Consider the following 61,431-nt stretch of genomic DNA (forward strand, 5'->3'; position numbering starts at 1 on the left):
AATATATGATCTGATAAATTAGTGCAGGTGACTCACAGCAAAACTGGACTCCTGGGATCTCAGGCTGGTTGTAAAGTAAAGGCTAGTAAACCTGTGTGTGTGTGTGTGTGTGTGTGTGTGTGTGTGTGATAAGGATCTAAGAAGGTGCGTTCAAAGCCATAAGCCATGCAGACATTGTTGGTGTTCAGGGGGAAGAAATGGGGAAGACGATGCTGAGGAAAACACAGGATCCATAGAAGGTCATGTTAAAAAGGTTTATTTCAACAACGGTCTGAGTCGCGTTTGTTTATTTAACTCTGTTCAAAATCCCAAAAAAGTACAAAAAAACAAAAAAAAAAAAACAAAAAAACAAGTACATCAAAGGATTAGAAATCACATCAATGAAAACCAAGACACATTGTGTTGCTTCTTTTAAATCAATCCAAGCAATTTTTTTCCAATATTTATACATACTCACTGGATTAGTCAGACAAACATCAAAACCTCTCAGTAGCTTTATCTTATCTTTTTTTTTTTTACAGTGACATTTTACGTATGTTTTAAATTTCTGTATGATTCTTTCTTTTTACAAAATACACCAATGCAGGCAGGGGAAGGTGTGTGTACACATTTAAGCATGTTTATGTTTTCATCTTTTCACTGTATGTGTGTGTGTGTGTGTGTGTGTGTGCAGGTAAGAGAGATAGAGGAGAGAAGAGTGACAGCAACAAGGGCGAAGGGGCAGCGAAACAGGGGAGTGAGTGGATGTAAAGGGGGCAGTTGCAAGGCGGCGGCAGGGAGAGGCTGGTGGGGTGGGGTAACTCTCAGCTGGGGCAGTGGAGGCAGTGGTGGAGGTGTACGTTTTTGCAGCGGCTTGTGCCGCTTGTTGGCAGTGTTGCCGTGTCGGAGACGGTTGCAGACTGGGATGGTTAGCTGGTACGTAGTCAGGCTGGTTGGTTGGTTGGTTGACCGGTTAGGTGCACTCGGCAGCGGATGGATGTAGGGCGGGGAGGGGTTTGGGGGCTTCCATTGCCGGCGCACCTTGACGTTTTCTGTGTCGTGTTGTCAGGTTGCTGGGGTTGATTTGCTTTTTTGATTTTACATCATGTTGTTCTGCAGTGAGTTTACCTCCGAGGAGTTCTCCTCACCCAGGACCTTGTGGTTCTCATGTTTGGGTGTCAGAGAGTTGTGGATGTTGAGGGAGTCATCCTCCTTGGGAGGGGCCTTTACCGGGTCCTCCAGCTTGTTCTGGGAATTAGGATCATCCTACCCAGGGAGAGGTGGATGTGGAGGGAAGGAGGTTAGAAAATACAGTTAGAACCACGAGAACAGTTTCCACCTTCATGTTCAGTAGCTACTGTGTTTTACAGCCTCCGTAGCACAATCGACCAAACTGGAGGAACTGGTTTCCTGAAAACACGGTTTGTTGCTACTTCGCTAAAGCCAGTAACAAATAAAATCACTTATTCCGAAGAATTATAATCAGTGAATCACGTAAAGTAAGATGAATTTGTGCTTCTCTTGTGCTTTGTTTGAATCTCATGCACTGCAGCATGTTGCTTTAAACGATCAGACCAGTGTGACCACCTGAAGGCTTCAGCTCAGAAGTCTTTATTTAGCATTTTTCCAGGCCTTGAATGAATATTTAGTATATGATTCCAGGTAGCTGTTGCCTTCCATTCATTTCAGCTTAGTGTAAAAATCAATAAGCTTCCTCTTGCCTGAGTTATGGAACCCCTGTTCCCGTGAAGATAAAGTTCAAATAGATTTTTGTCAAACGTTACGGTCCATTTTGCTGCATGGTAATTAAAGTGAGTTTAAAATTATTCAAATTGTGCATAAATAACTGGAAATTAATGGATATGTGCAGCAGCATTATTTGATGGTGTGAAATATATTTAATTAGTAGGAAACATATATGCAAATAACACTGGTACGATCCTTTAAATGCTGCCAGAATGCAGCTAAATCAAGTGTAAAAATAATAATAATAATAATAATCAAGCTTGTAGCTGTTGTATTGATGCTTCATGAAAAAAAGGATCAGTAGCAGATTTTGCACTGGCTTGAAGTCTCCACTGTTTGACAGTCATCATGCTTTGTTAGCATGTTGTGCTTGGCTGTGGCGACAGTGAGGTGAACTGCATGAGCGATACCCTCCCCTCCTTCAGGCAACCCAGGAAGAGCATGCACGTCTACATGCAACACAAGAACACACACCAAGTAATCGCTCATGTAGAATACCCCATGGCCTCCTGCTTCACCTCCTTCTTCCATTTTACTTTCCCAAAACAGAACAAAAACCAAAGGAAACTGTGCACCCTGCCCGATTATCTCTGGGTACCACCATCATACATACCCAAGCAGTCGCTGGGGGGAAAAAGACACAGCGTTCTTTGGAGGTTTAAATTTCATTAGTCAGAATTTAATTAGGGTCAAAGGGGGAAATTGATTGCAGAGTCCATTTTAACGCTGTTTTTCCAGCCTCTTATACCCATTAATATTGCATGGCATCATCGACCCTGCTGTGCTGAGGTATCCCGGGGAATCCATCTCCACAGGCACATACACACTCATACATACACACAAGCTAAGCATGGTGAGATAGACAATTTCATTCAAACACGCAGGCTCGCAGATTCAGACATGCGTTCAGACTCACTGTTTGTGTTTGAATTCAATGGCACTTTTTTGAAAGGAAGAGCAGTGAGAGCATTTACCCGGCGGCAGTTGGCCTAGATAGTAACTTCAGGCAGGACGTGTGGATACGTCACTTCCATGGTTACGGGATAGGAGCCCTCTGTCCTCCCGTCAGCGTGAAACTGGAAAATGTTTTTTGTTTGTTGGATTTAATTGTTGTTGTGCATAGGTGGAGGGGGGTGGGCAGGCACAGAGTCACGAGGACTTTAGAGTGGGTGTCATTTTGGGGGTGTTGGAACAGAGATAAACAGGGTTCTGATGATGGTGATGATCATGATGATGGAGGCACACGGACAGTTCCTAATGCTCTTCTGTGTCTTAGTGGTCTGCTAAAGATGTATTGTTTGAATTGGAAAGTCTCCAACACTATGGAATAGATTTGTCAAGAGGCGTCTTACAGATATTCTTGGTCCACAGAGGATGAATCCTGATGACTTTGAGGATTTACCGACTTATCTCTAGTCCCACCATGAGGTTGACTTTTGAATTCTAATAATTCATTAGAATCACTAAACTGTACATTTATTAGCTGCTGGTGTTAGAACACCAGTGTTAGCAATAGGCTCTTTTCTGTTTCTGTTTCTGTTTGTAGTCACACATCTGATCTTTTGCACTTATGCATTATCTGGATCATAATTTCTCTTCACCTCTTTCCCTTTAGCTAATTAAGTGTCTTTTTTCACTGTGTAAGGTTTTTAGCACTTCAGATTAAAATATTTGTATTGGTATGTGCATGTGTGTGTGAGTGCATAATAATCTGTTTGTACCTGCTTCATGATGATGAATGCATCCATGCACATGCAGTAATTTATTTTTATGTATTCATTTATAAATATTTGTTTGACTGCTTCTTTTTTCTCTGTGTATGTCCCAGTATTAGGAGTGTGTTTGTGTCGGGTTTGAATGGATTCTGTGTGTGTTTCTGACGTAAGAAGCCAAGGTCATAAAACTGCAGTGCTTTAAAGGAACCAAAAGGCTGCGTGACTGGCACACAATGGAACCGTATGATCACGAACTGGGGCTTGCAGTTAATACAGAGTCAGTTTATCTCCAGACAATAACTCATCATAACTAATATGAGTAGTAGTACTACTAAAGATATTATATTATATTTATATAATATATATCAAACAGTTCTCATGTATCCCAAAAGTTTAAAATTGACTTCACATTTTAATAAAACCTTTGCATTTTCTTCTATTACTGAGATTTTTCCAAACAAAGTTTTGTCCTTGGAAAAACTGAACTAGGTGGTTAACATGAATAGTAATAGAAAAAGTGCTAATAACATTTAAAAAACACTTTCACTTGGAATTTAGTTGTTCTAAATGGCTCTCTCATTTGAATCTATCAAACTAAGTGGACAATTTATAATTTTTCATATCAACACCTGAACTACATGTCTGCAGTGTCTGGACTTCAGGGTCAATCCGGTCCTGATTGGTCAGTCTGAGAGCCCATCCAGTCGATGGAAATAAAATCCTCTTAAAAATTAGAGCCAGTTCTGCCTGGTCAATTCATTTTCTGTGTTAAATTTATTTAGCATTGACAAAAAAAACCAATTCCATTTCACCGTTTGTTGCTGTGTGGAGGAAACTGTGTGGCTGGATGAATTATAGAGGGAAGATTAAGGACAAGCAGGTTCAATCTACCACTGAATGAAACACAAAAGGTTCTATTAGTGCAGGGAAACATAAGTGCTTTGTGTTATATGTTGGGTTTTGTTGTGTGTCTGTGTTCGTGTGTGGCTCTCTGTAAAGAACAATTTAGTTTTCCATCAAAAGTGTCTGTTTTTGTGTGGTGGAGGTGGAACCTGAGCTGTCAGGACGTATGACAAGGTCCTCACAAAGACACCAGTTTCCTACAACAGGACTGATGCAGTTTTGATGTCTGTTTATAATTGGTTTAACCATTTTTGGACTTTACCTTCAGGTTCTGCAACTTTAATGTCTGTGATTTCACAGTTTTAGCTCACATGTAGTGCTGTGTCCCTTTTGGGTGATGTGCTGTATTACAAGATGTGTCCAAAGGATGCTTGTTTATTCACCAATCCCAAATTCTGTGTCAGGATTATCTGTATTGGATTGTTACTTCTATTTTACAAGAAAATTATCCAACTTATTTGGTAAAAGAAGGAACTGTAAAACGTTCCAGGCAAATAACTGACTGATTCATCAGGTTCAGCAGAAATACACAGCAGTACAGAAAACACCAATGATGGAAATAATTAATTAGAAATAGACATTTTTGGCAGTATAGTCACGTTTGAAGAGGATAGAGAGTGGACAGAAGGAACAATTACACAGGAAATTATACTCTGGAACCTACTGTATGTTTTAATGTGTTGACTACATGAGAGCATTTAGTGGATATGTTTTCATCTGTGTACAAACGTTAAACCAATACATGTTGAGATGTAGTTTTATGGTGTCTTTTTCAGAAAATATAATCGATAGTGGTATTGCATCCTTACGAACATCAACTTGGAGCCCAACCTCTTTCTATTTAGCAAACTGTGAACAAATATGATTTTATGAGGGAGATTTAAATTAATTTCTTCTAACAGAAGACGTTAGATGTTAATCTATTGTTTTGCGGCGGTTACAGTATATGTTTTGTTGTGGTGAATAGGGGTAAAGCTCGGATTGATCCACTGACACTTGAGAAAGGGTGATTGACAGGGCCACAGTAACAATGAGAGAGCTTGTTTGGGAAGGTGAGAGAAAAGGGGGCGAAACTATCTAACATTTGGGATTTGGTCTTACCTCACAGTCGGACTCCTCTTTGGTCTTACATTCCCAGGTGTATCTGCTCATGGTTTTCTGAGGGGAGGTGGATGGGGCAAAGGGTTATACTCCTCAAAACCATACAAGTCATTCTCAGAGACAGACACAGATAGAGAAAGATGGAGGATGAAGAGAGACTGATCGAAATTCGACAGAAAGAGAGAAGATCAAAGTGAGCAGAGGCAGAGCAGAGACGATACAGAGAGATTAAGAAGCAAGAAAGATGGAGAGAGAAGAAGGAAACGGACAGATACAATAGACAGAGAGAGATTGGGTGTTGGAGACAGAGACCTATAGTGGTAGAAGGAGACTTCCTGCCAGACGTCAACTGATATTCCCAGCTGGCTACAGTATCTCTGAGGTAGACTCTGTTCAAACTCTCTGCTGCTGCTGCATGGACGTTATTCTGTCTACCACACTTACACAGGTTTGGATATTTCTGGTGAGGTTCTGACCACAGACACTGAGCTGTTAGTGTGGATGGAAGTTGGGGTTATTTGCTGTATTAGTGTGTTTTGGATGTATTTGGGGAAACCAGTTGGTATGGTTGGTATGGTTTTTAGTTTTGCCAAGATGTGTTTTGTATATGGTTGGAAAATGTTAGACAAATAAAGTTGGTTTGAGCAGTGGATGGAAATATTTCTGTTGTTTGTTTTAGTCTAAATGAATGCACAGAAGTCCAGACCATACAGGAAATCCAAAGGGTTGGATTTTGATACTGATTTACTGAATTTGAATCCAGTGTCCAATCTATGTACCAAATCTTACTGAATTTGTATTTAGGTGTATCTTCACCCAACCCTATTTATCACTGAAAGGTGCCTTGTGGAGTCTTTTTGTACATTTAGCTTTACGGCCATCAACTGATAATCAGCGTGACAGCATGATATACTGTACGGTGTCATCACCCTCAAACTTTCTATGTGCAGGATCGCATAATAAAAGGAGCCACTGCTTCATAGCATCGAAAAACAAAAATAAAAAACTCCACAGGGGACATTTAAGTGTGTTAAAACAAACCACGTGAAGCTGGTGGAGGAGCAGGGACTTTAAGGGGTGTGATGTGTGGATGAAGTTGAGTTAAGAGGTTTTAAAGATGTTGTTAAGTGATGATGAATGTTTGTTTTTTTTACTGTGGTTTTTGGATTTGTTGACAGGGCAGTGAAAATGTTGCCTGTGGTTTAAGTACAGGAAAAGAAACTGACACTGCTGATTTAGCATGAAAACAAATAAAAAATGATAAAGGATTTTATAGTTACTATGACTTTGAAGGTGAACAAAACTACTGATAGAGTTGTTAGAGGGTGGTACCACATCTTTAAAATAAATTTAAATGAAAACAAATTCTACCTTGGTCGTAGAACTAAAACTACCCATGCTGCCACAACATTCGCGCTACTGAAGCAACTACTTCGCTTCTCATGCTTCTGTTAGTGAGGCACCTGTGGGATCTCTGCTGCCACCTGCAGACAGCAGTGATGCGTTGCATCTCAGATGTTTATCCTGATAACCTCGGACCATTTCTCACAAATGTCCCTTGATGTTTGCTTACCTGTTTTCTCCCCAGAAAACCAGAATAAACCATTTTTGAGCGATCATAACAGTTCCTCCCACTCCCCCACCCATTTTCAGGATAAACAAGTAAAGCAGACATTCTGTTAAAATTGATATACACATAGCAAAGCAAAGCTGCGAAGGCTAACATGGCCACTGGGCGGCATATGTTAGCGACAGAGCAGGCATGCCATGACATACCGATGCAAGAAGGTGACCAGAGATAGAGTAGAAAGAGACGGGATGGGGGGGGGGTCGCAGCAAAGGATTTGTGGGCGTTTTCTCTTATAAGAGTCAGGTTAACGTCGGGGCAGATCCATAAATGTTTAGCCTGCATGTTTTCAGGGAAGATTTAACCTCTAACCTAAGTGTGTTAGTGTCCTGATTTACTCACTGAGCTGATTTATGCTGCATCTGCTCTTTGTCCGCATGCAAATTACTGTTTCATAGACACTGTCCTGCCAAAATAAGTTAGTGTGTTGTTGAGATGCTGGACTGCATTTTGTCATTGTGTGTGTCTGTGTGTGTGTGTGTGTGTGTCCGTTTGTCTTGCTGTCACCTTCAAAAACAGAATCAATAAGAAATAAAACAAGAAACTAAATCAATAAACACAGTAAAACTATGAGACTTGACATTCATTGTGTTGCCATGGCAACTTGCTCCAATGACTCAGCCTTAAGTACTTATTTCTATAAACCATAATAGTACAGTGTACTTCACCTTCTTCCAATAGTGCTGTATGTAATGATATGTATGTTTCCTCCACTGGTGAATATGGTGCATGCACTGTCAATTCTTATTCAAAAAAATCTTTATTAACTCATAATTAGAGTTAAATGAATTCATTTCTTAGAGTTTACTTCACTTGTTAAATGAAGTTGTTAAGATACAAAACTAATTAGCATATTAGTAGACTTCCCAGCATGTATTTGTCAAGTTAATGCTCTTATAATATTGTTCTTTTTACAATAGTCATGATGGAAACTTGCTATGTGTCTTTAATACACTCAGATCATGGTTATTATTTTCACACCAGTATAAAATATGTGAACCATGATAGAGGGTGGTGTTGAATTCATTCCCTACCCCAGTACACTTATAACTTTTTAAAGCACTTGGTGCAGTTTAATTTATTATGTACTCATTTTGGTACAGAACCAGAAGCTAGTATATGTTAGATGCAGTACTATGGTTGTCTTACTCAATTTAAAGAGTTAGTTTTTTAAAGAAGGTGTATAAGACAACAAAACTGGGAGTGTTTCAACATTATTATTCGTTGGTTGATCATTTTCCCATCCCATTCATGTAAATGTACCCATATATAAAAAAGGGTGTGTGTTCACCTCTGCATGTGTTGACTGTTGAGTTTGTGCACATCTTGATTGCGTCAAGTTTTAAATTTTCAATTGTAGCAAATACAATTTTTCAGAATATTTTCCCATCCTTCTAAGTTACTGCTGAATATCAGCGAGCAGCTCTTTTGTTTTTCTTCAGATGCAGGTAATAATAGAGGCAAAACCTTCTAGTACTTTACAAGGAAGAAGCAAACATGAGCTGATTGCAAGCTGTAGATAAGGTGCATTCACTTTTAAATAAAATGTTTAGCACTGATGTAAAGTAGAAAACAGGCAAAATCCCCTTTAAGATCCTTCAAATAAAACCACAGTAGTTGTTTAAATAAATACTGACTATACTTATGGGTATGTTAAAAAGATTCTAGGAGTTTCTAAGCTTTTGTAGTTTATAATATATATGAACCTATGATGCTCAGACATCTTGAGAAAACTCCTGCCATCCTTTCTTGCACTTTAACCCAGACCATCCCCGTCTTTTATTGTTTTACATCTCAGAGTATCGCAAAATACTCATGCCCATGCATTAGGGGGGGACTCAGGGGGCCTGGGAAGGGTTTGGTGGGAGGGAGGTGCAGAAAAAGGGGTGAGAGAGAGGCGAGAACCACGTTACCTGACAGATAATGTTATCATAGTAAGCCAATGCACGGGCATGAGGGACGTTAGGAGGGGTGTCGCACAGTTTCCTTACATTTGGGTGGGAGCCCTCAGCGATGGTGGACAGCGAGAAATTATCATTGTGCTGCTCCGATGAAGGCCGGTACTTACTGCTGGTTGTCAGATGGAGGGGGGGAGAGAAGAGGATATGGAGAAAAAGGTGAGAGGAGGAAGTAGAAGGAGCAAAAGGTTTGAGCCAAAGGAGGAAAGGGAAGAGGAGGAGATGAGTTGGAAAAGAAGACGTGGAGGAAAAGAATTTAGAGTGGAACAAGGGGTCAAAGGTCAAAGTGAAAGTTAAAAGAGACACATCAGGAACACAGGGAAGATGGAGAGAGAGAGAGAGAGAGTGAAATGATGGAATTAAAGAGATACGTTATTAAAAACAGGGTTAAGGAAGTTAGGAAGAGGTGGGAGAAGAAGGAATAATGAAGTGTTAGAAAGAGACAGGGACAGAATCACACAATGATCCACAAGGTGAGAGCAGATTTAAAAAGGAGGAGGGCCAAGAATACAACAGGAGAAAAGAGACGGTGGGAGGGACAAAGAGGCAAAGAAAAAGACACGTTTAGGAAAAGATTACAGGAAGAGATTGTCAGAGAAAAAGGAAGGAGAGAAAAAAGCAGCATTAGTTCGAAAGTTTCTGACTTCTGTTTGTGAACTGGCAAACAGAAAAAAACACTACAGCAAATATTTTTACTGAATCTGTGATGCAACAAACTGAGAACAAAACATTTAATTCTTAATCATCACAATGTGGGTGTGTCAGGACTACCAGGAAGACGAGAAGAGACGTTCTTTACCTCTACTCAGCTGATTACGTTTGGATCCTGTCATATCTACTGTACAGTATACGACTTTTGATCAGGGACACCAGATGCAGAGAGAGTTCTGTCACAGTGCACGAAGCTGCTCACCATCACACGTGTGAGTCTGGGCACACAGTTTCTCTGCACTAGTTGCTTTTTGGTTGTATCTGCTCTATTCAGTAGCTACTTAACATGACCCTTATAAATAAATAGAGTAAGAACACAATAAGGAGTTGTAACTTATCCACTTGGATGAGATATTCAAACATGAGAAGCTGCACTACTTTTTATTTCTGAACTCTTCTGCTCATCACAGTGATGCACAGGGGACACGTGGATGATTTCAGCCTCTGGTTTGTGTCATTCCCCATCAAATATGATCAACGGGATAGTCTGCTGAAAACGTGGTGTACTACTTTTAAACAGATGCAGATAAACACAGACGCTCCTTTCATCTCATCAAGGAAGCAGCAAACGTTGGGAGTTCCCTTCTGCGCCAGTCAGACTGAACTTCTTTGAGCTTCGTCCTCTTTCTTCTCAACGGGGAGAGATGTTTGTCTCGGCTAGTGAATGAAATAATAACTTTGACAAGCGCGTCACAGATTTGTCTCTTTGCTTTCTCACATGTGAAACTCCGTCTTTTGCCCCTCGTCAGTCAAACCATACAAACCTCTGGGATTTAATATACCAAATGTCTTGTTGTGTTTCTCCTTCTCATCTCTTCACTCCCTCGTCATATCCATAGTTAAAGAGGCTGTGATCAACTTCTACTCTCCATGAGCGCGTTTCCATATTTATATTTCATGAACACTGTGACAGGACAATCAAATAAAGACGAGACAGTTGAATCTACGGTAATAACCCGTCTAACTGGACAACAGCTTTGGATCACTTACTCTTACTCCACCAAACTAATCTGATACCTCGTGAACTGTACCATAGAGATGCTGTTTCCCGTGAGCTAAGATGACTGGAAGCTGATGGCTTTATAATTAATTTCCCCTTCCTCTAAGTGACAAACTGTACACACAAACGACTGCAGAAGCATTTTTTCTCCTGTAGGAATTTAAATCTTACCTACATTTACATAACAGACAAAACCAAAACGAAATAGATGAGACTCTGAAATGTTGTATAATAACCCTGCATCCATCTTCTCCCCCTGCTTCAGTCGCTCTTTCTTTTATTTCTCCATCTTTGATGAGAATTTTGGGTCTGATCTCAATTGCAGCAGAGAAACTGCAATTACCCGGAGCAGATGGGGAAGCGTGGGAGTATCATGTATTCATAAACCTCGTCACGGTTGTGAGGACGCTCTTTGACATCATTAACTGTCTCTGTCTCTAAGTTCTGACCTTAACTCCAAGTTAAAACCCTCAAACAGAACTTTAAAGTGTCGTCTGATTCGTCCACACAGACCTGCACAGACTCCTCTGCATGTGTCATGCTGAGTGTTGTCCTAAGCCCCCCCCCCGCCTTTCTTATTCCTCGTTCTCACTACTTCACTTTCTCCCTGCAACAGTTTCCTCCCTCGCTCCCCCTTCCTCCCCCGTGTCATCCTGCCCTCCTTTTTACTCCTCTTATGTGTCGCCCTCCTCCTTCTCTTCTCTCCGACCACTTGGTGAGGTTGTGTTGCCTCATTGACACACACACACACACACACACACACACACACACACACACCCCTCAGGTCGCACAGCTGTATGTAGGTCAACCCCGCCTCCCCCTGTTCTCCCTCCCTCTCCTCTCTCTTGCTCAGACTGCCCTACTTTCAGCTGGATCCACGGTACCAATGACATCATCCTCTTCTGCTCTTTTTAAATTCTGCTAGCTGGGATCGGCTGCACCGTTTCTTCTCCTCGCCATCATCGTCTTCATCACCATGACTAGCATGAAAACTGACCGTCTATAAATAGAAGCGGTGGTGAGCATTTGGTCCTTCGGTCCACATTTGCATCCGCAGAGCTCGATCACCGGGCTACTGCTCATCCACAGCGGCTCTGTTGCTAGGGAGATCGCTGCTAAAACACTGGCACTAGCACCGAAACGCCGCCCTCCCCCCTCCACCCTTCAATCTGTCTGTCACTCTTGTTCTCTCCTTCAGTTTCTATTAAATTCACTGTCCTCTCTAATGCAGCGTGCTGACTTGATGATTTAAGATATCTGTTAGTATCAGGATTCGATGCTTCAGTGTTTCATGTCATTATCATGTGAACTCTGAACCCTCTCCATTAAGACAAACTAACAAATGGTCATAATTATCTTTTAAAATGAGATCATCTGATTTTCCTTGAACCTGCAGGTCCCCTCCCAGTTGGGGTGGACACGGTGCCATAAATACATCAGATATATAGTAACAGGACCATTTCATTTTTTATCCACATAGCTCCATGTGAACATTTCTTGGTTCTTCCCTGAATCCTTATTTGCAAACCCGTCTTTTGTTCCTCTCTCATCAGTCTCGTCATCTCTTTTCCACCAACTGCGCTCCATCAGCTCCCCCCCACCTCCTCTTCCTCCTTCTTCCTCATCTCATCCAACATTCCTTCATTGTTTTCCTCACTCGCTCTCTATAAACCGCTTCCTATTTTAGCAGCACTAGCCATCCACCCCCCACCTCCATCAGACTGTCCTCGTCTCTCTTTTTTTTTCTTTGCCACCCATCCCCCATCTCCATCTTCCACTGTCTCAGATCCTCCTCATCCTCCCCAACCTCCTCTACCACTGGCTCCTTAAAATAATAATAATGGCATACTTTATTGATCCACTTGGGGAAATTGTTGTTAAATGATTGGATTTAAATAATATTCAAAGAAAATGGATAAAAACCTATAAATAAGCTTTAGCATCCATCGCTTTAACCTTTCTATGTCGTTCTGAGTTCTTAAAAATAAGTTCATATATTCGGGGAACAAAAGCTTCCACAGCCTCATCGTTCTCTGCTCTTGTGATGGACAAGCGTTAACGTCTCCTGTCTTTCGTCCTTTATGTTTCCCACTAATCTTGAGCATCCTCTTCTTACAGTACGTGTCTCACGCTGCTGTCCGAGCTGACATTTTACAAAAGGTGTGCAAGCTTCTCCTGGTCAGTGATTTCAATCCTGTCACCAACATCTTTGGCATTAGCACCCTGCTTCTCTTACCACTAAACACATATTTAAATAGGTAATCGAGACCCTAATTAAATTAATTATACATTTCAAACAGAAATACAGTCGATCGGTGATTCCCAACCTTTGGATCCAAGGTAAATGTTAGGATGTCACAAGATAATTACAATTATGAGAAAGAAAAATATATGTTTCTGTACCAGTGGAGCTCAAAAGGACACGCATGACTAAAATAATCAAACATTAAATTGTTAGTTTCACTATTTGGTTGCAAAACCTGGAAAGTCTGGAACCCACAGACATCACTAGATGCTGGGTTTCTTCCCTGGTGATGCTCTGCCAGGTCTATGAACAGAAATAGCAGTAATTACATGATGCATCAAATAGTTTGGACTAAACCCTTGAACTGAAGCTGACAGCCTACACTTTAAGCACATCTTGATTGTTACATTGGAAATCCACTGGGGCGGCACACAGAGTTCAAATTATGAAATCTCGCATGTGGACTGAATTTCAGTGAGGGTCTAAAGTTGTTGATTTCGAAGCTCTGCTTAATGCACCAAACATCTTTTTCCCTTCTGTCCTCTAGGCTGTCTCTGAATTTCACCCTGAAACAATGCAGGGCACCAGTTTGGACCAGAGACATTGTCAGCCTCAGACTCATCCAGTCTTTAACTCTAATGGGAGTAATGTACCACAGCGAGTGTCTCCTGAGAAAAGTGAGGATGCCTCAAGGGAAAGTGCCCAAGTTTTGTTTGACTGATGTGTTAAACAAATGAATCAATTCAATCATTGAAATTCTCTGTGTGACTTCTATCACAATCTTACATCTTTTTGTTTCCTTTATTCTGTTTATTACTGAAAATAAATCTGGCAAATCTGGACCAGACGTCTAGGACTAATTTTTTTTCTTCATTAACTGAAGTGAATAATTTTTCCAATAAGGGGTAGAAGGACACTCTTACTTGGCTCAGGTGTTTGGTGGAGCCTCACCTGCGCTTACGCAGCTTCTTGTTCTCCGTCTTGAGCACGTGGAGCTTCTTGGCGAAGCAGACGATGATCATGAAGAGCAGCAGCACCACCAGAGCCGAGGCGCCCACAGCCAGACACATCACCTGGAACTCAGTCACCACCGACTCGCAGCGACCACCTTTGTGCCAGATGTAATCCTGGACATTACATCTGAGAGGCAGAGAAAAGGGAAATAAAGAGCAGAGAAAGGAAGGAAGGTGGAAGAAGAAGTAGATAAGAAAAGTGGGTTTGCATCATGCATGTTTTTAATTCTTCACTTCACTTTCAGGATCTCTTCCCTCTTGCTGATTACCTTCAACCACATACAGCATCTGACCATAAAACCTGTCAGGATGCAAAGTCCATTGTTCATTGCTTTGTTATTAAGCATAATATCATCAACTTGTGTGTCTTAAAACTGAAAATGAAAAAGAAAGAAAGAGCCTGGGGTGATTTTCCACCTATAAACACACTCACTGTCACACACAGACTCACATGTGGACTCTATCAAACATGCACAAACACTTGTAAAAGGCAGTTGGGCTTAAAGATCTAACTTAGTTCATACGGACATCCATATGTGGATGTATATATGGGCACATTAGTAGACAGACAAGCACAAAAACACACAAACAGCTGCCATTTTGGTCGCAGACTGCCTTCATAGCTATTTGACAGGCTATGCTGACCGCCTGGGGACATAAACAACAGAGGCAGATGGCTTTGTCTACAGACTGCTTGGCATGTAAAATGGTAAATCTTTTTCACCACTTAATGAGACTATAACAGTGCTGAGTGATGCTGGCACATGGTCACATGTGGAAGAATGTGACCACAGGACCTGATTTAATTCAAACTAGTCCAGTTGAGATTTATTTATGGTTTTAATTGTACAGTGGAAGTAAGCTGTTTATAATAAATTCAATGTGTGTGTGTGTGATAAAAACCCGTGACACAGGAGGGCGATTGGTGAACGTTGGTCCGTCTGTGAGCATCTGCCGCCCTAGTTTTTGTTGTGGTTGTCATTGGCACTAGTCAGACCCCTATCGGTGAATATTCAGTAAATTCAGTATTTTAAATCAGTGCAAGTTCAAGTGACACTTTGTGGCTCAATGACGGTGACGTGAGACGATGCAGCAGTCCCTCTGTGTCACTGCTAGTTCTTCAATGTCAGCTTGATGTGTCTCTGCTCTAAAAGGAATAGTTTGACATTATGAACATTTAGTTCAGTAGTACTGAAAACAACTGCACGCACATGCTAATAAGGACGAGAGAGTATAGAGTGAATGGAGGTGTTGAGGTGTACGGCCAGCTACTCTCTCTACATGCTAAGCAGGCTCCTTTCACCGACTGACTTCCTGTATCCTTCCTGAATCGCTGATGCTTTCAAACGCTGGCAAAGACCCAGGAGTCATTTTGAGTGTAGGTGAGAAAGAGAGAGAGCGACAAAGCCCAATACCACATTTTGAAGGAAGCCTCGATGCACTCAGCCTCCAAGCGTTTCTGCCTTCATACAAAGACGAGGTTTATGTAAGTCACAGTTGGATGGGGTGGGGTGGGGGGGTGCAAAGAGAAAGACAGACAGGGAGATGCATAACGGAGGAAAGTGAGTGAGTGAGGATGTGCTGGTCATCATGGCAACCCATCTGAGTGGCAAATGCAGCAGATGCGCTGCTGAAACGTCGTTCCATCACATACACACATTCTTCCAGAGGGACGCTGTCGAATTTCAGCCATTTTCTTTCTTTCTTCCAACTGTTTCTTCACCGCTGCTGCTTGACTTCTTGAAAATCTCTTTTCTTGTTCACTGGCTCTTTAACTCTCCATCTTTCCTCCCTCCTGTCAGCCTCCCTCCTCCTCCCTCCCCTCTTGCACTTTGCCAAGCGCCTCCAGCTGAATCACATCTCATGCTTTCAGTTTGTGCAACAGATTTTTTTTTTTTTTCTGACATTAGGCCAAGGTGCATATTCAGGTCCAGTAATAATTGTAAAGGAATGCAAAACAATTTGGTAAACAAGATCCAACAATGAGCTGAACTGTATCGGTGCCACAGACCTCCACTGTTCCACAACGTGTCTACAACACAAACAGTCTACAGTCATGCTAGCAGGTCTGTGAGGCCGCACCTGACACTGTGACGCCTTGAGATATGAGCTAACATCAGCATGCTGATAGTGACAGCACTAATGTGATGCAGGTGTAATGTTTGCTTGTAACTTTTGCTACTGAGGCACAGCTGAGACTCATGGAAAAGTCATTAAGTTCTGCAGCTTTTGAACAAATTCATCTGTTGACTTGATGTTGGCACTAAATGACAGTCAACATGATTCATCTACTGAGGACCACAAATGTTGGAGATTCAATGGACCAAAGCGGTGGATCATAACTGGATTTAAATGTTTTTAATAAATTGTTTGTTTACTCATATGCAAAAGATACACATGGATGATGATGTGATAAATACTGTAATACACTGTATAGTAAGTAAGTATCACCCAGAATTATTGTAATTGTTGTGGAAATAAATGATTAAAGTAACTGTGGATGAAAGAAAATGATGATGCCAATAAAAGTGGAAAAGTACAACAAATGGTGGCTGTGAAGTAATAAAAGCCTGACACAGGTGTCCTCTGTTAAAATAAGTACAATTCACATGAAATCAAACATGAGCTAGGATTCTTTTCTCACTCCACAGCTGTAGCTCCAGTTGACATAGTTTTTTTTCCCACCAGATTATTTGTTGTTAAGAAGATTTTCTACCATCTGTTTGTATTTTCAAAAATCTTCCCATAATAATACATTTTAGGAGCAGATCTTTGCCTTCTCCCTGTTCCTGGACATAACCGTGCTGATGCAAAGCTGTGGAACCAAATGTGGATGAATCTGCAGCTGAAAAAGTCCCCAACAAACACACAGTTTACTCCTGTTCAGTTACGTTTGCTAAAAACTATTCTGCTCAAACTATTACTTAGGGTTTTTATTCTAAAGATTTAAATTTACAAACATGAACCTGCGAGTCGCACGTGAGGTTAGAAAGTAATAAGTTAGTGTTGGTTGTGTTATTTTCATGGGATACGTCGACCAGAAATTAGTCTAATCCATTAAGGATTTTGGAACAAAGTTTAACAAGCTGACACAAGAGGAAACAGTTCTTGGCTCAGTTTCAGAAACAATTTGATTGAATTTCTTCCACCAGAAGTCTCACGTCCAGAACAGCTGCACAGATCAGAAATCAAACAGCAAATGATGATGATTGCTCATCAGGGACAAAAATACTGTTAAACATCGTTTTAACAATAAAAGCGTGAAGCTGTATCATCCAGTGTCACTCCGTCGTACTCCTTCCCCCTATAAAACCTCCCACGAGTCCCAAAAGTTTTCCCATTGTGTCCACGGCAAAGTTTTTTCCTCTCCAACTCGTCATTATCTCCATCGCCACGGCTCACAGCAGCCACATTTAAAGAGCAGTCATAGCCCGGCAGGAACACAGAAGAATTAACATCAGGGCGACCCGAAGCCACGTTACAAAGAGCTAACAAATCTCCCCCAATATTTACCTGATTAGTCTGGTCTGCTGGGACAAGAGAGGGAGAAGCAGACATGCAGACACAGAGAGAGAGTCTTTCATTTAACTTGCACAGGGTGACAATGGTGCAGATGGAGCTGTGGCTTTCTAATAAGACCCCCTGCTGGTTTTGATGAGGAGTAATGGAGGGTGAAAAGGGAAGAGACGTGGGGGCTACTGAGAAGAAGGTCAGAGGAGGAGAGGGGAAAGTGCAAGGCCAATGTGAGACAGATGGGACAGACGGCGTAGGTCTAAAATCCAGCACAGAGCAGGAGCGTCTAGGTGATTTTGGAAAGTGAAAATCCTGATTTTAGCTCAAAGCCAAAGAGTCAATGTCTGTCTGAGAGAGAAAATCCACCTGACACGTGAGTAAATAAGTAAGTAGCTTGTTGACCAAGCATTGTCCTTATTACTAAGATTTTTGGAAAATAGTTTAACAAGCTAACACAAGAGGAAGTAGTTCTTAGCAGAACGGTACAAATAATTTTTAGGATGGGATTTCCTTGTTCAAAAGTCAGGTTGAGTAGCTGGATGGATGGAAATCCATCAGGATTGTAGGAGACCAGATCACCTGTGATAGAGACGTGAGCCATGAGCAACACGTCTAAAACAGAAGCTGGAGGACATTTAAAGAACTTACAGGTCTGTTGAAAGTCGTGTTCTTGTCACTGTTTTCTAGCTTTTGTAATATTTAGTGCAATTGTATAAGGAGAGGGTAATCCGTAATAACAAGGGCAGAGGAAGAACAATCAAACAGACAGCTGGACCTGAAGGACCTGGATCTGGGCTGACAGGAGAGGGCACTGCAGAGAGTTTGCTGAATATTTTAGCATAAATCCAACTCTTGCCTCAAAACAAAACTATTTTTACTGAAATCTTCCTTACGCAATAACTGAGGAAACTTTGGAGAGTGAGGCTAAAGGAACAACTGCATCAGATCTCCAGCACCCGAACAGAGGTGGATCTGATGACATCAGGCGAGCGGGGTGTAGTTACTTTACAACTTTTACTCTCGTCTCCTTTTTCTTTGTTGACAAAAAGCAAACTTTTTCATTGTGTTGAGGGCTTTGGGAGACGAAGGCCAACACAGGTCAGGCTGAGGCCGGGAGTAAAGACTGGATTTGATTTTGAAATGCCGGCAGAGTTTTCTCTCGTCTCGTCGACTTTATGGCAAATTTAACGACGGACGACAGAGGATAAAAGTTTATAGTTTTTGGTTTTTAACAAGAAAAAGATGCATGACTCAGAATGACATAGAGTTTGTGTTAGTCAGCGATAGAACAGATAATTGTACACATTACATGAAATAAATGATGTAGTTTACAATTCACTTTTATCAGAAACAACAGCAGAGTTCAGAGTTTCAGAAGTTGTATTCTCTGGGGTTATTAGTTTCTTATTTGTCTGTCAGATTAACTGTAATGTAATTTTAAAAATGAGTTTACCAGATACCAAATATTAAAGGACTCAGACTGCAGCGTCCATAGTTAACCACATTTGTTCCATACCTCTCATACTCCTGTGCTGCTTTAATTGTATATTTGGGAGAATAAACAACATTTCTCCATTGTGGTGAACTATAAACTTTTATTCTATGTTATTTTTCAATTATACTTTGGACATTCACTGCAGACACTGTAGACGCTGGACTGCAGCGTGTGATATTACACACTTCTTTTCGTGTTGATTTGTATACAGGGTGTGCAGCTGTGTGATTATGAATGTTTCTCATTCTCAGGTTTGTCTTGTAGAAGACATTTCAATGTTAACATGAGCTACCTGATTAAATTTAAATTTAAAACCTTAGAAATGTGACATTTCTTTCTCTTTCTGGCTGCTGTGGTTGGAGGTGAGGAGATTTCACTGAAAAGTTAAATTTCTCTGTGAACAAAGCAGCAAATTCCTGATCTTCAAGTTGTCTAGTTCCAAGTTTTAGTTGTTTCTATAAATAGTTATGCATTTCCTATATTTTTATGTCACTGTGATTGTCTTTTCTCTGTGTACTATGGATTGTGAGTACACATGACACATGTTCATCAAGCAGGAGACAAGCTTTGAAAAATAAAACAGATTATAATGACAGAAGCTCTGTTCTGCAAAATGCTCCCAATGTCCAAGAGTTTTAGCCATCCAGCAGCTGAGTTTAAACTAAATCTTAAATAAATATAAATGCAGGCCGCCTCCATCTGAAACACACATGTAATATTATTTTAGGTCAGATGCTTTTTGTCTTTCATCAGCGCCCTTCTAGTTTTCCCCAAGGCATCTCTGCACCACATTAAAACAAACCAGCTTAAATAAAAGATCACTACATCTGCTTCCATTATGCAGATGGAACCATCATGACCTTATTAGTGGCCACAGTTAAGGGAACACGGCTCCATTCGATCAGCCAGTAATACTAAATATCTCTATTTGAAAACTGAAACGCTGATGACATAATTGGTACTTGCAGACATTTTGATGGGTGAAGTTTTCCGGGGTTCAAGTCAGGACAAACCTAAAATTTCATGGGTGTGATGTTGCCTGTGCCTGTGTGGAGGGTAAATACTAAGCTACATGCTAATTCATATAAAGAGGAGCTGGTTAACATTGCACATGATTTATCCAACATGGATTTGCAGATAGGAGTGGAATCAAAACCTATTTAAATAAACCCCAGATTCCCTGGAGAGCATTCACATCACAATAAACAGCCAACCAATTACTGCTATACAGATGCTCATTTCCCCCTAATGAGTTCTGACACATGGATTCATTTGGAAATCGCTAAAATAATGGAAAAAGTACAATTTGAAAGCTGTGTCACATGAGCTGCTTTCAGACAGGCACTGGCACCCTGCACATATCTAAATGTTACTGAATATGAGCTGAATATGAGAACACAAATGTCCAAATGTCTCTATCTGCTTTCCACTCAATACAACCGGTCAAGGCAGATGGTCGCCTTGATGCATTACTGTGCACAGAACTGAATTTCATCAATTATAAGAAAGCGGTGTTTCTGGATCACTAATTGCTTCGCTGAGAGTTCAGCTCGTCCAGTGAGAACACTTACAACTATGGAGAGAGCGAAACTCTGTATTATCATCACTGTAATAAATATCAGTGATGTTTATCCATGGATAAATGTCGTCCGTATCAAACTCCACTGCTGCATAATGACATATCTGTTGCAGATTATGCCTTCTCTACTCCTCTTTCAAAATAAGAGCATAAAACATTTGAAAGAATTTGAACCAGACGAAAACACAAAGACGGTGCCAGGGAGAGCTGATACATTGTGAACTGGCTCAGTCCAGCGTGTTAGCTCTGCCTGCATAAAACAAATCAATAAAATCCTGATGACTCTGTCTTTGTTTGCATGCGTGTGCACATTTAAGTCAAACTACTCTGCATTGTGACAAATTACAACTTTTAAAAAACAAATGAGTGCATGTGTATGTAGTTGACAATTGAATGCGTCAGATACCTTGGGCAATAACACGCTGCGTGTGTGCATGTGTGTGTGTGTGTGTTTGTCCCAGCATTCCCAGCAATCGTAAATCTCCTGTGTGTTTGACCTCTGGCCTGATTCCACAACACCACGCTCTTTGACTTGGAAGTGATCCCTAATACACCCATAATCCTGAGTGTGTGTGTGTGTGTGTGTGTGTGGGAGGTTTGACTGTGTTTCCATGATGTGATCATGAAATCTAAAATGGATACAAACTGCTGTTGGTGCTCAAAGATTCCCTTAATTACATCAAGCTACAGGACACACACACACCATTAGACTCAACCTGGCTCGCCTCAGTCGTTTCCATTCTGGCAAGCGTTACAAGGCTCTGACTCATTCTCTACACTCAGTTTCTCCTCTGCCTCCTTTCACTCTTTTGTTTGCTTCTTCTATCTCTCCTGCATTTCCAGTTGATTTCCTGCTTTTTGCCTCCATCGCTCTCACAGTCTGTTTCACTTCTGTTTTATTTCCCCCTTGTACTGTCCCTTCCAGCGTGTTCTTCTTTCTCTCATAAACAGAATATAAACATCCTCTCTGTCATGCTTTCTTTTTGTTTCCCAGACACACACCCTTGTTCCTCTCCTCCTTAGATTTTCTTATTCTTGTCCCCAAATATGGTCCTGAGTGCTGCAGCTCTAGAAGAGCAAGCGATTTACGACACTAACGCTGTCAGATCCCATAAGTCAGGGGCAGGAGAGCCAGCGCCGGAGATGCCGCAGATAGCTTCAAAGAAGAAGAGATCGCATTGTACTTTGTTACGACTGAGTTAAAATCTCGATAAATAAACGGAGCCGAAAAGGTGTGTTTCATCTGACTGGGCCACAGCAGAGTCGCATGCTGCAGATTAACTAGCAACAGCATGTGTGACAGCTCTGACTGATTTGAAAACGTCCGAGGATCTTCCCTTTTGTTTCTTGTTTCCTCCAGATTCTCTTCTTTTTGCTATATGTACATTTAGATTCAGCCTGAGCACAGCTTGGAGAACCAAAGAACACCTCTTCATGGATACTCACACATACACACACAAAGGTGGAGGACGAAATACAATATATTAGAAATATTTACATGAAGCAACAAAAGCTGCAGTATTATTACTTTTAGTCCATTATGTGGGTTTAACTACAGAAACACCCACATCTAGTAAAATCCATGCTGCATTTGCATTTTCCTAAAAAAAAAGGATGGTAACTAGAATCTAGAGAGCGAAGGTGATAAAATAATGAAAAGACATTTTTAGGAAAGGTTCACGTCCAGTGACACTTAAGACACAAGTTAACCGTGTCTTAATAGTCCTCAGAACACAGATGAGGTTATACAGGTGTTTGTCTCAGGCTGTGTGTCCTTTTAAACAATTAACAGTACATTACATTACATTAATTTTACAGTATGTGCTTTGCATATGTGTATAAAAAGTAAACCCAGCTGGTCGGCACCAATCAGTATTCTAATTGTTTGTGATTTTCATTATGATGCAAATTTCTCATGTGGATTTATTCATATTATTTTATTTATTTAGTAAAATGTCTATTGTTAATCTTCATGTCAATGTTAGCGTGTACTAAAAAACAGTGGCCTTACGGTGGTTACATTCAGAAAGGTAAACTTCCCAGCAGGTGTGTAATGTATTTCTGTCTGTAGGAATGAGATACGACAGGTTGGTGAGAGGTGAATAAACAGTACTTCAAAGGGTCGTGTGTTTTACTGCAGAGAGCTAAAGGTCCCAACATTCATCCTGATGTAATTGAATTGTCCTGATGTGTGAAGCAGCTTCAGTTCAGCACAGACACACACACACACACACACACACACAAAGTGAGCTTCACGTGTGCTCTCATTCTCAGTCACATGTGAAACGGGACACACATCATGCCTACTCAAACACACATACAGAGGAACATATTGGTCCTCATCTGTGCCAGCGCTCCAGTGACCCACATTGAACTTTTGCCCAGCAGTCAAATGCCTCTCAGTATCTCCCAGTTCTCATCTGACTCACTCTCAGGAGGTTCATCACTGTTACTATCTGCTGACTGAGGCCCGATATCTGCCCTAAATATGTTTCTCAACATCGTTGTGTGAGCATCACTGCACTTCTCTTTTTAGTGGTAAAAGTACTGATTATTACACAGTAAATAAAAAATCTACAACTATTCAACAATAACTACACACAGAGGAAAAATTTAGCACTTGACCAACGGCCAAGACTAGTGGATAAAGGAAACGGAAAAGGTCAAAACTCTAGTGACCAGTACTTTACCTGGATGAAATATGGGATCCAGTCCATAATGTATCTTCTATCTTTCAAGGTTTTATTATTTCTTTCTTTCATGAAATGCTATCGCACCGATAAGCAGATGTGGGAGCACACATGAGGCTTTTATGATGAATCGAGACGCAATAAAAAACACATACGCACATATTGTCCACATACACGGAACCTTTCATTCTTTGACAAACTGGTAATAAACAGTAATTTAGTAGAAACACATTACATTTTGTTACCTGCTCTATTTAACCTCTTAGAACAACGTCTACTTTTTTGTGCTGTAAAATCATTTTTGTTGCAGAGTAATTCAAACAGAACATCAAATCATTAGATATCTCTGCAATTATCTTACTTGTTTATGCTAATTACACGTCTTTATCTCATAGTTGGCTGGGTGAGTCATTCTAATATTTTCCCATCAGCTCCAGTCAGGAGACTGATCGCAACTGTGCATAAATTTGCATGTAAATCTGTGCAGCTGTTCGTTAATTGGACGTCTCTCCTCACTGATTGGTTGGTATATTTCGTTATTATGGGGAGGTACATGTAAAATCTCTGACATTTGGAAATGGGAAGCCTATGTTTATATGAGTGATCACACAGATTCACAAAATAAGCCTCAGATCTGATGCTGCAGCCATTTCCCCTCAACCAAGGCTACTGTGGGTGTTTAAATTGTTTTCTAAGCCTCTCGTGTGATGGATTTCCTCCTGAATGAATTTTGACCACCACTACAAAATGGTGGCTGTAAAAACAATTCTCTGGGATTGACGCCTAAACCTGATGTTTCCATCATTTTTTACACTCTTCATCTCACTGTAAAACTTAAAAATTTAATCTTCTATCATATTATCTTCTATTTATCCAGTTACCCACCCAGAGTAGAAGAACCTCTGTTCAGGATAGAAAGGTTTGGTCTGGTCACACAACTATCTGACATTTAAAATCTTGTGGCAAAATCAATCAACAGTAAAGCTTTCGGACAAAGCCCACACCACCCTTCCCCCATCCTCCACCATTTTAATCCTGAACCCATGCTTGCGCTCGTGCAGCGGTTCTCATCCACAGATCTGTTGACTTTCAGATGCGTGGACAGACGACTCACGCTGAGCTGAAACAACTCTGTGGCTTACACCATATTATCATAAATGATTCTCTTAATCCTTTTGACTTTTGACCTCCACCTAGATTCGTCACCATGGCAACCCATTGGATCGACTATTGAGAAAAGTCTTTATTACAGTTTGTGGCAGAAGCCTGTACCCTATAGGCAGGTCATACAGTAACGGGGGTAGTAGAGTTTATACAGGTAATATCAACATCTAGATCATCGTGTGTATTTGAGTAAATGTTTGTTTTTGCAGTTTCTGTGTTTTTTGGTGTTTTTGCTCATATTATAATGTTTGTGCACAGTTTGCATGACTCCAGCTCTCACAGAGGAAAACCACATTTCAGCTGGAGCAATATCTCCACATAAAAGTCTCTTGTTAAAAATAACAATAATAGGCTGTTTTGTGTTGTGCACAAGTTTTTCCTCAAGTTCCTGAGCAGAGAGCAGCAAATTAAATCTGAATGTGTCACAAAGCGTGTGTCAGCTTTATATAGGTGTGTGTGACTACTCTGTAGAGCCAGAACAATATATTTCCACTTGATTATACATGTAAATGAGCAAACAAGTGAAGTGTTTCACAGATGCATTACTTTGGTTGTTTATCGTTTTGTACAATGTGCAGTATTATTCAACAAGAATCGCTGTTTTCCCCATTGTTTTTTATAATTAACCTCTTGAACCTTTGACTGTTGCTCAGTTTTCACTGCCTTTTATTTACTCAGTTATAGTATTGTTAGTACAGTAATTGCCGTATTTTGTTATTTTTACCGTGAACACTGTGACACGTTAGCTGAGAAATGTTACACAGTGTGAATTTGAAGTGCCCTTTTCAACCCTTCTTCTGTTTTACAGTGACGTGTACTGTATGACAAAATTAGCTTCCTTTGAGACATCTTGGTCTGTATAGTAGTGGAGGGTGATGAAATGGTGGATGGTGTGTGGTGTTGTGTTGTTTCTCACCTGCAGAAAACTCCCATGCCCTCCAGCAGGTAACACTGTCCACCGTTGAAGCAGTAGTTGGGCAGCATGTCACAAGGCGAGCGGCAACTTCCGTTAACCATCTGGTAGCCTACAAGGCACCCGCCCATCCCATTTGACCCATTCACCGGTCCGGCTGCTGCGGGAGGGATGTTTGGACGTCCTGGGATGAAGGAGCCAGACCCCGGGACCCGTGGCCTGGAGCGAGCCGGTGACCCAGCAGACAGCCGAAGGTCTTCGTCGCTATCGTAGGCGTCAGTCGTGGTGCTGTAGGTGTACTCATCAGCAGTAGGGGACACGCCCTCCTCATAGGGCGTGAGGTAGTCGTAGTTGTCTGGCATCGCCCAGGAGGTCGGGTCACCACCCTGCAGCTCATGGGCCAGTGAGGAAGGAGAAGGCGGGGCTAGGTCCAGGTTGCGTCCACGAGAGGAGGGGTCAAAGAAGTCCACATGGAGGACGTCAGGGTTAGAGGGGTTGGTGGCAATGGAGGGTGGAGCTGTGGTGGTGACGAGGTCATCAAGGTCAACCATGGCTGTGTCCTTGGAGTGGATCCAAGGTGGGTCAGTGTGTGGCAGACGGTCCTCCTCCTCTTCCTCCTCAGCCTCGACTTCGGCAGCTTCATCTCTGCGTGGATTACTGGGCAGTAGGTGCTCCGTCTCAGCTGAATCGGGGCTGAGCTGAGGCGTGGTCAGCACGGTGACTTCCTCCACTGCCGGAGCCACCGTTTCACCAAACATACCGCTGCTTTGCTCCTCCTCTTCGCCAGCGCGGGGGATTCGGCCGGCCCTCGGGGTCACAGCGTGGATTGTGTCAGGACTAGCCGAGCTGCTTATCCCAGTTACTGCGACAGTGACCTCGTTGACCTTGGCAGGTCCCTCCTCCTCGCTAAGCAGGGAGGTAACATTGGCCGTGCTGTCCGACTCAGTGACGTTGGTTCCCACAACATTTCCTGAAAACACACAAAAAATATGAATTTGTACAAATTTATAAAGTTTGATTTGTTCATTTAAGGGTGCTCTGACTTTTATTTATGCTTCTATTTGATTACAAATAAAAGACTCTGACTCTAGAGTAGAGAGAGGTATCTATGTATACAAAGAAGACGTAAACAGTCATTATTATGGGGATAGAACTCTTGGTGTGACTAAAATCTATTTAGCGCTGCACTCGTCAACCTGAATATTAGCAAATATTAGCTGAGACGAACAGGAAACAAATGCAACATCTGCTGGTGTCTGTATCCAGACTTTAAATACATACAATCACCAACTGAATCCCTTCACTCTTTACAAAGACATTTTCACAATGACCTCACGAAGTAAAGTCGTTTGCGTTGTGGACAAAGCGGGTTCAGGGAGTCGGATGGGTGAAACTAATTAAAACGAGACGTGATTGGCTGTATACTTATCCACTGGTCAATTACTTCATCTGGCTCGTCGTGCAAAAATCTGCTTTACTGCTGCTCCCCTCTTGGATTAAAGCAATAATTCACTAATGTACTTGAATAGTGAGGAGCTGGGATTAGGGATTATGTGGGTGGAGGGATTTCGGAGTGCCCCGTAGGTGGGGAAGTGGTGGTACTGAGGAGACACAGACAAATCAGCGTCTGGACAACAGTAGGGAAGCTGTAAATATGTGAATAATATACTGGACAGATTGTTCAATGAAGCCAGCCGTGTTTTTAATGATATACTACTGTTATTGTTTTATTGTCATGAACAATCTGTCGAATGTACCGAGTATTGTTTCTGCAACTATACAGACAGAAAGAACTTATGTTATGTTATGACGCTTCCAGTTTCACCTCTGAATTGTCGGATTTGTAACTAGTAGAACAACCAATAGTTGGAATTAGGGAAACCTACATTTCCCCGATCACAGCAGATAGTGATGTTTTAGTGAACTTTAATTTTATTATGTGTCAGTAGAAAGACCTAAACTGAGCTGTTTCCATTTGGTTTCAGCCACCACGAGTCAGACTGATCAGCCTTCACTTTTTCAGGACAAATAAATCTGAAAGAATGACTTTTTAATAAAACACCAGCTTCATCTTTTTATATTCAGTCATCTGTCTCATCATAGAAGGATTTACATCATCATTTTTCAAACAGAGGGTTTGGAGGTTCACATGCACCCCAGGTCCTCAAAGGGGCTTTGGTTAACAACCTCCACCACATGGCGTATGTGGGGATATTTTCCTGACTGAAGTTAATCTCTGATCAGAGATTTTAATCTGCAAATGTCTCCTCAGCAATCACTAATTTGCACAGCCAGCAGTTTTAAACTTAATACACCCTCCACCAAAGTTTATTGGCTTAAATGGCATGAAATCAACTTAAACAGACAAGAAAAAACTCAAGTTGTAATGAGTCATTTAATAATTTCTTCATTTTACTGTAGCAATAAAAAAAAAAAGAATAAGAAACAGGAAACAGGAAACTAGAACTGGTTAATGAGGCGTCTTCATGCTGTACACTCATCTACTTATAGTTACAGGAAAGCAAATAAAAAGTTATAAAGATTATTAGAATTAGAAGAATTAAGGATAAATCTGGACTAGGAATGTAATTCATAACCAATATCTTAACAACGCAGGATCCTTCACAAAACTTGGACCGTGAAACATTCAAACTGCTTAAATTAACTAATTCACGCTCGTGTTTACACATGAAGGCTCAGCTCCACGTTAAAGAACTCAGTTCTGTAACTGTAAACCGTAACGTGTTCTTCTGATGCTGCCACTGCACATGCACCTTGTAAAGTCATGTTGTTCCCTTGGATCTATGGTTCTAGTACCTTTGAGCACAACATGTCTGTTGCTCATCAGTGATGGTCAAGTCTACTCTGTGCACTGAGAATCATAAAGAACGAGAAGATGTAAATTTGCAGACAGGACATGAGATCTTGAGAGTTGTTGTAGTTTCACCTAAACACTTGACGTGAGGTGTTGACAGGTGGACGGCTTCAGATTATTGTATTTTGTTTTCTGGCTCAGCAGCAGCAGCATGGCGTGTCTTTGAAGTGGGTTTGTTCTGTGGCTAATCCTTCCAGCAGTCCCACATTCCACTGCTGTTCCTCACATCAATCGAGCAGCCCGAGATAATTTGCCAAAACCACGCTCACATGCATAAAAATAGGCTTTTCTGTAACTACAGCATTTTACACACAGAATTCTTCGACTCGCCAGGAAATTTAGATTTAACGCTTGTCCACAAATGTCCACCTCTCTCTTGTGGACAAATAAAAACAATCATCGCGACCTCTCGTGTTCTTTCACACAGACACAGACACACACACACACACACACACACCTAACATCAATGCACTTGTTAAGTGACAGTTTGTCCGGATGAGCGCTTTGTTTGCGTGACTCTCCAGAGAAAAGCAGTCAGCTTTCAACACAATTAACTCCTCCTCCTCCTCCTGCTGCTGCTGCTGCTGCTGCTGCAACAAGTCTGGAAAACAGACACTAGTGGCTGCTGCACAGCCAGACAGAATGACAGGAGGTGATGAAGAGGGATGGTAACGAGGGACAGAGAGAAGTCACACATCATAACAGAGAATGAACCAGAAACAAAGACGGAGGGATGAAGAAGACGAAGTGACAGGATGGAAAGATGGAGAAAGAGAAAGGGCGAGTGACAGAATGTGAGATACTATAGGTCTATGAAAGCCTCTTGGATATTATTCCCAGCTGCATGTCTGTCCTGCATGTGCAATTGTATTTCTGCACTGTGCACACAGACTGTTGTTGATTTACAGTATTTAATGAACAAATCATTGAATCCTTGAGCTGGACTCACTGTACTAACTCATCTCTGAGTCACTGAGTGTTAGGATATGCTATTTAAATTCACTGGCTAAGAACTACGAGTTGGTGACTTGCAGAGAAGGCAGCTTACATGCTTTGGTGTCCTGTCTTCTATTTGAGTGCTAAAGCTAGAATATCAATGTTTCCCGGTATTGGGATAAAGGTGAATCCAGGTTTAATTAATAAAAACTTATTGAAAAACTATAAAAGCCACTGCATCCATCATGATGTCACTGATAGGTGGATGCAGATCTTGCAGAAACTTGGTATGAAATCAGTAAGTCAGAACCTGGGTGGATGACCTGGTTAAAAAGTTGCTCAGAACATCAGTGAGACATTTATAAAACATATCAGTCGTCACTTGTCACCTCTCTACTTTAAAATATCTCAACTGAAAAAGTCTGAGGTTCGAAACTCAAAATATGATGCATATGATGTAGAAGTGGGTTAAGATGCAGATCATAGTTACAGCAGCATAGAATACACATTAGCTAATGCAGTTGGATACTGAAACTTCATCTAGTTCATTTATTACCACTAGTAGCTCGGTGTCCGGTGATGTTGGCTGGTCGAGCTACTGCTTTGGTTCAAACTGAAATATAAGAATGACTGTTGTAAATATCTGGATGACTCAGAATCTTCACCGACAGTTTGATGGATTGCCGTGAAACAAACATTTATGTTAGGATGGATGGATGAATCTTCACGACTTTGGTGACGCCCCAACTTTTTCTCCAATCACAAGACTGAAATTTTTAACCATTATTGGATAAATTACAACGGATTGATTGAGTTTGTGCAGATCATTATCATCTCAGAGAGACACTGACTCTTAATCTTACGCCATCTTCAGGCTAAAATAGGATTAGGATTTGTCCAGTACTTATTTGCAAAAACCTGCAAAACTAATGACACCAACAGTGACTCCACGTCCTCAAAGTCTCTGATCAGGTGCAGGTTTGAGCAGCAGAGGCTGCAGCTTTTACTTTACTGTGCTGCCTTTTTATTTGAAACTGTAATAAAATACTTTATGTGGACAGGTAGACAATTACACACACAAACTGCTGTAGGAAACCACAGTGGTGTCACTGTGCCAGAGTCCTCTCTGTGCATCTCTGGACTGAGCTCCAATTAAGTAGAGTTGTCTCCCTTTCACTGCCTCGTTAGACTAATTGGATTAACGAGGGGGAACCTTTTTGACAGACAGCTGGTTAAGAAGCGGGGTGGCAGCTCAGAAAGTAAGTTCTGCATCACAACGGTTCATCATCTGATGCACTAAAAGTTACTACAGTCAGAATGAAGCTCAAAACAGTTAATAGAGCTCTCATGGTATTTTTGAATACATATACGTGTCTATTTTTCATTGGAACATTCATTTCATTTTCAAACTGTTTAAAAAAATAAACCTAAAAGATTAAGGGCACATTTTCAGAGCTGCCAGGCAGCTTCATCCTGAATTTTTATGCCTATGTTTATTCTCTGAGGGACTGGATTTCTTCTTTTTTGTATGTTGGCAGTAATAAAATTCCAGTTTTGTTCTGCTAGAACAGAACCACAGAAGGTCAGATATGTCATGAAGAATCTCATGATCCAGTCAGAAGCAGTACTGGAGCTTTTGACCATATCACATGATCTGTACACATGAAAAATGGATTGTGTGGCTCTGCGCTGATGACGATCTTGTGATGTGATTAAAAGCTCCAGCTACCAGACAAGTCAGTTTCATTTGCAGCGTTTTTGAGTCTTTTAAAACAAGACGACAACCTAGATCTCAATAAAAACTAATTTAATTCAGCGAGACAGAGATTTTGTTTCTGGGCAGAAATTCCTTTATTAATGTGAGTGAAGCTAAACCAACGATTTTGAGCATCGTTTTCTGCAGGTAAAGCAACAGACATGAGGGACTAGACATCAGCTGGGAAGGTTGGGTGGATTCAGGACGAGTCGGTTTAGGGCGTCAGATTCAGTCTGGGTCGAGACCGACTGAGACAAAAGTGACTGAATAAAGGAGCCTTTGTTTGTTTCCCTCCCACGTTAGACGGGATAATCAGACTGCATTACATAAGGACACTGCTCGCGCTGCGTCTGTGATTTTGTTTATATTTGGGAGTTGAAGAGTGTGTGTGTGTGTGTGTGTGTGTGTGTGTGTTGTCTCTGTGCCAGTGAGACCCACTGGTAACTGGGGTGGCTTCCAGGCTCCACTGGTGAAGGGTGAGGATGGTCATGATGCATGTTCTACATGTGTGTGTTAGATTGTTTGGGGGTGATGGCGCCTCAGGGCCAAGTGAGGGTAGACCGTGTTGGCGAGCCGCCGACCCTCAGGCTTCTTTTGTTTAACCCAGATCATTTTGGAAAAGGGAAGCCAATAAGCCACCCACAGACCTGGGAGACACTGACTGGCCGCGGCAGACTGTAAAGAGGAACCTAATTGGTTCGGACAGTTGGGGTCCGCCAGCCAGTTTGGTAACGCAGACGGGACGGAGGAGGGGACAGTGGGCGGCAAACAAACAAAAGCTTTCAGAGGTTCAAACTTCATGAGATTGGTGACAGAATCTGCAGAAACCTGTTGCAGTGTCTCTAATTACATAGTGTGAAGTCACATTACAAACATGTTCCATAGGCTGATTGTACCATTAACACAAGCTTTACAGTACTGAATGTTACAGTTTCCAGTAGTTAAAAGGCTTCATGTCAGGCTTAACATTTGATAATTAGCAAGTAGTTAAGTGCAAGGTGCATAATTAATTACAAGTTATAATGTGCTGTACTTATCAGGTGCAATGAGAAGTAGTCACACGCCGAGTTTTAGTTTCATAATGCTGAACTCAATATGCCTTTTTATTACTACTTAATGCTTTTACCTACACTAATCAGTGTCGGTTCAAGTTTACCTTGTTATTAAACAACAACAACAAACTTTCTCTATGTTCCTGTTAATATGTGGAAATTATATTAATGTTTAGAGCAGGTACAAAGGGAGACGAGACTGAATGAGTGAGAACCTCTTTAACTCTTTAACTTATCGATTTCACCTTCAAATGCCTTGAAAAAAAAAACACGCACATAAACACACACACTCCATGTCTCTTCTCATTCCCACACTCATTCACTCTAATGAATAAGACATGAGGCTTTTTTATCTTTACTCAACGCTGCTCATTAATATCGTTATGAAGAGGAAATGCACACTAACTGAAAACCTCAGCATCGATTTTCCACCGGCTGCTCTCACATTCTTCCACTCATCTTTTTCCTTTCTCCTTCACTGTTTATCCATCTCCTCACCTCGTCCTCTCCATCTCCCTCGTCTTATTTTATGAATTTCATTTTGCTGTCCTCTGTCTTCTACCGTTTTCATTAAATATATCTTTTCACATTTCATTTCACTGTTTCTTCTCTTTTCTACGAGCATTTCTATCTCTGTCTCTCTCTTTTTCTCCTTCCATCACATAAATCCTTTCATTTATGACTCCACAGGTGGTGGGATGGAGGAAGGATGTGTTGCCATGGCAACGGTCTCAGCCTCGCTAGGCTCGATGCGGCGCTGCAAACCCGACAAGATCTGCATCCGTGCACATTAAACACACAGGGACACGCACACCTCATAATAATGTGTTTATCTTTGTGGAACTACGGTTTTATGAGATTGGAGAGTGTGACACTGCGATTTCTGTGCATGTGTGGATACGTGTGTGAGTCTGTGCAAATAACATTTCCACACAAGCTTTTCCTCTGCCTCTTTACATCCTGATGTTAGGTGGCCAGTCAAATTTAAATTGACAAGTGTGTGTGTTTGTGCATGCATACTGTATGTGTGCATCCACATTTCTGCAGCCTGTTATAGTCCAACTAACAGTGTTCATGAAAATTACATGAAATGTGTCAAGCACAGTACACACATGACGAAGTGGCAGCATAATAGTAACTATGTACTCAACAGCGCTTATTGTTTGCAGCTTTAATTTTAATTTTCTAAAAATCTGTTTGAAAACACATTAAACTGGCTGGAAAAAAATTCTACATTAACATTTAGTCATTTGGCAAATGCTTTTTTCTAAAGTGGGGTTCAGGAGGACACTTCAATACGTGGACTGGAGGGGCTGCTGATCAAACTGCCAACCCTGCAATTAGTAAGAGACCTGCTCTACCCCCTCGAGCCACGGCCCGGAGTAATACTGCATGGATCAAAGTGAAAATTGTTCTTTCTAAAGACTTCAGCTGCATAATCAGCAACCACAGCTATTGAATGAAAGAGCAACGGGATCCTAGAAATGTTGTTACTATTGGAGAATTGTGCACCTGAGTTATGATGCTAATATAGAAAGTACTTAACAAGAAAACAAAGGTGTGGAGCACGGAACTGGAGTTCACATCGAGGAACAGACGTGCAAGCCTTTCAAATAATTATATACACAACACTTACTTTTACGTAGCACAATACCTACACAACTCTCTAACCATAACCAATAAATCTGCATTAAAAACAGCTTTTAATAGAACAATCATGTTCTATTAATTATATTATGAGAGAAAACAGCATTACACAAAGTGAATACATTCATCTGTGCAGTGTTCATCTGTGCAGTGTTCATGTGTGTGTGCGTTCAAAGAGAGGTGTAACGGGTGCACTGAATGCTAATATGACAGTCTGCAGCAGAGGAGGGAGGAACGAGGAACATGCACGCTCAGAGCGGAGCTGTCGCACGAGCATGAACTCAATGACTCGCTGTAGAAAGGACACACAGACAGTCTAGCACCTGCACAGCACACTAACAAGCACACAGTCCATTTAAAGCACACAGATAGTGGAAAGCATTACAGGATGTATGCTGAGAGACAGCCTACACACAAAAAAAGAGATGCGCTATTGTTTCATCTCCTATTTTTTCTTCAAACCTTTGTCTCTATTACACACATACCCACTCCACCTCCATGCACACACACACAAACAAACATGTAAATTACTGTTCAAGGGCACCCAGAGTTTGAGAACAAAGCCAACTCAGCACTGCTAAAAAAAACTGAACACATACTGGATCCTAATTGTTCCGCTTGAGTGGGAAGCAGAGAAGCAGCCTGTCACTGTCAGGCTGGTCATGAAACTTTGTCGAGCTGGTTGATGACCCTGTCCACCTGCAGTACGAGTCTCCGGACAATCACCGTCAAGGACGACGAGAAAACAACTGTTGCACCTGTGAGGTAGAGCTGCAGCAAAAACACACCTGGACGATGACGAGGACGAGCGTCATGGAGGAGAGACACCAGGACCCAGTGTTTGTGTGTGGCTGGATGTAATATCTGAATGTTAAAGCTACTTGTATTGGTTTGATTGAGTTTTTACATAATGAAAAGGCCTATTATGGTTTAAGACACCTGGATTAGCCATGATGCGGGTTTACAGTGCTTAAATGTGCCTTAAAACTGACACCTGGTCTCAGAGAAAGTTTATATTTCAAGTAACTTTTTATTGTCTATAACAGACAATATACACGTAACTAACCAGTACCATTCAAATCACACATTACTTCACATTTTATGCTTTAAATCCTGACATGAGCACATTTGTAGCTCAGAGGAAGCTAAAATTCACACGTCTATGTAAAGCGCAGTGCGGCTGCTCACACAGCTGGCCGGGTCAGGCCTGTAGCCACATACATATGCTGATGTTGGCCGACAGATCCAGGTGGGAGAATATTACAAATGAGATTAGGATCATTTTATACCCAAACAAACAGATTTAGCTGAGATGAGCCACATCATTGGCATCACTGATCCCAGTTTAGTTCTGTGAGACAAGTTTCTTGGCTCCTGGTTCCCCAGAGAGGACGTTCAATCCAGGACATCCCAGAGCACAACGCTGAGAGCTTCAGCTTAAGATTATTTTCATTATTGATTATTTGTTGGACAAATTGTTTATTTGTTTGACTAATGGCCAAAAACCCAAAGATTCATGCACATCTCACACCTCGTCGTGGTGCAACTCACTTTCAGATCAACTCTGAGTTTGGAGCAAATTAAGAGAGGTCATAAAACACTGAATGTGGTGAAACCCCTTCAGTACAGGAGGATGTGCATGATTTAGTCCAACACGATCTGTGTGATTTCTTCTTACTTTGATTTGATTCAGATTTATTAAAACTCTATCTCACCCAGTGCTCAGGTTGAGGTTATGTACAGATTGTTCTCTATAGGTGCGACGAGCTACATTTACATTTACCAGTTTGTCAGATGCTGTTATCCAAACTGACAAATCACAAATTGTGAGGCGATAAATTATCCATCCGCCACATGTTTTACCAAACTAACTGTTTTTTTGATCTAAACCATGATCATGACCTAAAGCACCAGTGTTATTAGTAAAGTCTGTGTTTGTGACATCATGTATGTGAAGAAATGACACATCATAGTAACCGTCAGACTGACAATGTGGACTTTTGCTGTAACTGTGCTAAAATGATTGCATGTTCCTGCTAATTACTCTGCTAACTGCTCCTCTAATGCTTTCAGCAGTTTGCAGTAATTGGATGAGCCAGCCATCATTCCTAGCTGCTCTAACTGTCCATCACTCACCGCCTTAGAATCAGAAACCTAAAATACAGAGAATATGAGGCACAGAAAGCAGAGAAAGTTGTTTTTGAATCGTTTCTGCAAATGTGACCTTTCAGACTTTTTCATTTCTAAATGTATGTTTTAGGTGAAGCCAGAAATCCCTACACCGCTTCTGTTGAATGCCACAAAAAAACATTTTAAAAACTGACATGGAAGCAACTACTCTCAAAATATCAAGACAGACTGTGAGGTGACACACGGTGAAGACAGACGTTCTCTAAAAATCCTATTTTGTTATTCAGATTGAAACAAAACACTGATGTTTGCTGAGCCAGCGGTGAAATGTGTACAATACATCTGTACACACTGTGCAGAGCACTAAATCCTTCTGCATGTGGAATAATGAATACGCCAGGACAAATAATGATATCATCTACAAATTAGAGCTGGTTATGAGGGACTACACCCATCGCCGGTGGCTCCAGAGACACAGTCACACACACATTCATGCACAGGCTGCGGGAGTTGAGCCACAAGACTTGACAGGAAAATTCAGCGTGTGCCAAAATCCAACCAACACTTTGAGCCTTAATGAAATGCGAAGCGTGAAGACGTTATGGCAGTAATATGAAGACACAGCTCTGCCAGGCGGTGTCAGTGGATGTGTGTGGTTTCCATGGCGACAGAGGAGATGCAGAGGAGAGAGTGTAAACCACCAATAACCAGGACTGTACACAACATGTTTTCTTTTTCGTCCTTTTTGCATTTGTACACTGCAACAACAACGGTTGGACTGGGTTAGTGGAGTCATGGTGGGAGGATTTGGCTTTCAGATTAACCCACTGCACATCAAAGATAATCTGTCAGTGAGCAGATATGTGTCAGCAGGCCAGAGGAGAAAAGGAACAAGGGAGGAGAAGGAAGAGGCTGGGTGTCCATGAGTTACAGAGCAGAACCAGGAAACTATTATTCATCACCTTAACCTTTAATGGGGGAGGGGCAGAAAGGAGGGGAGGTGCAAAGGCACGTCATTAGTATTAAACATCCGGGAGGAGAAGAATTGCAAATGGCCACCACAGAAAAACTAGACAAGAAATGACTGACAGTATTCTGGTCAGCTGTTGTCAGTTAAGGACGCTCGGCCTCGGTCGTCTGGAGCATCGTTCACAGATGTGGGGCAAGCTGCCGCCTCCACACTTCACTGGAGCGAGAAGATGTGTGTGTGTGTGTGTGTGTGTGTGAGGGAGGAGGAGGAGGGCGAGGCCAAGGTTGTTTTAAGGCGTCTGCACCAGATCTGTCAACCTCATTTTATTAAATAAGCACCTGAGCCTAAACGGACACAAACTCCTAAAGTCTGTGCTGCAGCCGGTCAAACATGTCGTCTACTAACACGAAACTGTGATAACGCACAGTGACTGAGGTGATGGGACGAGTCCTCTCATCTGAATATGAGGTCAAATAATACCACGTTAACACACACCACCCTCATGTACATAACCATGAGCTTCTCTTTGAACTTGCAGGAGACCAAAAAAGATGTTTCTGAAAAAGTCAAGCTGCTGCATATTAAAAAACTCATCCACTAAATTTGAAGGAAGCACGATGACTGAAAAGATCTAATCTGGTCAGTGTGTTGAATCTGTGTGTGTGTGTGTGTGTGTGTGTGTGTGTGTGTGTGTGTGTGCGTGCAGCTGATGGGGACACTGCTCTCTCACTCATTCTACTGATGTAAGTTTTTCCCCACTAAAAGCCTCTGGATGGAGATTTGAGCTCCAAATAAAACGCACACAAGGAAAACATCAGTTTTTTGGACTTGACCTCACATCACCCGGTGAATTTTCAGCCAGAGCGATTAAAAGAGTCAAATAGATCATATCAGAGAGTAAGGACACACTGATTTCATCTCGTGCATGCTCCTGCATTATTGATCTGACAGTAATGTAGTCCGTCGTGCGCAATGAATCTGAGCCAAAGACGGGAAAAAGAAAGAGAAAGAGAGAAAGAAAGAGAGAGAGGAAGCCTCGATGTCCCGTGTTTCTTCTCTGTGTATCAGAATGTCCGTGCAGACCCCTTCATGAATTATTCATTAGCTTTCCCCCCCCCCTCCCCCGGCCCTAATCCTCGCCTTTGTGTCGCTGTAGAGCCAGTGCGCCTCCAGGGATCCGGTTTACTGCATCGACTGGACGTTGTCACTGTAACAACTCTCTCTCATTCTCCTATGATATGACCACAGTGGACGTGCAATGCTCCAAATGCTGGTTTAATGTTCTCATTACCTGGAGCTCTCATGGAGCATCATGACTTAGAGGCTCTGCCACAGTCAGCACTCAGATGATGGCGACCTCATTCTACATTCATCACCACATCTCTGATATCAGTGCATGTTTAGAGTTCCAGTGGTGGATCTAACAATATTTAATTTAAATTACCTTCTCTTGTCCTACAGTGTCTGTGGTGTCCACTGGGTTTACACTGACCCCATTGTTACCTCCTCTGCTGCCTCTATAATGTCTTTATGTGACCTAATTTTGGTTTAAGCCATTTTTTTGTCTCCTATAGCATCTGTGTAATATTCATGCAGGGACGTACGTGTTCATCAGGCTAATTATCTTGACATTTATCTGTCTTAGGAATTGATTACAGTGCGATTTATCTGTTGTTCATAGAAATTAGATTATACGCATTTTCCATTTTGACAATTTCTCCTAAATCCCGTTTACACTCAGTTTGGATTAACCAAAACTGCCAAATCTAGTAAAGGGGCTTGGAATAAAGTCACCATTTTTCCAACCAATACGCTATTAATACTAGTTGAGTGTGAAGTGCTTCCTAACCTACAATCCGAGCCTCACTGACCTCCTTTCAGCTTCCCAGTGGAAGTGTGTTTAGGTACCCTGAATTCTCAGAGAAGACATGATGCTGCTGCTGCTGCTGCTGCAGAAAAACCAAGCAGGGCATGTGGGCATTTTGCATGGTGTAGGTGCACACTGAACAGCTTCTTACCGTGGACAGGCAGTGGGATCAAGTGCAGAGCCAGGACGCACGACAGCAGCGTTAGTCTCCAGCATCCCGTGCAAACGCTCGCCTCCTTTCTCTGCATCCTCGCCGTGCAGTGTTGGCCTAAGATGATCAGACAGACAGCAAAAAGAAAATCCGTGCACTAAAAAAGGCAACACAGTTCAAAAATGTTGCAAAAAGTAATCCGGCGTGCGTGAGGCTGTGGGTTTTCGTGCAGTCTAGACTCCAGCCTCCCTGCGCTTCTCCTCCATAGCCGCTTGGTCTCAGCTCGTCTCCGCCGCTGCTTCGCACGCTCGGTTCAGTTCAGCTCACTGAGGCTGGTCACGGCTCCATCGCCACAGAACAGCGGACGTAGATGGTGAGGCGAGAGGGTGGGGTGGTGGTCGCGGTGGAGGCGGGGGGCGTGTTTGGGGGCGCAGACGCACGCCGTGGCTCGGCTTGGGTTGGTTTGGGTTGGCTCGGAAAGGATCGGCGCTTTGGGAACTTTGTGGCTAAGAAGGAAACAAACGCACGGCGGAGTGAACCGCTCTCAGCAGCCAGGGAGGGAAAAGGGATTGTTGATGGTGCCCCCTCCTCTTCAGGCCCCCTCCCTCTCCCTCTCACGCTCCTCTCTCCATCAGTTTCAGTTTCTTTCCCACTCGTCTCTCCTCTTCTCGTGACACTTCATCTTCACACGTCTTCATCATGAAGTGTTTAAAGTTCTTAACTTTTCCCAACATGTCCTCCAGTTTCCATCCTTCTCTTCCTGTTTCCTACATTCTCTCCTCCTTTTCTGAAAACTTCTTCTTTTCTGTCTTTTTCATTCTCAAACTTTGTTCTTTCTCCAAGTCAACTTTCAAAGATTCAAGATTCTGAATTTAAATTCCTCTCCTCTGAAACCATCTTTTTTCTTTACATTCATTGTCCCTCCTGCACCTTTCACCTCTTTTTCCACCTGTTTCCATCCAGAAAGCGTTTTGTCCTTTTACCTGAGAGCCCATTTCATTTTTCAGGTTTTTGATCCTGCACACGTTTCTCTTCCTCTTCTTCCTTCACATTATAAAACCTTTCCCAAATATGTTTTTCTCATTTCCTTTACCTCTTCCTCCCCCTCCTTCCTTCTCCTCTCACATTTTCCCATCTCTTCCACCTTCTCTCTTGTTTTCCCTATACTTTTCCACCTCCTCCTCTTTTCCCAAAGCTTTCAGTCATTTGCTATTCATCTGAAAGTGTTAGATCTCAATAGGAGTGCACACTCTGGCCACTTCTTTTATTTTCCCAGGGGAGATCGGCCTATTTTGAAGGAGCTAAACCTCTTTCCATCACCGTGTGTGTGTGTGAATATCTGGGAAGATGAGGCAGTTTGAGATTATGTAAAATAATAATAATAATAATAAGTTGATGGCATCAAAACAACCAGCTTTGTTTAATAGTGTGACACAGAAGCAAACAAAAGGGGCAGGGAGATTGAGAGAAGCATGGGGGTGTCTGGGTGAAAGGGGGTGTGGAGGGGTAAATTGGGGGCTGCACACGGTGATGAATGCCCAAGAGCCCTAGGGGTAATGAGGCGGTGGGGGTTGTGGGCATTCTTCCACACAAAAAGGCATAAAGGAGGAGTGAGGGTCCGGGCAACAGGAGCTGTTTTGTGCAGCTGATACGTGTGTGTGTGTGTGTGTGTGTGTGTGTGTGTGTGTGTGTGTGTGTGTGTGTGTGTGTGTGTGTGTGTGTGTGTGTGTGTGTGTGTGTGTGTGTGTGTGTGTGTGTGGACGCAGCACCAAAATGACAGATTTAAAAAACAAACTATTAAATCCTGAATGTTAATAGAAAAACAGCAGACCAGATGTAAAACATGTGGCACAGAGCTGTTTTAGAACATCACACGAACAATGTGCATCCTCCTGAAAATGCTTCATCTCTCTCCTTCTGCACTGTTCCACTTATTATCAGCACAATAAGTTAACAGTCTTCCTGTTGATTTCTGTTTTTAATCCGATGTTACTGGACGACTCGGTTCATCTCTTCCACTGCCTCATGACAATATGAGCCGACAGCAGCACTTTCATTTCATTTTGGTTCTGTATCCTTTTCCCCACGTCTAATAAAATGGGATCTTCTTGTCATGTTGTCCCTGTGTGAATACACCAGTGCTGACTCAGCGGAGCTGTCATCTGGCTTTTGTGTCGGGGAATCATCAGTGCCAATTTAACAATCAATGCTAATTAACAGAATAAGGACTAAAGTCTAGCTTCTTTTCTCAGATTTATTTTTAAAATGTTGTTCAGCCAGATACAACACGAGCTTCATAGTGTATGTGTGGGATATGTGTGCTCGCACCTGTTGTTGTAGTAGTAGTAGCACTAATGTGTCCATCTAAACCTAGAACCAGCTATTACTGCACAACAGAGGTCAGTTATTTCCAATGTCCTACTTAAAAAAGAGCAATAAAATTAGCCTCAAAGTTGGAACTCAAACTGGGAAATGTGGACGGATTGAAGGCAGCAACATTACCAGGTATAATGTTCAGTATGGCAACACACTAAACTGGCATTAAACACAACACACAACAAAGACTGACGGGAACACGAAGTTAACGTTCACCCTGAGGGGAACACGAACCACATGTCATGGAAATCCACTGATATTTATGTCTGAACTAAAATAGTAGATAAACTGACCAACACTGCCAACCACACAGCAAGCGTGGCCAAAACTGAACCGCCTGGCGATAGCGAAACTATTTTTGTTAACTGTTTTATTGTCAATGTTCATTCTTCATAAAACTTGCAAATTGGTGTGAGAAGCCAGTTTGGATCCAAAGTGAAAAACATACTGATAAAAGAAAAGCTACAAAGCAGCACAGACGATCTTAGATCCAAGAGTTCCCCTCTTGCAATATGTGAACACTACATAGGAATAAATGTGTGAACAGAACATAAACCCCTACAGCTGTCAGGACGTACGAGGCCTCAATCAGCAACCAGCCTTTATCCATCTATTACAGTACCGTACAGTTTTTCAACAGCACATCTCAAAGATTAGAATTTATTTGACCAGAAGTTTCTCATTTTTCTTCATCTAGAGGAGAAAAACTGTGAACATGGACTTTTTGATAAGTTATTTAATCTGTAACACGTCAAGAAACTAAAAAATGTGAAAGAGGTTTTGTCTGAAAAAGTATTTGTTCAACATATGATGATGTAAATCAGTCTTTTGACATTTGAGAAGATGGGAGTAGAGTTATCAAAACTGTTTCTATTAATCCTTTGCTTGTTTCTGCACTAAGCAGTTGTGTAAATGTGGCCCAAATGTTCAAGGATCCGTCCTTTTGGCATCTGAAGCCCAGTGACACAGACACACAGCTGGCAGCAGGAAACAGGATGTTCACTGTACACACACACACACACACACACACACACACACACACACACACACACACACACACACACACACACACACACACACACACACACACACACACACCCTGTCGGTGCCATGTGGCATTTCCCACTATTTCGGGGTTAATGCCTCTCACAGCTATCATGTCTGATTCAGGGTCACGTGCTGTTGTTGTGACAGTTTAGGTCCAAAGCTTTTCTGATGTTAAGTAGAGGACAGCGCTCATCAACACAGGATTAGCGCCATTTAATCTTTCATGTTCACCCCAAAAACATAGAAACCCCCTTGCCTCCCTGGTTCTGCGCCACAGAAGGAATAATAAATTAGAACAAACACTTTATTCACATCACCTGCTGATGAAAACCATTTCTAATAAAGTTGACCAAACAGTGAAACCCACTCTGGCTACAGCCGGCCTGTCACTGTTAACATCATAACTAATAACGTTTCTTTGTCTCCTCTCAGTGTAATTTCATTATTTTTAACAGCAGGTGAAAAATATAAGACTGTTCTGGCTTTGGACAGATTCCCAAATTGTCTTGGAAACGTGAAAATACATAAGAAAGGAATTGTGCTGGATGATAAACTAACTTTAAAGATCGTTTCCTTGTTTATGTAGAAATAACAGGTAATTAACACTGGTTACTTTCCTGTATTTCTTCATTGCAGAACAGAGCAGGTGTAAAAACCTAGAGAGAAGCACATTTTATTAGTTTTTTTGTTAGCACCTGCACCCCTCTGCAGCCCCCTGTAAAGTTCTCTGTGTCAGAATAAAGAGACTCATTTGATTTTTCATCTACTTTTAAATGTTATGTCTTCACAACTGGAGCATTCTTCAAAGAACCTAACGCAGCCCGTCTGATGACGTGTGTTATAGGAGAGCTGGGGTCATTTTGTGACCTGTATCTCTATATGTAGTATGTAGTCTCTATAAGTGTAATTTTCTCACTCTCTAACTATGATGAGATCATGAGAACAGAGTTCAGCTTCTGAGCTTGTTACATTATGGTTCTGTTTGCTGGACATGTGGAAATAATAATGTGTTTGCTGGTTTATTATTAAAAGTTGGATTCAGATTTTAATACAAATCACAAATCACTCCAAACCGACACCTTAGTTCAGCACCAATGTGGGAGATGGAGTAGAAAATCCACAGGCTGCATTTTAAGTTCAGTCAGTGCTAAGTTGTCCAAATAAGGTACGAAGTGTTCAGCCTCAAGCAAAGTCTTTGAAATTGAGCTGGAAAAGATCATTTTAGTATTAACACCTGTAGAGATTTGTTGTATAAGCAACATTTCCAGAGACAGTGTCAGCGACAAATACATCGAATAGTCACAAGTTCTGAGTACGGGAACTTTTCCAACTTCTACCTTCCATCACACAGAGTAAGATGTGATCATATACTTCATGAATATGCCAATATAATAAAAATGTGCAGATCAATTAAAATACTTTTTTGGTTCACTCTATTTCCTCTCGTTCTATTTCTGAGGACGGCGCCTGCTGTGTTTGCTAACCAGAGCAGAAACAAACAGTTTGTTCCCGTTTCATAATCAACCGGTTCCACTTATTCTCCTCAAAGTTTCTCAAAAACATGCTTCTTCTCAAATTTGATAAAATTCACTGATAGATGAACAGTGATGAGCTCCGTCTCGCTGCCTTCACAGGCAACAGGCCGTGACTCCATCTTTAAGGCTGGTACTACAACTACTGCCAGGACAACATACATCCAAACTTTACACTTTTTAACATCTAATCCAAATTTAGTCTTAGTGCCAAACATCCTGCACAGTTTTAACCTGACTCTGCAGGTATTCAACACTTCTAACTAACAGCTATCTGCTGAAGTCAGAGCCAGCATATCAAAGTAGTTTAAAGGACAGTCCTTTAAATTCCCATGACCCTCAGTGTGCACACTTATCTAGACTCTCCTTCATGTTTGTCCTTTATGTGGAGCGGCACGGTCTAAAGTCTGTTGGAGTCTCTTAAATCTTGAGGACTACACGGACGCTGACCTGTTCCTGTTCTTCCAATCTTCACCAGCCTCCTCTCTTCTCCACAGAGTAACGGTAGCAGGAGCTTCGTCACAGCTGCTGAGGTTTTCTGGATCTAATGGACTCCTGCAATCGCAGATGGACGTCCAGAGTCACTGTGTGTCTGAAGCATCTTCAGCAAATATACAAACAGTTGTGCATCAATGCAGCCCAGAGACCTCACGTCAACAGCTGGTTTGTCTCTGGTCATTTTAACGTTTGTTGGCTCTCTTACACGGTCCACCATTACGATGTTGTCTTGACTCCAGGACATTTAGTGCCGTGTCCATCTGAAGACATGAATAAATGATACTAGAGGGCAGCTACTGCACGTTGGATAAGTCATTTTTAAAATGCTTCATGTGCTTTTTAAGGTTTCAAAGACATTTCAGGCTGAGATGTGTGAGCTCTGAGCTCAGAATCACTTCAGGGCAAATGACTTATTTACAGCCAGAGATACAGAAATAGGAACCCCTTATAATTTAATGCTGGATTACATTGTTGTTCACCCACTCCATAAAATCACAGCCTTCTAAGTAGAAGCTGACACTGAACATGCTCTTTGATCAAATCGTCTCTCACTCATCACAAGTTCACTTCTCTTTTATTCTACATGACAATTACATATTTTACCAAGATCTAAATATAAAAATACAAAATAAATGTTCACAATTCTCCCATTTTGATATTTTAATCACACGTGATCCTTCAAGGGTCTTAGTCACTGAACCTTCAGGTGCCGTCTTGTCAGGAATGAAGATACAACAATGTTGAACAGATAATATCACAAAATAATCAAACTGCTTTTAAATGACTGTTCTGACTTTTCAGCAGCTCCCTCTCTCTCCGGTCTGCAACTAAAAGGTCTGATGAATGAATCAGGATTTTAGACTTTTAAAATCAACAAGAAAACAAGACTCAAAGTGAACTGGATTTAATACTTTGTGCTGAGTTTAGATTCATCTCCTTTCATATCTATTTATTTAAGCATGAAGCTACAGTGTCACATACTGTAGTTCAGTGTTGGTTCTGTATCATGTTTTGGCACCAAACCTAAAATTTTCATTAAATGCTATGATCAGTTTTGTCATTTGTTTTATACAATAGCATCTAATTTATTTAACTTATCACACACAGTAGGACAAAAACACTGACTTTTTACTTTAGCCAAAGTCCTGATTCAAACAATTAGCAGGAAGCAGGAAGCCTGAGACACTTACCTGGTGCAGGGTTGGGCTGGTTTCTATCAGAGAGAGAAAGTAAAAAGGTTCTTCTCCAGAAGATCCACCTGACTCGTGTTCAGATTTCCAAACTGGAGAGAAAGATTCACTCTGGCAACAAAAGCACGGTAACATTCACCATCCTGAGTTTATCAAAGAGTGGCCACCTGGGGAGCAAACGAGATGTCAGATCTGAGGTGCACACAACATGAAGCAGTGCAGATACTTGTATCCGTTCATCACCTCAGGTGTGGTTATATTCACAGTCACCATTTTCTTTATTGCCGTTTTCACACTTGGCCACTTTCCCCAAAACCCCTCACCCATAAAAAACTGAACCAAGTGTAGTGAGGGAAGAAAGGGTAGGATGACCTGAAGAAGAGGAGGTGGAGGATGTAGTCTCCTCTTCTTCAGATGATGTGAGAGACTGAGCCTGATTACTGTCTCTTCTCTTACACGTGCGTGTGCGTACGCAGTGCGTTAGCGCAGTAAAACATATAGTTATTATAAATAACAATATAATAAATATTGATATGATGACGTGAAGGTCAGATGTTTAGAGTTGTTTACGTCTTTAGACAAAACAGTTAAATGGTTCGATTTCAGCACTTTTCGATGCAGTGTCCATGATTTAGATTATTTGATTTTATATCATATTGAATGATAAATAAATAAATAAAATGAACTGTCCAAATACCACGATCTGTCCCTTATAACTAGAGAAAGCATTTCTCTTTCACCCATTCACACTCACACAGAAGGTGAGATTTGCAGTTCAGTCTTCAGCTTGATGTCTTGTTAAGGGACAATTTGACACGTAGAAGAAGTTGATCAGTAATTACTGAGCAACACAGAGCTCTACTAATACAACAAAGATACAGAGAGAGAGGAGAGGAAACAAGAGAAGATGACTGTAGAAGGGTAAGGAGACAAGGAGAGAGGGGATGAGGAAACAAGAGCAGAAGGCAGCAGGAGAGGACAGGTGTTTGTACTGGAAGAGAGTAACAAAGTCTTTTATGCATATTTGTGATATTGAGGTATAAAAATAAAATTGGACGTGACTTGAGGACAAAGACAAAGAGCAAAGCAGACTGGGAGTGAAGGGAGGCGTCTTTGTGTGGCTCCTTCACCCCACGAGCCCCTGTGGTGCTGTGAACCGCTGGCCTACTTTAGACTTCTTCATTTTTAATGACACACACACAGATTCACTCACTTATAAGCACAAGAATGATGATACACACACACACACACACAGAAGCAACATTTAGGACTTCATCAGCATGCAGCAGTGAAATGTCAACTGTCAACTATGAAAATATGCATGACCACACACACAAGCTGAGAAATAAAAGATCACTGTGGCTGTAACATCGACACATCGAAGCAGTTTCACAATTTACAGAACAGGACAAACTTCATCCTTTTAAACACACACACACACACACACCTGTATTTAATATTCAAACATAAAATTCACATCTTTTCATGTCCATTAAACAAAGAAGAATTTCTCAAGAACATTTCCCACAGAAGAAAATACAACACACATTTTACAAATTAATTCCATATCCAAATTTATTTCATATCTACAGTCATCACTGAGCCTCACACACCAACCTGCCAGACTGAAAACTGGGTACCACGGGCTCATCGGCTGTAACTATGGAGCCATCGCTATAGCAACAGCCTCCTCCAACAAAAGGGCACAGATCCAGCAGCTGTAGGACACACAGCTGGATGCACTCCGATAAAAAACACATGCAGTCACTGAAAGAGAGCAAATTAAAAAGCACATAACCTGTTAACGATGCTTTTATCAGCTAGTCTGAAACGTCATTCTGGCTTTTTAATATTTAATATTTCAGACTTTTAGCAGCTACGCTTGGCAAACTGTCTTCAAATCAAAACTACAACTAGTGGAGCAAAAAAATAATAAGTAGATAAATGTCAGAGTGTGTTGGATATTACTCAGTGAACTATATTTACATATGTTTATAGTATTAATATATAGTTCAACTATTTGAAAACAAGACTTGGACATGAAATATGCATGCACTGAATAACGAGTTCTTATTTTGCTCCCAGTCTGTTTCATTTTTTCTTTTATTGTTTTTCATGAATGTAGCCAGGCAGCCAACCTTGTACCAAGACGTCCTGTCTGCTAATGCTCTGATTAGTCAGCTAGTTATCAATAGATCAATTTTAACTGATAAATATGTTGGAAATATAAGTGGTGAGGCCGCAGCTCCCAGTGATGAGTCTACCACATTCTGAACCAGGTCTAAGAGCCAAGTTGTGCTTGAGAAGAACCAGTTTGTCTGATGCTTCTCTGACAAAAAGCAAAAGGTTATATCTATTTTCAAAAGGTCAAACTCGGAGGATAACCGCACACAGACTCTCCTAGGAGACATTCACAGTGTTGAACTTGGTTGTTCACGCTGTAAATGATTCAGAAAAGATGCAATAAAGAGAAATAAAAGAATAAGAGGGTGAAAATGTTTGGAAATCCACCAGGCTGGTCTGATGAAGGCTGCTGATGTCCCCTTTCCCTACGTGTCTGATTCTGACGATCCATTCAGTGATTGTGATGTTTCACTCTCTGCTGAATAGCAGCTCTTCCATCCATCGCAGAATCTGCTAGTGTGGCTGAAAAGATGAACTGAAGGGCGAAGACTAAAGGTGAAATCTGAGGTCAGGGTGTCAGAGGGAAGGGGAAAGTAGGAGGGGAGGGGCTGACAGCTAGAAATCAAGAGAAAGGGAAACAGTGAACGGTTCAGTTGAGAAGCGTAAAGCTCATCATTCGTGGCAGATTCAGTGCAGATGTGGGACGATGACGGGGGGGGGGGGGGGGGGGAGGTTAATTATGAAACATTCGGGGGAAAGATTGTGTTGACTTGCATGCACACATACATTACACAGACATGCTCAGTGTGTGCACATCATGGTCGCAGCTTTGGGAACTTTTATTAAAGTCACTGCAGCTCTGCTCATTTCTATTTTACCAGCTGAAGAAATCAAAGGGAGGCAGCAGTGACCAAAGCAAAGGAGCTGAATGAAACTAAGGATTTAAAAGTGGTTCACTGCCAATATCGACAATGAGATGCAAAATGTAGCAGCAGTGAAGACAGTGAAGAAATATGATTCACCATTTTGTGGCTGTGTGTTCTGTACCAGCGACTACATATGAATTGTGGTATTACTGCTTTTAAAACACCAAAGTACTTGTTGCCTAATGCTTAACGTCTCTTGGTCGGTCGAAGCCCTCGTCTCGTTTCAGCCAGGAAGCGTGAGAACAGTGCCGACACCTGGAGAGTCTAATGGTGGCCCTCCTCAGACGTCGTCGCTGATGATTCAGACTCCTCCACACCTCCGGCCTCAGCCTGTACAGCACCTTTCCCTCTGCACAGTCTCCGCTCTGTGTGCACTCACGTGCTAAACTCACAGAGGAAGAGCTAATTCACACGTGACTCACATCCATCCACTGGAGTTAATAACTCTGTAGGAGGAATCTCACAGTAATGGAAAGTAACTTAGTACTTTTACTAAATAACTGATTAAATAACCTTCTTTTTTTTTTTATTAAGGAGAAAACATATTGTTAGTTTTACTGCATATGAGAAGTTTTAACTAAACCCCAGAGGAGAAATACAGGTGTTGCAGCACAAGGACAGAAATTAAATCTAAAAATAATGAATAAAATAGAATAAGAAAAGAAATAAAAGCAGAAACCAGACAATTTATAGATTAATAGTACACAGATGTAGAGAGTACTGTTTAAAGTGTAGTCCTATAATACTACTATAATACCATCTAAAAGCATTCAAAAGACTAGTCAGAATATAATTGAGTATAGAACTATAATGGAAATATAATGTAGTATATGACAACAATAAAACAGTATAAGTACACATAGTACAGTAAGTCACAGTACAACTGTGTAGTCTAAAATCCTAACTACAACACATCACAGTAGTACTGTAGTAATAAGGTCCTTAGATTTTACATATCAACTACATTAATGATTACTTAGGCTGCTGTTTATATCTTATTTCTACATTAATAGCAGAAAATAAATCATACACAATGAATCTTTATTTATATTAAAAATATCCCTTCAACAAACTACAACAGAAAAATCTAAAGGTTAATGCATCAGTACTAAATACTTTAATACTTTAAGCACATTTCAGTTTCAGTTTTTTGTCTTTGGTTGTAATGAATACTTGTATTTAGATCTGAATACTTCCTCCACCACTGACCTTGAAGAATTAATATATTAATATATAATATATTAATTCTTAAATATAGGGTAGAGACGTCCGACATCAGCAGTTTACAGCAGACTGTAAAGACAAACTTGGAAACAAAAGGTCAATGTTTGAGCCCATGTGTCAACTTAAAATGCCCTTGTGTGAAGCACTCACCCCCGTGTTCCTCGCTCGCTGTCAGATATTCTTAGCGTGCATCAGCAATATGCAGATTGCTCGATGTTTGTAGCCTCTTCAACAGGCACCTGGTCGACTTCAGTCCGTTTCTTTTACTGTTGAAACCAGTGCAGGGTAGCAGGAGCTTAGATTTAGGACTAGATGGTTGACTGAAGCGTGAGGGGGAGAAAATATCTACACATATATATACACATATACAGTATCTACAGTACATCTACAGTATTCTCTCCACTGTGTAACTGTCAGTGTTACACTCTTGTGTTAACTGGGCGTCAAACTGACCACAGAGTCATCATGGATGTTTCTGATGATCCGGTGTTAAACGTGTTCCCTTCATGCTCTGACCTGCGTCTGCACCATCACTGTTCCCACAATGCTTGCGGACCAACGTCCTCTTGTCCGGATAATCTGACACAAAAATAAATAAATAAAGGCCCTCTCAGCACATCCCCCACCCCCGTTCCCATCCCAGTGAGGGAGTAATCACCCTCTGGTCCCTCATCCCTGTCAATAACATCCTAGTGGTCAATCTGCTGGTCTGAGAAATCCCTCCACTCGCCGGATTACAGTGCTGTCTGACTGGGATTAGATTTTCAACAGGACTCACGTTATTCCTTCAATATTCCCATCACACACACACACACACACACACGCAACGGCACAAAGCTAAAGCTAAGTTAGCCACACCAACATTTTGTGATAGAGTAAAATACAGTTTTCAATCAAACCAGAGACTGGACAGGAAATGATACTTCTTATGATCACGCTTTACAAGAGCTTTTTATTATTTTTATTTTATATGTAGAGATTATTTGCTATAGTTTTCTATAGAAATGCAGCTGATTATTTTCTATTTCGACTGATTGATTTGTAATTGCCTTTCATTACTCAGAACTCAAAGTGAAACTCTTCAAATCATTAGTGAAAACCTCAAAATCAATAAAAGTATGTAAAGTAAATAGGATTGAAGCCAGGTGCTTTTAAGTTAAAAAACCTCCCATCTGCGAAGCTGGAACCATGAAATGCCTGCCAACGTTTCATTTAATATACTTATCAATAGATTGATATAAAAAAAATCTTATTTGATGACATTTTCTAATGTCAGCAAAGATATTTTAAACTAAGTCGAAGTACAGTCTAGAGTAGTAGTAGTAGTAGTAGTAGTACCTCAGATCTGTGCAGGAAGCGAGTAAATATACTTTGTTCTATTCCGCTAGTCAGACCAACTGTGCACAAGTTGCAGCTCATTGCAGCAACTACTGAATACACAAAAGAAGAGTTCATTTGTCCAATCTGAAAACAATAATAAAAGAATATGTGAAGGCATCATGCACAGATGTTTTGAAGCAATGTCCCTAATCCCAAGACAAAGACGGAATGATAATCCAGATCTGCAAATTACAAACACTTTAAACTTTAGTTCACGTAATATCTTTTACGTTCATTCATATTTTCTGTCACTGTGTTTATTCACATCAGTGGTTTTGTTAGTTTGTTAAAACAGTGTGGATTGGATCACGCTCAGATCATTCCCTCCTCCTCCTTGTTAGTGGTTACTACCGTCAATCAATGATCTTGACTGGTTATTAAAGAAAATGCACATTACTGTTAATTTTGAAATGTATATTTCTCAAATCAAAAAGCTGATTACCTCTCTCTTTAGTAGTCGAGAGTTTCACGTTCCAGTGTTTGTCATACTTTTCTATGAGTCGTTTAAAGCGCTAAAAAAATATTGTTTTGTTTTGCTGTTATCTAGTGAAATAGCGGCGTACTGCAACTGGAACCGAGGCCGAGGCGAGTAAACCAGTAAAGTTCTGTTGTGGAGCCAATTCCCCAAAACATGACATTACACTGAAACTAGGTTTTGTTCAAAGTAAAACCTGAGCTTTAGAGGTTTAGGTTTGTTTACGACAGGCTGAGATTGTCTGACAAAGCGAGGAACATGTATCCAGAAATCGAGACATCCACGTCATACAAAACACAGTTTATTTGACAGTGTCTAGGTCCAAGTACCAACAGACCCCATACAAAATAAAAAAAAAAGAAAACAAATGCTACAAACTTCCAAAGAACAGAGAGAACTTCCATCTACACAAAACTTCTCCTTAAAAATACATTACCATCAACACAAAAAGTATAGATTAAAGATAATATGTGTAAGGGGATTCCCATCATATTTAAGCGATATTACATAACAAGCCTGATAGGATGTTGAAAGGAGGGCGCGGTGAACGTGAGTGAGAGTCAACCACTTTAAGTGTGTTCATGTGTTTTCTTCTTCCAACAAGCTGGGAGAAGAGGGCAACAGTCAGTGATGCAGCAGTCATCTGGGCAGGAAAAAGAAAACTAAAGAGGAAATAAAGAGAAAGGAACAAGAGGTAGCGAAGGGGTGCGCAGAGAGGTAGCAGATAGCGAGAGGAAGATTTCTAGAAGAGGTAGCTAGCAGATGAATGAGGAAGAGGTAGCAGAGGTACTAACAGTGCTAGCAAAGGGGGGAGAGTAGTTTAGGTTAAGACTTCACATTAAAACTATTTATCTGAGTTTATTATTAACCTGTGTCTAATGGAAAGATGCAGGATGACGAGCAAAGTAATGTTTTGTTATCTCATGAAATGATGGGTACTCCGGAGAGTGAACCCACTCTAATTCAGATAACGAACCTTTTTACTAACAATAGTTTATTTCTATTGGAAGTCAACATGTTTAACCTGTCAACTTAAGAGAACAGTAAATGTGTGAAGCGGATTCAAGTCAAGTGTTCAGGGAACTGAACTATAAACATAACGTTTACTGTTGTTACGTTTGTAAGGGGCTGAAAACAATAATTTACTACACAGCAAAACAGCTGCTAAACGGCTGTGGAGCAACACTGGGTGATACAAGCGAACGGTCCTGAACAGCTACTGATGGATCTAGTAGTAATGTTTGTTCACCTAACTGCTTTAAGTTAATAAATCTTTTATCTACGTCCATTAATAAAGAGATAATTTTAATAGACAATCTATTATTTGGTCGACTATAAATGTCATGTATGTCAGTTCCATAGATGAATAAGTGAATATGCTGTGTTTTATGACGATGTCTTATTTAACCCAACCAGGAGCCCATAACCCAAAGTATTTAGTATCATGTGGGAAACAAGAGACGGGCAGATAGTCATATGACATGGTAGGACCAAAGTTGTTGTTGTAAAATAACCAAATTAACTTTTTAGACATGGACTATCGATAACCGTTTCTAGCTCTGTAAATGTTCAGTGGTTGTTCCCCTTATTTACACACCTCCTTATTTACGGCACCATTAGCGGACACAAAACTGTGAAGTCATGATTGCTTCTCACTGGTCTGCCAGTATTTTTCAGTGTTCAGACCACAAACGGGTTGATACACAGGAACAATAATATTGCTAAGTTTCAGTGGCTAAAAACCAAAAGTCAGTGTGAGGAGGTTTGAGTGAGGTGGGGTTAGCGAGGTAGGCAGCCCTAGGCGTTAGGAAATTGTGAGCAGAGTGAAGAAGGGAGGGGGCAAAGGGTATTACGCTACAGTATCAGCACCTAAAAACATCTAGAAGCCCACTGCGCTGAGGAAGAGTTGCTCATGTTAGGATGTTTTGGTTGGGCTGCATCACAGCGTCTCTCTCTGCAACAGCTGTGTGAAGGTCAGCAGGAAAATGTATGCATGTCTGCGTGTGTGTGGTTGTCCAGTGCTTTGTGGCAGGATGTGGCCAATTCGGTGTATGCACGCAGCCTCCAGTGTGAGCCTCAGCTTAGCTTACATTTCTGGGTGTGTTACAGTGCTATGCATGGTGGGGCGCGGAAGGAACAATGACGGTGTGTCTGGCAATCTGTTCTTCCACTGAGACCCAGTTTGTGCCTCTCGTGTGATCTGATACGATTACATGAGATTTTATATTTTCCTTACTTTCAACAAATCCAGTGAAAAGACCCAAACCAACCATGAATTGATGCTACTTACCAAGTATTGCTGATATACGTTATCAGGAAAACAGCGAGCACTGAAAGATGACAAAATAGTTAGTGGTCTTGGTCTTTAAAGGATTTGTTTAGAGTGAGAAAAACATAAAAAAGCCCAGTCTTAGTCTTTAGAAATGAGTTATGAAAAAGGAAGTTTGTTAAAAATTAAGACACGTGATGCATTTTAGTAGATCATACAAATATGTTCGCTCTTGTGCAGTGAATTACAATTCTCCTTGACACAAAGGTGGCAATCAGATAACCTAGTACCATTATTTCCAATCAAAGGAGCATCTTATTTCAGAAAATCAACTACAGTCAAAGCTGAAAGACTACAATGGAAACACGACAGAGGCACAAACTCGTCCAAGTAGGCAGAGCAGACAAATGCACCATCAAAAAATCCCTCAGTCTTGCACACACACACAGATTTACAGTGTATCACTTAAAGAGGAGCGAGAGGTAGATACTCGACAAGACAAGAGTGAGGGCAGGCTAGGTGCCCTCTGTATGTGTGTTATATTCGTATTATGGTCTGAATCATCTGCTTAATTTGTGTTTCTGTGATACAGCTCAGGTCGCTCAGCACACACACACACAAACGCGCATATACACAAACCCCTGCATGTCTTACCTGGCCCTCGGCTCTCACTAGCGCCCCCTAATGTTTGGTTTAGAGGAAGAGGCACCAGACAAGAAGAGGTGTGTTTTAAAGAGAGACTGGAGGGGTTACAGTGTCATTTAAAACAGCACTAGAAGGAGAAAGAAGTGGCAGAGGCAGACAGCTTTTTATCTGTTCTGTCTCTTGTTTTGTTTTCTGTACACAGAGTCATTATCTCCAGCCTCCCTCTGGCCCAACAGAGCAGAAAACAGTGTTTATTACTAGACAACCCTTGCTGCTGTGCCCTGAGAGGAAGTCTGGATGTGTGTGAAATATCGGGTTACCCTTGCCACTGAACCCTGAGTGTGTGCGTGTGTGTCTGTGTCTTGAAATGAAGTTTATGATAGTTTTTAGTGATGAGGAGAAAAGTAATGAGCCAGTAGCAAAGGCCATCAAAAGAGGACTGAGTTAGTTTTGTGTGTTTGTGTGCTTTTGTGTGTATTTGTGTGTATGTAGGTCCTAGTTGTCAGCCACTCGTCCACTTGGGGGCACTGGAGGACCCACAGGAGCTGGAGGCATCGCTTCAGGCTGTGTAGGTGGTGGTGGGCCAGGGTCTGGAAAGAGGGAAGAAGATGGTTTTAGTGCAACAAAAACGCACATTAAGGTGCCTCCAGCTCTGCTTGCCGTAGGGCTCTTCCATAAAGGGTCATGAGATGATTATTAGGACAGGATGGAAAACAAAACTAGCTAGAACACATCTGTCAAAAAACAGAGCTACAGTGTCAAGATGGTTTGAGAAATGAATGCAAACTACATACTTGGTGTGTGATGTGATACATAAACAGCATCACCCAAACATTTAGCTGCAGCTGGCATTTAAAGTAAATAAAAGTGTCAGTTCTTGGCTCACAGCAATATTCCAATTCCCAGAAACTTCTATTTAAGCTGTGGTGTAAATATAGAGCGCAGAATAATCTCCACAGTATTTGGTAAATTAAACAGAGTACACAACACCAAGAATAAATCACCAGGAGTTTTCTTAATAATATAAGAGTTTTTTTACGCAGTGGCAGAAGGAGATTTGTACTCACACATGCCGTTGGGAGCCCCAGGGTGGCGTGGAGGAATCATGGGAGGCATGCCGCCAGGAGGAGGACCAGCTGAGGGTGGGCCAGGCATCATACGTCCAGGAATCGGTTGGCCTGGTCCCATTGGTCCTGCAGTGTAGAAAACATCAATTGAAGGAAGCAACAAACGTTAATACAGAAGAAAAATTATCTAATCTGATTTCTTACATAACATTGTTTTACTTGCTTATTAACTCTTTGTGGTAACACAATCCAGGGCTGGCTGATCTCATTTGTCACTCATATTTTCTGTCTCATACCTGTCTGTCCTGGGTGGTGAGGGGCCATCGGGTGGTGACCCATTGGGGGGTAGCCAGGGTGCATGGCAGCACCAGGTGGGGGCCCTCCATGGTGTGGAGGGGGTGCTCCATGGTGGGAAGGAGGACCTCCGTGGTGTGGTGGTGGCCCTCCAGGGTGCATGCCTTGTGGAGGAGGTCCAGGGTGGGGTCCAGATCCTGGAGCCTGTCCTTGAGCCTGTGCGGCTGCAGCAGCAGCAGCAGCAGCCGCAGCTTGCTGCTCCATCTGTTGTCTTGCCTTCATCTCAGCATATTTGAGCTGCTCCATGTGGAACGCCTGGCGCTCAGTGAGCAGCTGCTGCCGCTGAAGCTCCAACTTCATGGAGAGATGAAGGACACACAGAGAAAATGATTAAATGATTTGTTAAAATAAACACCAAGAACAAGTGGTCTACAGAGGTGAAGTATGCACACACCATGTGAAGCCTTAAAATCCAGTGTAAAGCTGTCTCGAGTCTCTTTGTAGTAATGTGTGGATCGTTGTGTTTTTTTACAGACTCAGTGTTTTTTAATATGTGGCAACAGCAGCGTTTTGGTTTCTCTCCAGTCTTCAAGCTTATGTAAAGCAGAGTCCCTTTCATGCACTATTTACAGATGTAGAACTGGGCTGCGCTCCCGATGCGTCCACCATGAAAACACAGTTTTACACTCTCAATAGTCTCCAGGGATTGTTCAGGGCCAGGACACACACACAGAGCTGAGAGCCATTCATTTGCCCTGCAAAAGCAGGTAACAGTTTAATTTGCCTACAACTGCTTTGGACTGGAAAATGTTTTATTTGCAACTCAGCTGTCCCACAAAGAAGTGTTTCTGTCTCTCCTCTTCAGTCTCTTTAGAGGATATGAATCAAGTGGGCAGCAACTAGCATAGTAGCCAACACAGGCAGGTCCAAATATTTACTTACTTCAATTTAGCAACTGCAGTATTACGACTACGGTAAAAGCTTAAAACTGTAATTCCAAAAACCTGTATTCCAATTCACTGTTTACATTTCAAACCACGTCTTTGACAATTTTATAATGTGTTTCTCAGTAACTTATCAACATCTACAAACAGTAAATAAGTCAACATGTGAGCAGAACATCAGCTGGCTGAAGTAGGGTTAGGATTGGTGTCATCAGAAATGAAAATGTAGATCATAAGTGGGTAACGAGGTCATGCTTTGATTAAATTTCAAAATAGTCCCATAAAACTTGATTAAGTCTTCCTGATAAATAATTGTTAAGATGCAGTGTTCCACTGTATAAAGCCATGAAAATTAAAACTGAGTCTGTACACAGTGGGTGTACTTTCAAACTGTAGGATGAGCTTCTTTTAACAGACCACCTTCATTATTAATAACCGCAGCTGAGAGCTCTTACTGTGCAGCATATATGAGTGCGAGCAATATTTAATTCTGTTCCATCTTCGCTGGTTGTGTAGGCTCGTTGCTAGACAATAACATCTATGTTTAATCTCAAGTTGAACATTAAGAACCTGTGATATTATCATTTTGACTCACAGCCTCCTTCTCTCTGTCCATGATGGTCTCAAGCTCCTCGAAGTGCCTCAGTTTGATCTCTAGCTTCTTCATCTGGGTCTCCACCAGTAGAGCAACCAGGGACTTGATTTTCCTCTCCTCAACTGCCGCCAAGTGCTGACAAGACAGAGAAACAGGAAGCAAGATTGATGATAAATAAGTGTTTTGTGTCAAATACATTATTCATATACGTCACACCTTATCAAGAGTACCCTGTAATGAACCCCACAGAATGAGCAGCATGAGAGACTTACACTTGAGAGAAAGGTAACAGTTAATAAGTTGATGTGTGTTTGCTAAGGTCCAATTAGAGCTCTTGCAGTCTCACCTTGGCTTTAGTGGCTGCAGATGCCAGGGCAGCAGCAGCTGCAGTGGCAATATTTCCCTCTCCGATGTCATGCTCCAGCTTCTTCCTCTTGTCCTCTCCCTCCTCTGTAGCTCCTTTCTCCTCTTTGTCCTTCTCCTGTTCTGAGGATGACGTTTCCATAGCTTCATCTTTATCCTTATCTGAGGGAAGGGGATGAATCTCAGAACTGGCATATAAAAACATATAATCTTCTGCACGCTTCATAAACATTTTTTAAAAGACAAGTGTGTTGATTAATAACTCATGAATCAATCATTTAGTGAATGAATAGAAAGGTAATCTGTAATTACTTTGATAACTTATCATTGACAGTAAAATGCTAACTATTCCAGACTTCTAGAGGATGCTCTTCTTTGTCAAACTCTGTAGTAACTGTAATATATCTGTTTTTCCTCTAACCTTGATTACTCAGGAAAATAATCAACAGACCACTTAAAACTAAAGGTTAGCTGCAGCCTTACTTGCTAATTGAATGTTCTAGTTGAAAGCTTATTGGTATTAGTATGTGGGACATTGTGTATTTTTTTCATGTGCCTTGGAGTTACCTGCTGCAGCCGTCTTTGCTTCCCCTCCCTCTTCACTCTCCTCCTCACGTTCCGAAACCTCTGCTCCCTCCTTCTTCACCTTTTCTGTGGTCTCTGTCTTGTCGGTTTTCTCCGCAGACTCACTGGGCTTCTCTGCCTCATCCTTGAGTTCCGGCTAAAGAAGGTGGACACAGTAAGTGGCCAAAATTTGATAAAGTACCCATAAAACAATATCATCGTGTGACTGGTCAGCTAATAAATGTTGTGATGCTCAGGGCAAATGCAATAACAGCTTGTACTGTGACCCTACTTCTGTTTGGGGGACAATCAAAGTCATTAGGACCAAGTGTCTGACTCTGGTTAATGGGTGCTAATGACAAAGCCATCAACCATCGAGTCGCTCAGTAGAGTGGGGACAATGAGAACGTTAGTAAATGCCATTTAATTCAGCCCCTGGTCTTTTCCAAAGGCAGGGACCAAATGTAGGTGGGTGGAAAAATTACCTTTAAACACCAAGAACGAGAAAGGCCTGTTTTTAACATTACTTTATGCGCAACTGATATTTTATGACGAAAGCTTTGAATGTGTGATCTACACACATTCTAATATCATCTGTGTATCACCTGTAAACTAACATCAATGAGAAACAACATTAGACAGAAGACGTGTTTCTCTTCATTAGAGATATATTAATAATATTAGTATATATTAATATATTAATATTAATAAGAATCCATCAATTTTATCCCCAACAATTGCACATTTTACTTGTCAAAATCTGATTCTTGAGCTACAAAAAAAGATGGGAAGCGATTTGTTGAGCACCACTGACATGCAGAGAACAAAAGAAATATATTATATTATTATTATATTTTCACCAGCCTTATCTTTTAACAGATGTTTCCATGTGGTATAAAAGGTTGTCTTACCTTATCAGCCTGCTGGGAGTCTGTGTCTGTGTCCGCCTTTTCTGCCTCTGTGGTTTCTAGAAGTGATAGAAAAACCTGCATCATTTCACAGGGTAAAACCGACGCTTAAACACTGCTATGCTGCAGCGTAAAATTTTATTTTAGATAATTTCTCATGTTTACAGCCTGTGTTCTAAAAAACAAGAATAATAGTCAAAAACAGAGAAAATAAAGATCAATACTTTCAACACTTACAAGTGTAATAAAATTATTATTCTGTTTAAAATGAAATGCATTTATTGATTCACTGAGTTAAATGCAATCAAAAATGAGCACCGAAGGGCAGGAAGAGTGGAGGGAAAATTAAGGTTAAAAGCATTTTAAGCCAACAAGCCCACGGGGAAGGGCACACCCACAAATGACCAAACACACACATACACACATGACTAGTTGAATCCATGGGTACTGAGTGTTAAACTGTGTCACGGGTGCACTTGAGCGTATGTTAAGGGTTTGAATATTGAAAGTGTGTTGTGTGTGTTGGCTGGTTGAGGCGCTGAATGCATTGAAATTTGTTGATTCAAACTGTGGCTCTAGAAAGCATTAATCATGGTATAAGAAATGATTGGTATTGTGTGTGGGACTGTGCGTGGGTGAGAGGAGGTTGTGAGCAAAAGTGAAAGAGACAGAGAGAGGGGAATATTTCAAGAAAGCAAAGCAAAATAGAGAGAAAGAGATAAGCACACGGTGGAGTGATGACCCAGTTTTTTACTTCCCCTCCTCCCACTCCCCTGACCCATCTGCCACTGTTGTTTTAATCCACTGGTTACCACGGCAGTACGCACTCTCTCACATACACACACACCAATATTTCTGTACATTTCACAGCGACGGTGGTAAAAACTGACGTGCATTCTCTTCAAATGTCAAGAAAGACTGGTCACGCTGACTCATACGCAGACAAAGACAGACAAACACGTGAGGTAGAAAGGTGGATGTACAAAAAGGACAAAGTGATGACAGTGTCCACTCACTGATCACTTTGCCTTAACACATCCACACAAACACACACGACAGTAATGTGGATTAAAGTTGCCTCTCCCTACTCAAAAGCCTGGGATATGCTGCCCTCCAGTGGCAGCAGACATCATGGCACACAAAACTACCAAACCTACTCTGAACTGTCAAGGCATGTTAATCAGTGACTTTTGTTCCTGCCCCTCGTTATTTGATACTCACCAGTTTTTTCTGGCTCCTCGGGGGCAGTGCCAGCAATGCCGCTGCTCTCCAGGCCGAAGGCGGGGTCCACCTTTCCTGTGCTCCTTGCTGCCTCCTGTACCTTTTTCACATGAGCCTCTACCAGCTCAGCCGGCACCTCCTCACGTACACGAGAAAACTCCTCTGCATACAGAGAAAGAACATTTTTTTAATTAACAATTGTAGTGGGACACAAATTAAAATATTCTTAAATGTTTTCTGAAATGAATCATAATGAACAACATAATTGGCATGGCTGTGTTACTGTATGGTCTTTATTATTTTGTTTATTTGTTTGTCTGTAACATGAACTCTCACCTAGGGCTGCCTTAGCAGCAGCAGATGCCACCCTGGGGTCGACTACAGAGGCCAGGAATGCTACTGTGCTCATGACGGGGTTTCCAGACTGGCTGAAAGGTATGGGCTGGTAGGCCAGAGGGCCCAGAGTGCTCTCCGTACTCTCCAGGTATGGGTCCTCAATGGGCAGCCGCAAGAAGTGTAATATACACTCGTCTTGGGTGCGTGAACCAACATGTTCTGACACTTTGTTCCAGTCATCTTTGTACATCTCCAGTGCCTATTAGTGAACATACAAGCCTCAGTCATAATACTGCAGTCAGAGTGAGAAACATCCAGTAACGTATGTGGGATCACAGAACCAATAGAAAACTGGAAGAAAGGTGATAAAAGGTCTAAGGTGATTGGATGGAGTAAGAGAGGAGGAGGAAATTATTTAAAAGCAGAGGGGTACATGAAAAAGAAAGGCAGCTTTGACAAAGAAATAAACAATCCATGTAACAAGGATGGATAAAGAAGGGCACAATAAGAAGGATCAACAAGTTGAATGGAGCAAGAATAAGAGGACCAAATGGGGGAAATAACAAATAAATGGAATGATATAACAACAAAAAACAGAGTAAAAGGAATGACAAGCAGGGGATTGGGAGGGGGGACACAAAGAGAGATGAAGGACATGCAACAACAAGTGTAATAACCATTTTATGTTTCCGTCAGTATTTATGACAGCTGAATAGA

At 41.4% G+C, this 61,431-nt stretch overlaps 2 protein-coding genes across 9 annotated transcripts in view; both read right to left on the bottom strand.

The window, feature by feature from the left end:
• Positions 1-240: 240 nt before the first annotated feature.
• cspg5a (chondroitin sulfate proteoglycan 5a) lies at positions 241-39,282 on the bottom strand. 7 transcript variants are annotated; one of them, XM_026373258.1, is made up of 6 exons: positions 38,737-39,282; positions 25,356-26,322; positions 13,937-14,125; positions 8,985-9,138; positions 5,445-5,501; positions 241-1,245 (listed from the first exon to the last, which is right to left on the bottom strand). In XM_026373258.1, the coding sequence occupies exons 1-6, from the start codon at positions 38,831-38,833 to the stop codon at positions 1,078-1,080; spliced, it is 1,632 nt and encodes a 543-aa protein (XP_026229043.1). In that variant the 5' UTR covers positions 38,834-39,282; the 3' UTR covers positions 241-1,077. The 7 variants fall into 7 exon arrangements, with proteins under 7 accessions (XP_026229043.1, XP_026229046.1, XP_026229042.1 ...); XM_026373261.1 differs by having other exon boundaries at positions 9,063-9,141; XM_026373257.1 differs by having other exon boundaries at positions 8,985-9,141.
• Positions 39,283-51,793: 12,511 nt separating this feature from the next.
• Positions 51,794-61,431, bottom strand: part of smarcc1a (SWI/SNF related, matrix associated, actin dependent regulator of chromatin, subfamily c, member 1a) — an 18,743-nt gene continuing 9,105 nt past the window's right edge. The window contains exons 20-28 of one of the 2 annotated variants that reach the window (XM_026371048.1): positions 60,715-60,973; positions 60,379-60,540; positions 59,161-59,216; positions 58,253-58,406; positions 57,669-57,847; positions 57,323-57,457; positions 55,786-56,137; positions 55,490-55,615; positions 51,794-55,012 (exon numbers count right to left, since the gene is read on the bottom strand). In XM_026371048.1, coding sequence (XP_026226833.1) covers positions 54,918-55,012; positions 55,490-55,615; positions 55,786-56,137; positions 57,323-57,457; positions 57,669-57,847; positions 58,253-58,406; positions 59,161-59,216; positions 60,379-60,540; positions 60,715-60,973 — 1,518 coding nt within the window. In that variant the 3' untranslated portion in view covers positions 51,794-54,917. The remainder of the gene's footprint in view (positions 55,013-55,489; positions 55,616-55,785; positions 56,138-57,322; positions 57,458-57,668; positions 57,848-58,252; positions 58,407-59,160; positions 59,217-60,378; positions 60,541-60,714; positions 60,974-61,431) is intronic. The other variant, XM_026371049.1, reaches the window with a different exon arrangement.

The sequence above is a fragment of the Anabas testudineus genome, chromosome 16 (genome assembly GCF_900324465.2).
Source record: "Anabas testudineus chromosome 16, fAnaTes1.2, whole genome shotgun sequence".
Lineage (NCBI taxonomy): Eukaryota > Metazoa > Chordata > Actinopteri > Anabantiformes > Anabantidae > Anabas > Anabas testudineus.

Bases quoted from the DNA above. Each gene is read 5' to 3' on its own strand.
- cspg5a (XM_026373257.1), bottom strand. From the start codon at position 38,833: ATGCAGAGAAAGGAGGCGAGCGTTTGCACGGGATGCTGGAGACTAACG. The intron at 9,142-13,936 runs GTGAGGCTCCAC...TCTGACAACCAG, and splicing joins AAGAAGCTGCGTAAGCGCAG to CAGTAAGTACCGGCCTTCAT. The intron at 1,246-5,444 runs GTAAGACCAAAT...CTCCCTGGGTAG, and splicing joins AAGAGGAGTCCGACTGTGAG to GATGATCCTAATTCCCAGAA.